A 72089-nucleotide genomic window follows, 5' to 3' on the forward strand; every position below is an offset into this window, starting at 1 on the left:
TAGCATTTTCATAATGGTAAAAGAATTGAAAATGATGTATGATGGTTCCACAAACTCGTTTCCCTGATTTGGTGACCTTTGGGGTTAAAAAGACACCTATATGTATGATTGTCTTATTAAGACTGTATAAGACGTTAAAATCCTCAGACCAAGACTAGTCAAGTGTGAGTTATTTTTGTTATATGTAAACCTTAAAACCACCTTGGAAGCACTCTAAATACAAGGTGTAAGGACTCCCAAACCAGTGGTTGAGTGCTGGAATCTGTTTGATCTTGTTGGGCCTAGTGCTTCAAATATTATCATTCCTAATTGCCACAAACCAATAGATACAAGCCTAGGATTGGTGTATGATTGAAAGACTCCAAGTAGACATTGCTCATTGCCTTTATGCCCCATCATAAGGAAAATTTTATGATATGGGAAGGGTCAAGGACAATAGGGCCCAGAGTCTTAAAGTGAGTCCCTATAACAAGGGTCTAGAAGGAAGCCTCAAAGTGTCATACTCATGTTGAAATTGAAGTAGCCCTTGTCATTTATTTTGACAACCATATAAGTCCTTATGTTGTATCACTTCTCCTGCTCCTATTTCTCTTATTGCATCCACACTTGCTTTGTCCTTTGTGATGGTGCATGTCACTCTAGGGACCATCGATGAGCCTCACCCCAAAAGGGTACAGGTTTTCATTGCTCCATCCTTGAATCCATCCCTCATAACTTCCTTGCCCAATATATTTGCATTTTCCCAACCCATTGACATGTTGCATCATTCCTAGCTCTTTTTGTTGGTGAAGCACATGGCACTGCCATCATAGTTGTCCCTCTTCAATCTTGCTCTCCATCCCCATATGAACAAGATTGGGAGGATAATGGTCTAATGGGTAACTATTAGGACAATACCCTTCTTATCTTGTAGATTAGGGTGTATCCGTCTGTGTTCCCTTGTGCTTGCTTTATATGTTTTGTGCCCCTTTGAAGGACCCAAGTTACTTCATATGTACTTGGAAATAGGGGTTGATTACTTTCTTTGTGTTTGTGCTCTCTTAGAGGACCCAAGCCACTATGTAGGTGCTTGAAAATAGGGGATATTTTGTTGTGAACTTCCTCTATTTGTTATCCATCCTTCTTTTGATTATCGTGTCTTGATTTTCGATTTCGAGGACGATGCAAAGCATTAGGGGCATTTAGGCTCTCTTCCACATTGATCCCAATTTTTATTTGTGTCTTCATGTGCCTTCTTCAGATCTGCAAACATTGGGACCATGATGAGTAACTCATACGCATAAACATACATTATTTATTTTTACTACTGTGAGTTCTTCTAACTCCAAACCAATGGATCACCTTGTCTCTTTGAGGTTTTGTTGATGTTGTGGGTATCGTGTATCATTTGTTGCAAGGTGGCATTCCAAAAAAACATCTTGTTATCTTGATGTGACACAACATCTCTTCTCCTTAGAATGGCATGCATGTAACACATACCATTCTAAGGGGGGTTATCATGTCTTTGCTTATCTACATATTAGCATCCTTTTATCTCAATATTTATTTATCTAATGATCGCATATCATATTTTGTTCTTGTCACCTTTGTGGGGGCCAAATCACTTGATCTTTATTATCGTATCGCCTTTGCGGGGGCAAAACACTTGATCTTTATTATCTTATCATCTTTGTGGGGGCCAAGCCACTTGATCTTTATTATCTTATCGTCTTTGTGGGGGCTAAGTCAGTTGATCTTTATTATCTTATCGCCTTTGTGGGGGCCAAACTAATATTTAACGATCACCCTATCATATGACTATCTAGCATAACATAACTTGCTACCCATACTATTGAATTTTTTTATCTCAGTGATCACTATCTTGTTATCTATGTCTAATCATATCATTTTTGTATTGAAAATTTTGTTTTTTGTCTAACAAGTTTGTCTGCGTGGAGCATGTTTGTGATGAAACAACCTAGTGGTATCTCACGAATGTCCAGGTCTCTTTCCTGGGGGCAATTCCACATGGTTAGAGGATTTTGCTTCCCCTTTGTATCTTAATTACTTTCTAACTTTTTTTACTTTAGCTCGCATCTCATGATACTGATATGCTTGCTAATGTGGGGGCAATATATCACATCGTAAATTGCATCTGTGATATTCCACACTACATAAGCAACTTCACTTTAGGCCAATTAGAGAACCCCTTCACCTTTTTGTTGCCTGCTTGGCTTGCCATGTCAACCTCATCTCTATCCTTTTCCCAACTCTATTGATTGTTTGACTGGTGGACACCTGTACACCACAAATGTCCACACATTGCACTAGCATCCTGTGAGTATGTAGTTTGAAGGTGGCTATTGGAGCGTTACACCTACACCTAACAGAGCTTGTAACCCATCCTGGAAAATGCACCAAAGTCAATTTTGTTTCCAGGTTTCATATCTTGCCTTTTTGGCCTTCATTTCTCTCTCACACACACTCATTTTGGGGACTCCATCTCTCTTGATTTTTAGAGAATTTTCTCACAATCTCTAGCATTATAGGCACTCTCTCAAGCATCTTTTGCTCTCTCGCATTCTAAAGCTTATGTCATGCTTGAGACTCTATTGTTATTACTTTGTGCTTTGAGGACTTTGTGCTTCTTCTCCTATCTAGCAAGCTCTCCACTTTTGAGTGTGGAAGGGGACTCATTTTCCTCTTGTTTTGCATTTATCATTCTATTCATCTCCCTACCATATCAATCGTCTGACATATTTCATATCTTGTTTTATCATTTTATCTACAATCTATCTACCCGGTTGTTCATAGAGGTGGAAATGCCAAAACGGGGGTTTGACTGTGGTAGACCTCTAAAACATAGCCTCAACATTTTCCTTTTTGTTTTGTATGCAGGTTGTTGAGAAGACTGATCATTAGTGGAGACTTCATTTGTAGATCGACTATGAGACTATGTCTTTCCTTTTCTTTATCTTTCTATTTAATATTTATAGTCGTTTTACTTTTAATCATATGTTCATTTCATTTAAATATATTAAAAACATATAAATTGTTACTCTACATTTTCTAGTATAGAACTTTGTACTGTGTTTGTACGAGACATCAACACGCCATGCTATCATCCATGACCCATGCATGCTTCCTTGGACAAAGTATTAGTGGATGTCACCATAAGACCTCTGTGACACCCTCTTTTGAATTCCGTAATCAAACTATGAAGTCTATTGGCACTTGATAGCTCCTATGCTTCGTACTTATCCTGAGTGGAGAGGTTGATTGAGTGAGTCATCGAGAGGTTATCTAGCATCTTTTGGAGTGCTTTACTTTTCCTCCTCTACATAAAGATTCTTGAAGGTGTGAGCTCTCCATTGGGTGTTTCCTTCATCCTCAATACATAATATTTCTTGTGGGTAAAATGCACTTTTGTTTCTCTTATTCTCTATATTATAAACTTTTCAAATTATTGCAAATTTCAGAAAAGATTAATTACTAATTTCAACAAAAATTTCAAAAGAGGGATGATGACATTTTTCTTTTCTCAATAGTGATAATATGTGATTTCTTCTATTATATTAGAATTGTGTATGTAATTGTTTCCCTTTCTTCTTCAAGAAAGCATTGGCATTGAATCTTTGCTTTAGGATTACTTTAGTAATGTCTTCTTGCATATAATTCATAAGGTTCTTTTTATGGACTTTCATTTCTAAATCTTATTTTAAATTTATATATTTCTAAATGATATTTTAAAATTCTATATTATTTGTATAATATTAGCATATTAGATTTATTCATGCTAAAGTAATAAATTGTTTCTTCATTTGGAATAAAATTGTATTAGCATTTCTTCTTCTAAATATAAAAGGCAAGATGCCCCTTTAATTTTACTTTTACTCTCACACTACACTAGAAATAGCACCTGCTTTTATTTTTCACTTACTACAATAGGAAAATTTTATATAGGATAAGCACACATAGCTCTGTATTCATGTCACATCTTCAGTATTAAAAAACAGTTGCAATTGTGAATTGGATAACTTTAACTTGAGATTATAAGATATTAATCTTAACGGTCAAGGAGTACAGATGTTGGCATCACATTGAATCAATCTCATGATTGATTTCATTGTTGTTTTGCCTCAATCTTGATGATGAATAACCAGCATTGTAAACTCTTCAAGATTTCTTTCAACAAAATTAAAATACTGCCCTAAGTAAATAGGAAATTGTTTCAAGTAGAGTTAGAGTTATTCAGTTCAATTTTAAATTATGGAAGAGCTCATATCAAGCCATTGGCACGAAATTAGCTCATTTCCAAATACAACAGTAAAGAGCATTGTGATAGATATACTGCTAAAATAGAAGTTGAACAACAGGTCTTCAGTGTAAAAAATATATACAATTATTATTCTAAAATGAAAATAGTGTGCAAGTTATATATCATAAGTCTAATTATGAAATTATTAATGGATAGTTTTCTATCAAATCATTGAGGTTCATTTGTCTTTCTCTTTCTTTTTTGGAGATTAGTTCTATTTTAAGAAGAAAAAAAAATTCTGCTTGTAAGATTTGTATTGTACACGAGTACCTCATCAATCCTAATTGTCGGGACTTGTTTTTAATGTTTAACTTTTCCCCCAAATATCACTTAAAACAAAGTGGTAATGTGAAAGTGTTTTACCTAACTTGACCAGGTCCTATTCACACTACACAGTAGAAAGATAAGTAGTGAAACGTTTCTTGTCCTTACCTAAAGATAAAAGTAGAACGAAAACAAAGTACAAACAACATTATATTCTCTTTAGAATATAAAGGATGCTACTCCAAAGAAGAATAGATGACATAAGTAGAGATGCTTATTAACCTCCACACCATAACCCTATATATATTATATATATATATATACACACCGTGAATCCACCCAAACGCTTAACAAATATCCATGAAGAGTCTTTAGTATTTTGACAATTACTCCACGAGCAATTAGTGCATAATCAAGAAGGCATATATGCATGCACTCTGGTGCAAGCAAAAGAATCAATACTAAAGTGATGTGATTGGGCAAGTTATGCCCCTAACAAGACTCATGTCTTGCCTTAGAATTGTAACACGCCCAGCAGGTCTCAATAGTTGCACATCATAGAGGAAATGTTTAACAATGAACGGAAGACATTAGATGCTAGTTCATGGAATTGCTAGACAATTTCCCTCAAAACAGATTTTTGATGGTGCTATATGCAAGAAAAGAGTGTCATTATTTAATTAAATCCTTCAAGCACTGTTTAATATAATAATATTCTCTCTTTCCATGAATCACAACCATCAATCGTATTTAAAAGCCGAACTTCCATGAAAATTACCTTTAAATACATATCCAGCATAGTTTGGAATTCAATGCAGACATAAATTGAAATACTATAATAAAGCTTTTCATCACATTCAGAATCATTGTTGACAAAAAGTTTCCAAAGTTTGCAGCAAAGTCTATCATACCATTTAAAGAAGCCACAAAATTCAAAGGGCATGTTTGTCTTGACGCGCTGTAATTTTGAGTGCAATATATATTGCTTGACGTTTCAAGTGCAATTAGTGGCTGTCTTTCTCATTCATGAATCAACCATCTGTTTCTTGTAAGCTCAATGTGCTTTCCTACTAGAATGTACTGACATGAAATAAAAAAGTTTAAGAGAATGGAGTGATAATAAGGGCTCAGGCGCACTAAATATTCCATGTAACTTGTTTTTTGAGAGAAAGGGTTTGTCTGCATCTACTTACTATAAAAGGCCTCATAGCTATGTTCAAATCAATCTAAAAGTAGGATTTTATTTTTTCTTGTGAATGACATGGTTCTTGAACGTCCAAAGAACAAAATGTGGGCTATTCATCAAGGCCTTTCTTTTAGCATGTTATACTGCTCACATACCTACAAAGTGCAAATTTTACCGTGTTTCCTCCATTATATGAGGCCCACAAAAGTTAAATTTTGCTTAGATCAGAAAGATAAGCTGCCAAGGCTTTAGGTTTAATCAGAAAGCTTTGTTTCTATGTTTACTGTTGTACACTTATTTTCATATTTATAAACAAGCATATTGCGTTATGAATTTCAATTATCTTCTTGACAACTGTAGAAGCACTATCTTTTGCAAGGATGGCAATGTTGTGCCAGACAAACATTCCTGAATAGTATAGACCTGAATCTGCAAATATCTTTAAGCCCTTTGCTGCGGGTTGTAGCTTTCACATTTTGATTTAACATAACAGCAGGACATCGTGGCCTTTATTAGGTCACCCATTGTAACAGCCAAATTTCAAAGGGCATTGGAGAGATTAAACAAATTAACAAATGTATTCTAGCCATCCAGTGCTGCATACAACATGCCATTTTCCTTCAAATATTGCAGTCCACATGCATTTTAGTTGTATCAGATTTGGTTACCAAAAGACTCTTACCCATTCCCTAGCACCTCGATTCCATCTCCCATATCGAAACACCCGTCTCAGAGACACATACAGGGACATCTCCAAACGGTAGGTGACTCTCTCTGTGTCCCCTGATAGTTTCCCTGAAAATTGGTAAACTCCCTAGAAAAGTTTCTTATCGTATCATATAAAATTATATTTGTTTTCTCCTCAGGTGCTAATTTGTCTGAAAAAAGCTAAAAGATATAAAGAAATATGCTTACACACAATGTAAGTGACATGTACGAAGAGAAACAATAAAAAGATTTAAGATGTCTAGGTGCATCGAAGATTTATCAATTGATTGAAATTTTAACTCTGTATCACGACAATGATCATCAAATATCAATATTTGCTTTAATTGACATTTATTTCAGTCCTTAAACTTATTAGCTTTTTAATTTTGATTATTTTATATTTTTTGAAGTTCTATATCTATTGTGTAATTTTTTTCCAAATTTAAATATTAAAATACTTTATTTTATCTGTTGTCTCCATATACCTATATATCCTCATTTTCTGAAAAGAGCATACAATACTCATCCCTGTTTCCCCTGCCAATCCCACTCTTAATCCCCTGGTGACTATGATTTGAAGTCTAAGAAAATCAGCCACTGAAAAGGATTGCAAGACAAGACCAAGCGCTCTAAACTCGTAGTTTCCTGATACAAAGGTTTTCCTTCCCCTTGTGCTGAATGTAGCAGTCTAGACATATGATAGTGGGTGATGAGTGATGATATAAAAACAAAGAAAACACGGAATGCCGTGCCAAAGCATGTTTCCAAGCTTGCATATCTATAACTCAACAAACCAAGCAGATGTGTTGGTTAATTATCATTATCTACATTCACGGTGTAGGATAAATTCCCTAGCACTATTCGAAAGGATCGCATCCTTTCCCACATGCTTCTCTTCCGAAATTCAAGAACATGCATTTTCAGCTGTCATTTCTATTTAGTTTTACATTTTTAACATCATTTGCCAAAAGAGTCGGTAAATTCGAGAACAAGCATTTTCAGCTGTCATCTTCCATTTAGTTTTACATTTTTAACATCCTTCGCCAAAGCAGTCAGTATTATGTCATGTTATCAGAGAATCTGACACTAACCAACTTCAAATTATATCAAGTATTCAAAATACCTGATACTAATCTTCTAAAATACCAAATTACTAAAAGCTAAAAACAACATATCTCTGGCATGAATGGATCTTCCAAATGAAAAACACTATGAGGTAAAAAGCATTCAACAGGCCAAATGATTTCTTTATTGAACTAGCTGCATAAAAAGGTTTCCGGGCAACTTATTACTTCTTACAATTCCACGTTGGAAAGTGTTTTTTTCGATCAATAGACCCCAGCTTGGTTTTGAGGTCTCTTTCAAGACTCTAATGCGCATGATCACCATAAAGCCAAACCTGTGTACAATACTTGACCATGAATTAATGCCAGTTCCTAGAAAAAGAATAACCAAACTAAAAAGAAGATGTAAACAATTTACACTAGAGCGTGTATACACCTGTCTTTCAGTAAAAACCCAGAAGGCTCACAAGACAAACCAGAAAGGAAGTGTAGCTGTCAATCACCTTAGCTTGCACACTTCAAATAGGAAATAGAAAGGAGCAATGAAATACAATGATCGATAACTTCCAAGGAAAACACTCCAGGGTGTAGGTTTGTACGTATAGGTACATCGTCGTGTACTTGATCGACAAAAAAGTTAAAAAGCAAGTTGGAAATTCTGTAACAGTTATCTAATCGATGAAAACAAAATAATTCTATTCTTCTAACATATCAATAGAATTTTTGTTACTGAAGCAAAATTGGATCTGGCTCTGGTGGAGACCCTCAGGATGTTGATGTCGGTTCCATTCCACTGGAATCGCATGTCCAAAAAATCCACCTGTTTAATATATATAATTTAGTATGGGGATTGCTCTTAGCTTCCAAACCCCCTGATCCAATCTTATTTGTCCAAGTAAATAAATGTTACGAAAATTTCATATCAAGGTGGTGTCCTATCTCAACAGAAAAGTAAACGTACAAATTTAACTGCTGCATCAAACCGGACCAAATTGCCGACAAATTAAATTCATGGACTGAAATAACTAGGAATACCCACCACAAAATACACCTAACCATATGAACAAATAATACATTGAAATATGTAAAACAACATCCCATTTCCAGAAAGAGAATTTCACTTCATATATATCGAAATAGGGAAGGCTAAATAACATTACATATATTAAAACAAGAAATTCAAAACATGCATCCCCCAAAAGGCAAGAAACGCAGCTGCGCAGGCTGTAAACTATATGAGGCCTTCAATCTTGTCAATCCAAACAACAACATCATATTCCTCCTTTACTCCATCCAATTAATAATAAGACCTCGCCAGAAGGAGAAAATTAGAACAAGAATCTAAAAAAATCCATCCTACACAGCCATAATATCGAATAGATTCTTCAATAACAAAACAGGGACAAAATTAAAAGATTCAATTGAATGTGCGTATTGGAGTAAACAAAACTCACACGTGTTCCGCCCCAGAAAAAGTATCAAATCAAGCCAATCAAGGACTTGATTCAATCTGACCCTAAACCCTAGCAGAAGAAGACGGAACAGGGCTATCGACAACAGAATACATTCCCCCTGCAGCAGCTTCATCCTCATCCATGGACAAAGAGTCTGGAAGACGAAAAGTGGCATGAAGGATCACAATCACCACACCGATGAGCAGGCCGATCAAGAAGGGCAGGATCGCATTGGTGAGCATGACGACCACAAATGTGATTATGGTGAGCACCCAGAAAACCAAGCCTTCAGCTAAGGTGCGTCCAAATATAACAAGCGGCTCATCTCTGCAGAAGTAAAGGAAACCCCAGAAGACGAACATGACAATTAGCACGATTAGCGAGATGGGGTGCCACAGAAGGCTCAGAAACACGATGCACAGCACAATCAGGGCATAGTTGACCCGGAAATGGCTCAAATTTCTTCGTGCACGGGCTGTGGCATCTGCAAATGATTCGGGCTTGCCAAAGGCGTGGCGGTCGAAGAGCTCATTCCATGGCCGTCGCAGCGCGTACACGGCGCGCCCCGTCTCCTGTGCGCGGGAGAAGTAGTCCATCGGTCGCGGCGTAGAGGATGTTGGCAGCGTTCCGTACTTCGTGCTCATTACACCGGAAAAAAATTCGTCCTCTCGCGATTCAAACCCTCAAATCTTCAACTGCGAATTGGGTTATAGGGCTTCTAATTTTCTCTACAGGTAATTGATATCGAGATTTTCTTCGGGGGTATTCGATCCTGGGATTTGCGTATTCCAAAGGCTGCTAGTTTCTGGGGAAGATTTGATCTTGGGTGCTATGGGCAGATGAAGAAGAAAATTGGGAGGAGAGGTTGTAATGATTCTTTGCAATGACAAATCCAACAACCAGTCAAAAGGATAACGGATGATGGAAAGGGACCTTAACAGTAATTATAGTTACTAACAATCAAATCGCTGAGGTGGGGCAATCTCCATTACTGTTACATTTAAAGGTGTGAAACAAAATTTATAATTGGTGAAAAGAATTTCAAGGTGTTATTGAATGTCCAGGTATGCACATAAATAGTTTTATTGATTGAAGTTGTGCATTTTTTAAAGCTATTTTGTAGAATGTTGCTGTCAAAGATAGAAATGCTGTTTTTTTTTTTTTATTAATTTATCTAATGAATATAGAGAATTAAAAAAAAAATTATTAATTTTTTTTTTAAAAGAATTCTATAGTTTGTATATAATTTATATTTTTGATCTTTGTTAAAAAATCATTTATTTTATCTTTTTATTGGTTTATATTTAGAAATATTCACTTTGAAAATCATTTTTTTTTTTTTAAATACATGTTTTCATGCATTTAATTTATTGTATGAATCTATTCCACATGTTTGGCCTTATTATTCCTTATAAGTATATTTTTGTATAGTTTTTTAAATCGGTCTATTTTTAATATCTTTTTGAAAACTATAATTTTATAATTTTGTATAGTTTCTTAAATCATTGTATTGTTTAATACATTTTGAAAACCATAATTTTAGTTTTAATAGTTTATTATGCCAAGTATGCTTACATTCATAATTAATGTGTGAAAGTAATGCTTACATTTATATTCTATTAAAAACATCTTTTATGATAAATTTTTTAATAGTATTAATTATAAAAAGCATGTGCACAAAATGAAAAAATCTATCTTTTATTATTATCTTCTTTTGATAAAAAATATGAAAATTAGCTTTATTGTTTTTCTTCTTTTGAAGTATTACTCCTTTATTGTTTTTCTTATTTTTTAAGTATTAATTGTTAGTAAGTTTAAATTTTATTTTAATTATTTATGTCTTTTTATGAAATTACAAATAATAATAGTAGAAAAAGAGTACAAAAACTGGTTCAGAGAGCATACCGGCAGGAAAGAACCAGCAAGAAAATCTTCGGTTGTAGCTCAATTACATCTAGAATATGAACAATATCTCTTACAAGATCAAAATATCATATATGTCTATCCTAAAACCTATCCTAACCCATTTACAGTTGTCAAATTTACATAACATATGGCCACTACAAAATAATTTTGGCCAAGCCTTGAAACAACTAAAGACAAACAAGTTTGCATGCATGAGGAAACAAAATGTATGCTAGACTCAGACGCATGATTGAAAAAGTTAGTACATAGCCAAAATTGAGGAACTGGAGATGAAAGGCTATTCCTCCGTTACTTGGATGTCCACTTCGTTTTCATCTTGGTGTTCTTGAAGGTCAACATTAGCATCCGCAGGCTGAGCAGGAGGGATGATGTTTGCATTAGAGACTAGTTGTTGGTTCGCCATTGGTGTCTAAGAAGCATCAACATTTCGATGGGCATATCCTTGTGTTGAAGAAGAGTGAAGATGAATGTCAATTGGGAGGATATGTTCATGCCCAACACAACCAGCGACATGTGCACTCTTTTTTGGATCCTTTCTCTCAAATCCTGCCCTAATACTCTTCCATGTCTTCCATCAACAATGTCTAATTAAGAAGGGGATTGCATGAGATCCAATGCATTAGACAGAAGAATGTAAATTAGTTGGGAAGGGTAAGTAATTCTCCTTGTGGGTATGTGCACAAAGATGGTGGTTAGAAAAGTGGACACCACCCAAAAAAAAACATGGAAAAACAAGCAGCGCGTACGCGGTTCTAAAATTTGAAATTCTTGCGTACGCGCTTAGGTTTGTTCTTCCCGGGCCTAGAGAAGGTAGCACTTACGCGCTGCTTTTAGGAAAATGAGCGCGTACGCGCTACGCCTAGGAAAATGAGCGCGTACGCTCTGCTCATAGGAAAATGAGCGCGTACGCGCTAATAATCCAAATATAACCGCGTGCGCGATGCCTATTAAAAAAAGTTAAAAAAAAAATTGGGTCTCATTTACCCGTGAATAGCACGTTTTTATTTCATTTTTTTTTTCATTTCCTCTCCTAAACTGTGAACGGGGTGCTATATTTATCCTCCAAGGCTATGGATCAAGGTTAGTTTTTGTTTATTTTTGTCTTTCTTTCCCGTTTGTTCAATTTGTTTTACATTTTGAATTTAATTTCATTAATTTTGATTAGGTTTTTTCATTTTTTGTTTCAAAAACCAAATTCTTCTAATCCACAACAAGAACAACCAAATGCACCTCCTGAAAACCCACAAGAACAACCAAATGTACCTCCTGGAACCCACAAGAACAACCAAATGCACCTCCTGAAAACAAACAAGAACAACCCCCAATTCCTCCTTTTGACCACACACCCGAAACACAGGAGCAATTAATTAATCAGTTAGGACAAAATACGTTTAAAATCAATAGATTGATTGTTAAATTGAAAACTTTTGAACGTGAGCATCATCAATCCCTCGCCACTAGCCTAGAAACATTAGCTAGTGGTGCCATAGTTATTTCCACACAAATTAGCAAATGGGGAAGCTTTAGGGATAAGTGTCGTCAATTCTATGCTGATGGGCTATCATACTATGCAGTAAAAAACTAAAATATTACTAAACAACAAATATGTGCCCTTTTCGTTGATCCCAAAACTGGTTAGTCGTTACCTCTTAATGCAAAGAGGTTTCCCATACATTGGTGTACCAATGTGTAGATGAAGAATCTTTTTTGGCTGAGGTGGTGGATGGTCTTTGATGATACACCTTGTAATAATTATGAGGTGCCATTATATTTTTTGAGAAAAGTATATTGTGAGTTTGTGCTCAATGTGTGCCCAAACTATTTTGACATGAGAGAGTTCCATGGTAGAGGTGGTGGCTCTGCCCAAGATATACTTGGAGCCCGTAGGCGATTACCCGCGGAGAGTCGTCGCCCCCTAGCACCCAAACCCAAGGTGCATCAGGTTGTCCCAGTAGCGCTGAAAGAGTCGATGGAGCTACAAACTCTTCAAGCGGCCACAGCGTTGACTAGTGCCATCATCCAACATGGGACGTCATTAGGACACCCTATTGTATTGGATGATGAGCCATTAGGTGACGACAGAGAGCCCATCCAGCATATGTGTGTCAGTTGATCGGTGATAGATGATGTAGTCAGTGCAGAAGGAGCCTTATCTCATCTATGCACGATTTGCGGGAGTAGATGGCAGGCCCGCACGGCTAAGGATTTTGCGTTGATAGATGAGTTGATGGACATGGTGTTTGCCCATGAGCGACAGACACAAGTGTGTTGATTTGAATTCATAGCATTTTATTTATCAGTAACTTTAAATTTGCAATTACATAAATGAATTTTCATTTATACATCGATTTAAATTGAGACAAAACATATGCATTTCAGGATGCAGGAGTGGTATCCCATACTCCTCCCCTAGTTACTATAGCTGCAACTTCGATGCCTAAGGTATAAATTTTGTAACATGTTAAAATAGAATAGTACACTTTGAATTCAAAAAAATACAAGATATACTAACTATCTTTAATGCTTGGTCCAATTTTTGGTTTGTAGGTGTTGACAGGGGACGAAATGTCCCAGATTGATGACATCACGTTCTCAGCGATCGATTTTGGCCTACAAGGCTATACGGTATCATATTTTGTACAACCCTTTTTATGTATTATTTTGATGGAATATGCAAGTCATTTAGATTTTTAAAATTATGTTTAATTTATTATCTGTACTAATATCTCATGTTAATTTTGTTTTTTTAGGGTACCCCCTCCGCGTCTAGGGCTCGTCCTAAGAAAAAGAATTCCTCGAAGATGCCAAAACGTGGGAAGAAGGTAATTGAACACATTTTTAGTTGTACAATTGTTTGAAAATGTTGAAATCAAGTATTAGTTGGGGTTTGTAGATTGATTAGTGTTTTTTGTCTATTTTACATGTACAGCGGTCATTGAGCTATGCGGATTTGTTGAATGCACCTGATTCGCCCGTGGATCAAGAGAGGGCGGAGGTATATATCTCTACTTTATTTTCTTGATTTCATGATTATATGCACGCGTACATGTGAACTTGTGATATATTATAATCTTAGAATTTTTTCATACAAGAAATATCCATACCTATTTCATCAATGGCGAACCCTCCTCTGTGCACTGAAGAAGCATCTCAGGATCTGGTACACTTTTGTTTGATATGTAAAATTAATTGTTTTTAACCTTCAATACTTATCATTATATTAATTGTATTTAATCTTTGAACATTTTTTGTATAGGTAATAGCAACAGTTTCTACATCGATGGTGAGCCATCCTCAGTCCATTGGAGAAGCATCTCAGGCACAGGTACGTCATTGTTCTCTATATTATAGCTTTTAAGTGTTTTTGATATATTTATGTTAGTACATTGTATTAATTGTACATTTAATCTACAATAGACCTCTTTGCGATACGGCCATAATGTGGATCCATTTAAGTATGTCTTCAAGAAAACTCCTAAGAGTGACAAGGAGAGGAGAGGGAAGATATTAGCTCCTAGATCAGCTGATGAGGTAATCTACATTTCAATTGCAAAGGAATTAAAGTTAAATGCATAGTTATGTTGTTAATTGTGAACTATTTTCTACAAAAGAATTTTAACTTGGCTTTTGAATTGTGGTTTTGCAGCCATCTACAGAACCGCGTACTGCATCGAAGAGGCTTGATTTTGATGATCCACCACAAGTTTAGGATCATATAGTGTTTTTTATTGACCAATACATGTAGATATATTCTACATTTTTATTGTATATCGATTTGGACATGGCATATGCCATATTTTTGTAATACTTGTATTGACTTGGCAAACATGTCTTATATATATAAATATCGATATTCAATCCAATAAATGTGTACTGAGTTTATTATTTTGTATTCATTGTATTTTGTGGTTGTCCTTTTATAAATTTAAATGAATATTTGCATATGTAATCAACAATATGAATATAAACAACAAAAATATATGATATAAAACATTGGAATCGTGGAATATGATTTGATACCAAGGCGATCTCTCAAGGGCCCTGAGTCCAAAAAATTGTCAAAATTTGACGGACTATTTCTTCAAATCCAAGACACATATGGTCGATTTGTTTGAACCCGTGGAGTCGCGTGAGGCTCCTCTACAACGGCCTATCTCGGTTTTTGACGAGTCAGAGTCATTTTCAATTGGTAGTATTTTTTCGCCTACTGCAAAAATCGTCAGTTGCATGCAACGCAAAGTTGCCAGATTGGCTAGAATTGATTTGGTTCGTCGTGTGCACAAACCGACGTCGCGAGCGTGTCCGTGTGGGCAGTTTTACGCTAGGCATGCCCCTGTCATGCATCCTAAAGTGTTGGAACGTCGTGAGTCATACCATACCGGTGCGATCTCTCAAGTGCCATGAGTCCAAAAAATTGTCAAAATTTGACGGATTGTTTCTTCAAATCCAGGATACATATGGTCGATCCGTTTGAACCCTTGGGGTTGCGTGAGGCTCCTCTACAATGGCCTATCTTTGTTTTCAACGACTCAGAGCCATTTTCAATTGGTAGCATTTTTTTTCCCGCTGCAAAAATCGTCGATTACATGCAATGAAAAGTTGCAAGATTGGCTAGAATTGATTCAGTTCATTGTGTGCACAAACCGACGTCATGAGTGCATCCGAGTGGGAAGGTTTACGCTAGGCATGCCCCTGTTGTGCATCCCAAAATCATTCTACTCTGAACTGTAGAATCAATCAAGTGAGCCTTCAGGATCGGCTCTAACCCATATTGTGTCAAGTATTGCCTCGTGGTCAGATTCACGAACTTTCCATAAAATATTGTTATGAGGTCTACCATGATACTTAATCAAATGAATATTTGTTGCAACAACAAGGTTAGAGAAATGAAGAATATGTCTATGTGTTTCAAAGTCCTCGAACAACTAAACATCATAATTCTTGATAGGGTATCTCCGAAGCCATGTTCCTGTCATGACAACAGACCCTATTGGGTACTCAATACCCTCTCCGTCAATGATTGTGGTTGTCAATTTTCTTTTTGGCTCAACACAACGACACAAATAGTAATATGTTCCTTCTTCATTGTTCTCTTCTGCAACAACTGCATACACATGACCTGCATTTTATAAAGTGTTAATTAATACCAAAAATAAAGTATGATGTACAACAAAATGAACCAAAAAGAATACTTGCAAAAAAATTAACTCAAAAAATCACCTGAATCCACTAGGTCGGATACATGGTCAAAATCCACTGATGTCTCCATCTGGCTCAATTGTAGTGCTTTGGGAATTTGATATGAATCAATGGGAACCAACGGTCTACAAGACCATTTGTCAACCCACTCTTATGATTCACATTCTTCCCACAAATAATACATGCATGAAGAGCAAAAACATACCATCTATCTCGTATAAATTACCAATGAACTTGAATTTGAACTCATAAATGAGTGCATGTCACTCAATCCTGCAACTGTACAACAATCTAGATAGTTTTCAATGTTAGATTCAGTGATCAACCAAAAATATCTACGAATCATTGGTGTACCTAGATTACCTGGACCCATCGTAGACTTACACCATCGCACAATTGTTTCTGCATCTATCAACTCAGCACCACCTTCGTACTTCAATTCTTCCCTAGCTAGGGCTCTTTTCACACATGCTCCTGCACTGTCGTGCTCTCCCTTACCATGTCCAACCTCAGTTAAATTCCAAAAATGTTGTACACCACTTGTCATATGCATCCTTGTCAACCAATAAAACATCCTTGCATTCTTGAATTGTGTGGTGCAATTATCTGACCATATTAAGTGTCGGTTGTATCGTATGTTCCTTTCCCTTAAACTATCATAGAAAACTTTAAAGTATCCTTGTACAAACTCTGATGAATGAGTACGATCATCACTTATGTAGAAGTGATACTCTCTTACAACCTTTCTATCCTCCTTTGTGCTAGCATCTGTATGCATGAATGCTATGTGTACAAAAATAGAAACTTGTGTAGAGTGATAATACATGGATTGCACTTCATTTTGAGGTTGTAGTGTATAATTTTCAGAGAAATCAATGATAGAGACAATGGTGCCAAGAGGAAATGTGTCCTTACATGACTTGAATTGCTCATCTAACCATCGAGCTCTATGTGTATGCATTATGTACTCATAAACTAGTTTCTCTTGAAATATTTTCATAAATTGAGCTACACATATATCATTTTTCACTAGCTCACATCTCTTCAAATATTTTCCATCTTTAACTCCATATGTGACTGTCTTGTATTTTCTAAAAGAAACTAGTTTCGTACCAATTTCATGTGTGCTCTCCAAATGTATGCATCTTGGTAAACATTGCAAACCACCACATATAGCACAAGAACCTTCCAAACAAGGCATCTTATAATAAATGCAACCATCATGTCTATCACATAGCACACTTAAAATAAATTCTCTTACCGACTTAGGAGGTGCTTGTATATTACATTCCTGCAAAACATCGTTAGTGTGCAAAGTAAAACAAATATGACGAAAAATATCATTATGCGTGGAAAATTCAATATGCATCCTACAACAACACGTGGTGCGTACATGATTAATCTTAATATAAAAAGGTTTTGTCATTTCAAAAAATCTTTGAGAAATTCTTATTTGAGGAAACTTTTGAAGGAAATTAGATACTTTGGTTTCCTACGAATGATTCTAGGAGGTGTTAACATTGGTGCATTATGTTTAATTGACATCTTGCAGTTTGATTTAAGTTTTCAAAATAGTTTTGCCATATTCTTTTAACCATTCTCCTACAAGTTCGTTCATTCATTTTATTGGGCATTGGCTTCAATATATTCTCATCAATGTCAATTAGATACTTTGGTTTCCTATGAATGATTCAAGTAGCATTAGAATCTTTAGTACGTGATTTTGAACCAATAGCTTGATATGCATCAAATAGATTTCTCACAATAATTCTTTCGTTGTTACTTTCAGATGATCTTAGGCCTAGAATTTTCATTGTCTCTCTAAAATTCAAATTTTTAATCATTTGAACAATTAATTGACATCTTGCGGTTTGATTTAAGTTTTCAAAATAGTTTTTCCATATTCTTTTAACCATTCTCCTACAAGTTCGTTCATTCATTTTATTGGGCATTGGCTTCAATATATTCTCATCAATGTCAATTAGATACTTTGGTTTCCTACGAATGATTCTAGGAGGTGTTAACATTGGTGCATTATGTACATTCAATTCATCAAGTAGAGAAGGTGTAATATGTTCATCATTTAATTGATTATTCAATGTGGTATCTTCTTCAATTGCATTAGGTTCATACGGTAAATCAAATGTCTCTTCTTCAATTGCATTAGGTGCATTATATTCGTTTGGTAAATCGAATTGAGATATTGAGGATGACATATCTTCTTCTCCCATTGTTCTTATGTCACGCAATTTCTTCATACACTGCCTTTGTCTTTCCTTTTGAGCCTCTCGTTGTTCCATCGTTTCTCGCTTGTTCTTTCCCATGGTTGATATCGGTTGTGCTAAATAGAATCATATTACATATATATGTAAACAAAAGTTCATAAACAAACAAATAACCATAAATATGCATCTTCTCACTATTTTTTGGAATCAAACTATTAAACAATCACAATACTATTGACAAAACTAATAAGAACAACAATTCAATCATTTGAAATCATGCAAAAACAAAAAATTCACTTACTTCTATGTATAAAACAGTGATAGAAGTGCAGACACAGTTCCAGTGGGGCCTTCAACAACCTCAAAAACTTCTATCGAGGTCGTTGAGGCTCTTGGGAAACTAAAACTAAGTCTATGTACCACGTACGCGCTACATTAATAACCGCGTATGCATTGTTAGTCCATAAAATGTTGGCAAGCCCAACGGTATTCTTTTTTCCCATTCTAGACTAATAAGTAGCGTCTATGTGCTCCTAAGCCTAAAAAATGTTATTGCAAAGTAGCGAATAATGGGCTCAGTACCCCGTACGTGCTTACAAGTAATAAGTACCACGTACGCGCTCCTTGCCTTAAAAAAGTTATGGCAGGGCAGTGAACTAATAGTTTCAGTACCCTGTATGCGCTATTAGTAGTAGAAAAGATGTGAATGAAAAGGGAGAGAGAGAGAGAGAGGGGAGGGGGAGGGGGGAGAGTAGGGGGGAGGGAGAGAGGAGGGAGGGCAGAAGGGAAGGAGGGAGGGAGAGAAGAGGGGCGAGGGTCAGAGAGAAGAAGGGGTATGGAGGAAGGGAGATGGAGAGTAGGGGGGGGAGGGAGAGGAGAGAGGGGGGGGAGGGGGAGGGATAGGAAGAGAGAGAGAGAGGGGGGGGAGGAGGGAAGGCAGAGAGAGGGAGAGAGGTAGTGTGAGAGAAGAGGGGGGAGGGTGGGAGAGAAGAAGGGGTATGGAGGAAGGGAGAGGGAGAGTAGGGTGGAGGGAAAGAGGAGGGGGAGGGAGAGAGAGAGAGAGAGAGAGAGAGAGAGAGAGAGAAGAAGGGGTATGGAGGAAGGGAGAGGGAGAGAGGAGGGAAGGAGGGAAGGAGGGAGAGAGAGAGAGAGGAGAGGGAGAGAGGAGGGAAGGAGGGAGAGAGAGAGAGAGAGAGAGAGAGAGAGAGAGAGAGAGAGAGAGAGAGAGAGAGAAGGAGGGATAGGGAAAGAGAAAGGACATAGGACACCATATGACTGATCTCGAATGTGACTATAGGAATTACAGAAGAAGAGAAAGAGGGATGGGGTATGGAGGAAGGGAGAAGGGGAGAGAGCGAGAGAGAGAGAGGGATGGGGTATGGAGGAAGGGAGAAGGGGAGAGAGCGAGAGAGAGAGAGGGATGGGGTATGGAGGAAGGGAGAAGGGGAGAGAGCGAGAGAGAGAGAGGGATGGGGTATGGAGGAAGGGAGAAGGGGAGAGAGAGAGAGAGGGGGGGAAGAGGGAGAGAGGGAGAGAAGAAGGAGGGGGGAGGGAGAGGGAGAGATATCGAATCCAAGACACAATATGACTTTTAGAACACAATATGACCCCTAACAACATCTAAGGGGTCACAGGGTGTCCTAAGGGGTCATATGACACTATATTATCCCTTAGCACACCATAGGACCTATAACGACACCAAATGGTGTCCTAAGGGGTCATGGAACACCATAGGACCCTTTAGAACACCATATGGTGTTGTTATGGGTCATTGGTGTTGTTATGGTTTGTATGGTGTCTTAAGGGGTCATATGGTGTCTTAAGGGGTCACAAGACACCATATGACTGATCTTGATTGTGACTATAGGAATTACAAAAGAAGAGAAAAAGGGAGGGAGAGAAGAAGAGAAAGAGGAATGGGGTATGGAGGAAGGGAGAAGGGGAGAGAGAGAGAGAGAGAGGGATGGGGCATGGAGAGAGAGAGAGAGGGGAGTGAGAGGAAGAGATATCGAATCTAGGACACAATATGACCCCTAACAACATCTAAGGGGTCATAGGGTGTCCTAAGGGGTCATATGACACTATATTATCCCTTAGCACACCATAGGACCTATAACGACACCAAATAGTGTCCTAAGGGGTCATAGAATATGACCCTTTAGAACACCATATGGTATTGTTATCGGTCATTGGTGTCTTGAGGGGTCATATGACATCCTATGAACCCTTAGGAAACCATATGGTGTTGTTATGGGTCGTATGGTGTCTTAAGGGGTCATATGGTGTCTTAAGGGGTCACAGGACACCATATGACCTCTTAGGAAACAATACGACCTCTAATGACACTTAAGGGGTCATATGGTGGGCTAATAAAATGATATATTAAATTTAAAGTTATGAATAGAACATCATACAACGAGACTCCAAGCGAACAAACAACGAGGCTTCGCTAAAAAGCAAGTGTAAGAGCTTGACCTAACCCTAAGAGTACTGCCTGAGTTCTAAAACATATGATGTTATTAAATTTGTAAGGTTATAAGACTGATCTCGATTGTGACTATAGGAATTACACACTTGATTTCTTTCATGGGTATGTACCGTTCCAAGTCGTTTGACAAGTGATGATCATCATATACTACCACTGCCATGCATACAACAAACTTTAATTTCTTTAGGTGACAGGCGTTGTGTAAAAACATGAGAACTCTCGAATACCCACCACTATCATTCTCCAAGACATCATCTGTGTTACTCTCCCTCTTTCTCTTCCTCCTGTTGTTTCCTTCTGAAAAACATATTGCAGGTGCTCTGACTCATCATGTTGCTTTGTTGACACTATTTTCCACATCTGCTCAGCTCATTAAAAACACATTCCAGAAGAATATTGTTGCAGGTTTCCTTGTTTGTCACGGTAATACACCCATGGTTCAATTTCAAATCCTATTCCTTGTATCCAACATACACACACATCCATCAGTCAATTTTCTTAGGAGAGCATACATGATAAAAATCAAAGAGGAAGTTGCAGACAAGAAATAAATTCACTTACTTCTATAGAAGTGCAAACACAGTTGCAGTGGGGTATGGAGGGAGGGAGGGAGAGAAGAAGAGAAAGAGGGATGGGGTATGGAGGAAGGGAGAAGGGGAGAAGGGGAGAGAAGGAGGGAGAGAGAGAGGGATGGGGTATGGAGGAAGGGAGAGAGAGAGAGAGAGAGAGAGATGCACCTTGTATGCGTTTGAGAGGGGGAGGCAATACACTTACATGTGTATATATATACTTAATATATATATATATATTATGTGTATATACACATATTATATATATAATATCATATTATACACATATTATATATTACATATATTATATGTATATACTTATATTATACAATAGTGCGTACGCGCTGCTTACACCATAAGTACCCCGTACGCGGTTTTGACTGTTTAGGCTTGGAAATAGGCCTGGATGACAAAGCTACGGTTTGGAAGTTTGATTTCCCTCCATTTCTCTCATTTTTGACGTGTTTTATTTTATCAACTTGGTTTATCAACTTTGTCATGATTAGGTTTACACTTCATCAAGTGGGTATTTCTAAAATTGCCACCATATTTTCACCCATCTTTTGAGCTTTCTAACCATATAATTTTTTTTTTCAATTTGAACAACAATAACATATTATTATTAAATTTCTTTTACCAGTGTCTCCATAGTTCTCACAGACATAGGTGCACCATTTTTTGAATTAATTTTGATATGCTTATCCAAATTTAAAAAACTTTATATATTATTTTAGTGCACTTGATTCTTTACAATTTAAAAAAAAAAATTGTATTTTTGATTTGTTTAGTGCAACTTATGCTTCGCGCACGAACAGGTACCTAATTTCCAGGATATGCTCGATTGGAAAAATCATTTTAAAAAAATACTCAACAAAAAATTACAAAAAAATACACATCTTCTAGTGCTCACTCTTAACTATCTTTTTGCCAAAGGATTTGTCAAAATACTAAATTTAACTATGACTTTTTTGATGCGCACGTCAAACACTATGTTATGTTTTTCAGAAAAAATCAGGGTCAGTTTTTTGTGCGCGAAGGATTTGACCCCCTTAGTCTTATCCAATTTTGAAAAAGTTTAGTAGTTTGGAAACTAGTGTTGGCGGCAATATTGTACACGGAAATAAAACTAGTTAATTAAGTTGTAATTGTGTTGGTTAGTTGGCAACCGAGGGGTGGCAGTTGCGATGCGACGGTTGGCGCTCACACCCCCACGACATCTTTATATACTTCCGAATGTAACTTATGGAGGAGAACAATTAGGAATGGAATAACATCTGATATATTGCATCTGATATTTATGGCATTGTTCTGCATTACGTACTTTATGCTTTAAGTATTCACCCGAGAGGGTAAACATTTGGTGTCGCTGCCTAGACGTACTCGGGAACGGAAGACGCAGATGGTGCACGGACACAATGGGCCTACCCGTTGGTGAAATAAACCCAGAGGTCGATGACACGCGAATAGAACTTTACACAGGAGAAGACACGACAACGAGAGAATTTTCAATTTTGCTCCGGTAGCCATCCAGACCTACGTCCGACGAGAGGCGACGGGCGAAAATCCCACCAAGTGTCGTGTGGACAGCGTTGGAGGTGCGGGATGGCGCCAAACCAGGAAGGAATTGAACCTTGAATCTTCTATATTCAAATAAAAGTGTTATTGACACGAGTTGTATCTGAGGAAATGTATTGCGAATTATGGAAATGTACGACAATTAATGCCCAATATATTAAATAAAGATAGGAAAAAAAAAAAGCAGAAACGGACGAGTGGGAGGCCGTGCAGAGGGCCTTGATTTTGGAGCAGCAAGTAGAACAGAGACGGAGGCTGAGACAACTTGCCGAAGGACGACCTGCTGAAGGGTAGGTCAAAGGGAACCACAGAGGTGTCACAGAGGGTGCAGAAGCCGAGGGAAGTTTCTACACATCGCCAAAACACCGTAGGGTGCGGAGCCACGAAGAGTTTCTGGCGAAAACAAAGTTAAGGAGAGATCTAGTCGAAGAGACTCGGGCTCAGTTTAGAAACTTATCCCTTACACAATGGAGTGAAGATCACCAACGGGAACTAGGAGTGGGCGCGGGTGGGAGCGAAGGGGAGGGTAACCGTACGGGTGTAGGTGCCACACACGACAGGAAAAACACTGTACCTCCAGTCGCCCACGCAAGACACACCACCGGCGCCACCAGAGGAAGCAGCACAGGGTCATAGACACAAGCACAACCGCCCCCAGGAAGATGACCCAGGATGGCGAGTAAACAAAAATTGCCAAAGTTCACAAGGGATGGCAAGGAAGACCCCTTACGGCACTGTCGTACATGTGAAACCATTTGGTCCGCCAACGGAGTGACAAACCAGGATGACTAGGTACAGCAGTTCCCAGCCATGTTATGTGGAGTTGCCATAGATTGGTACTCCGATGTGGACAAGCAAAAAGTGGCCACATGGGCCAATCTACAGAAGGAATTCATAGAGGAGTTTCGGTTGCTCCGTGATGACAATGAAATTGTAACGGAGATATACAGTACCAAACAAGGTACCAAGAGACAGTACGGGCATACAGCAGGAGGCTGAAGGAATTGCTAGGAAAAATGGAGAGTCAACCAGCAGATGGGTTGAAAAAGCGATGGTTCATGGAGGGACTAAAGCATTCCCTTCGAAGGAAGATGAAAATCGTTCCACCTACATCATATGACGATGCATACAATAGAGCGATGGATCTCGAGAGCGAGACCAAAACATCAAAGAAAAAGAAAAAGAAGGATAGCTCGTCCGAGGAGGATCGGGTGCAAGTGCTCCAGAAAGACATGGAGCGAATTAGGATGGAATTCCAAATAATGAAAAGCACCGATCAGACCGAAGGGGACATATGGTGCACTAAGTGCAAAGAGGAGGGGCACACAAAGGGTACTTGCCCGAAGAAGGCATTCTGCGAGATTTTCCAAGTGATGGGACACTCCATCAAGGAATGCCCATACAACATGAAAACCCGAAGTACGCAAATGAGCCAAGTGTTGTTCATGGAGCAGGCCACAACATCCGCACCAACGGGTACGACCCAACAAACCAACACAACACCATCATCTGGAGGTTACCGGGACAACAGACGCGGTGACAGAAGGAATAGCAACAATAACAATAACAGAAGTTGTATCCAGTATGACACCAAGGGCCGGCCAATTATCCAATGTAGGGCTTGTAATCAGTGGGGGCACTTCGCCCGTGATTGCACGAAGGAAGCCAACCCTCAGCACCTCTACCAATGGTGTGGGCCAGGCGACCATGAGGACACAAATTGCCCACAGACAGGGGTTAATCTCCTCAACATTGAGAAGACAGGTGAGAAAGAAGTACTGGCAATCACCCGCGCCCAAACAAAAAAAGCCACTTATCCCGACCCCCGTACGGAGAAGGAGAGATTACGGGAGGCAAAGACCAATATTGAACGTGAGATGACGGTCGAACAACGAGACAACAAGGTGGCGAGTACATCATCCCGTATGGAAGCGGAAAATAACATCATTGGGCAAGTACTGCAGATGGAAGTACCTATAAGGGTAAAGGACCTTCTAGAAACAATGCCACAGTTAAGAACAACCATTTTTAGTTCTATACAAACCAGTGCGCAGGCACCTTTGTGTGCCACACGGGCGGAAGTTCTGGTCAACCCCTCGGCTAACCCAATGTTGTTGGCCTTAAATAGTGGTCAACATCCTGATATAGTAGAGATGGGAATTCTCGGGGCTATCCTCAAAGACACCATCGTGGATGGAGGTTCGGGGGTGAATGTACTGCCAAAGGATACGTGGAAGAAGTTGGGGAAGCCAAAACTATGGCCACCCACGTTCAACTTGGTAGGTGAAGACCAACACGACATCAAGCCACTCGGCACCCTGATGGCCCAGCCGGTCACCATCGACACGCAACCTTTCATACTAGATTTTGTGGTAATCCCACTCAAGAAGAAGGGGTACGACGCCATCTTAGGCAGAGGATAGTTGGTTATAGCAAAGGTGAACCACGACTGGAAAAAGAACACCCTTTCTATGGAGAAAGGGGGGCGGAAGTATACCATTGATCTGAGGACCCAGGTTGTTGACGAGGAACTGGCATCATCTTCGGAATTGAAGGATGAAGGAAAAGGCGACCCAAGGCCCGAAGGACGGGGCTGTAGGGAGCCCAACGACGAACGGATTCTCGAACTAGGAGAGTGCTCCAAGGATGAGATAGGGTCATTGAACGAGCTCTTCCATTGGCAGATGGAGGATTATGAAATGTTCCAGAGCTACAGGCTCGAAGTAGAGGAACCAGAGCAAGTAACAAAGGAGGTGTACCTGCCAGAATACATAGAATATTGGAAGGGAGATGCCCCACGCCTCGATGACATAGATAATCCGAAGATCAATTATGTCGGCAACGATTGGAACCTTGTGTGGAAGGCCGCAGCTTTCAAAATCTTTATTATTCTTCTTCTTCTTATGTACGGGAAGGAGACCGTGGTCCCTATAGAATTTGTGGTTCCGGGTCTTCGGATGGCCATTGAAAATAGATTGGCCACCAACAGGCCCAAATTGAAACCCTACCACGCGAAGCGTGTAGGGGACCCAAGGGGCCGGACGGACACCCAAGAGCCCGAAGGGGGACCCGAGAGGATGGAAGGGGACTCGAGAGGCCAGGCAGGCAACTTGAGAGGCACAAGACCAAAATGGGAGACTCTTGGGCGAGGCAAACTGAGAAGGATGAAGGGCGATCCCAGAGACAGGGGACCCGAGCCGAAGACTCTCTAGACAACTAAATTAGGAAATCGAAGAAAAAAAAAAAGAAGAAGAGTACCGTATGGTCGTACAACAGTTGACCATACGGTTGGAAAAAAAAAAAGAAAAAAAAAACTTATAAAAAAAAGAAGAAAAAGACAAGAAAACAAAAGCGCCACGGTGGAAACACCGTATGGTGGGACCACCAGCGGTGACGACATCAACTGTGACCACACCACCGATGATCATTGTGCGGTGGGCCATCGGCAGTGGTGACCACCGGCGATGGTAACACCGACGGTGGGACCATCGTACGGTGGACACCACCGGCGGTGGTAACCATCGTCGTGCGGAAAGGCCAAAACACAAAAACGCACGCAAAGACAAGGAGCGCACTTGGGGTGCTGCCCCAGGACCCCGCGAGGGGCGCTGCCCCTCGACCCCGCTAGGGCGCTGCCCTAGACCCCGCTGGAGGCGCTACCCCCAGACCCCCAGTTTATTTTTGAGCTACAATACACTTTTTCGAGTTGGGCGAAGGGCATCTGAGAAGTCATGGTAAGTGTGGGTTGTTCCGTACAGTGAGAAAGAAGCCTGATGCTAAGCATTGGCGGGAAGCCATAAGCCGTAGAGGGAGATGGATTTGGAGGGTGCGAACAAACAAAGTTGTAGGAAGGCATTGTAGATCCGCACAGTCGTACGACAATAGGGAGTTATTCAATTCAGTTATCAACCTTTGGGGAGTGTGATGGAGGATTTGAGGTGTTTCCTAGCCTTTGTGCCAGAGGGTTGTGGCCACTTCTAGGCATGACTGGTACGCTTTGAGGAACTTGGAGTATGTCTCGACGTGAGGTTGCCTTGGTGGATGCACAGCAGGCTCAGGAGGAGCTAACCACCAAGTTGGAGGCAGTAGTCGCATGAGACTTAGTTCAGCGTACCCAGGAGTTGGATGCCGGGAGAGCAACATGGGTGGCTATCGAGGACAAGTTGGCTAGGGAGACAGTATCATTTGAGTAGCAGTTGGTGGAGGATGAGACTAAAAAGTGTGTTTTGCAGACAAGTTTGGTTTAGGCACAGGAGGACTTTGATGTTAAAAGAAGCAATAATGGTGAAATCTGCAATTAAGCATCGGATGGTAGCAGAAAAGGGTTTTCAGGCGAGGATGCAACAAGTGTATAAGTTCTGGGCTCACCTAGCATCAGTAGTTCTGTTTAATGTCATTTCTATTTTGTGTTAAGTCATCCGGAGACGACTTCTTTTCTTTTGGGGGGGATGATGTTGGCGGCAATATTGTACATGGAAATAAAACTAGTTAATTAAGTTGTAATTGTGTTGGTTAGTTGGCAACCGAGGGGTGGCAGTCGCGATGCAACGGTTGGCGCTCGCACCCCCACGAAATCTTTATATACTTCTGAATGTAACTTGTGGAGAAGAATAATTAGGAATGGAATAACATCTGATATCTATGGCATTGTTCTGCATTACGTACTTTATGCTTTAAGTATTCACCCGAGAGGGCAAACAACTAGATTCAGAGTACTACAATATTTGTTCTTTGATTATCTTCATATCTTCAGTGGATGACTTTCAAATTTTGCCTCCAAGTTCAAGTTCACCTGATTTCAGAAAAAAAGTGTCCACTTATACCCCCCTTTTTTACCACCATCTTTGTGCACTTACCCTTTCCTGAGGGAAGAAAATTTCTTCCCTAGTAATCTTTTTTACGCTCCTCTTGAACTGCAAGCAATGAAGATTGAGAACTTGCCCTAGCCGGTCATCTGTGATGTGCTCTTCAAAGGGTTGTTCCCACTCTTCCACCAAAATGCTAACTTTGTAATTTCTAGGCAAATACTCCATCGCTGAGGAAGAAGTGGTGCTTTGAAGTTCCCCTATTTCAGAAGACGAGACATTTTGCATGTTGATAGCTCTATCTTTTTAAGAAATCTTTCATTCCGATTTAATTCTTATAGAATGCAAACTTGAGTGAGATTAATAATCACTCATGCCAGTTTCTTATAGAATGCAAACTTGAGTGAGAATAATAATAAAAATTCCATCATCCAATTGAGTAACTTGAAGTCCAATAAAAAATGACATTTCTCCAAACATAGACATCTCAAATTCTTTTTGCGTTTCTTTTGCAAACTCTTTGCACAAACTACCCCTTCCTCCAAAGATAATATCATCAACATAGACAACAACAATCAACAACTTAATGCCTTCAACCTTGAAATAGAGATTGTTGTCAGCAACACCTTTCTTGAAATTTCATTGTAACCAATATTTGTCTAGTCTTGCATACCATGCTCTAGGTGCTTGTTTAAGTCCATACAATGCCTTCATTAATCTGCAAACCATGTCCATATTTTTTGATAGTTTGAATCCATCTGGTTGTTCAATGTACACTTATTTTTCCAACTCTCCATTAAGAAATGTTGACTTAACATCGATCTGATACACTCTAAAGTTCCTATAGGCAAAAAATGCAAGAAACATTCTAATAGCTTCCATCCTAGCAATAGGGACAAAAGTTTCTTCAAAATCAATACCTTCTACCTAAGAATAGTCTTTACATACTAATCTCAGCCTGTTCCTTGTGACTTATCCTTGTGCATTTAGTTTGTTCTAGAACACTCACTTCGTTCCTATCACATTCTTGTCCATCAGTCTAGGTACCAGTTCCCAAGTCTGATTCTTTTGTATCTAATTCAGTTCTTCTTCCATAGCTTTAACCCAAGTTTCTTCTTTTCTTTCTTCTTCATATGATTTAGGTTCAATAAGAGAGAGAAAACAAAAATTAGTTTGTTCATTTACCTCTGTAACACTTCTTCTTGTTTGACTCATTTATTCTTGTCTCCAATTATCTAATCTTCTGAATGATTCTTCTGCACATACTTCAGGGTCTTAATCGTTTGTTCCACCTCTTCTTTGTCTTCTTCTTCCGCTTCGTCTAGTTTCTCCTCATTGCTTCCTTCTAGATGTGTCTTTTCTTCTACAACAACAGATATGATCTCAAATTCAACTTCCTGAATAGGTTCCAAAGCAATCTGATCCCATGCTTCACATACTTTCATATTTGTACTCTCCACTATCTTGTTCAATCTTTTGTTGTAATACTAGTAAGCCTTGTTGTTCATTGCATATCCCAAGAGTATTCTTTCATTGTCTCTGATATCAAACTTTACGAGATCATTCTCATCTCTTCTGATATAGCACTTGCTTCCAAAGATTCTAAAATATTTCATAGTAGGTGGTCTTCCATACCACATCTCATAAGGTGTCTTTGTATTACTTATCCTTATTTGAACCCTATTAAGTATGTAAACAACAGTATGCACAACTTCTTTCCAGTAAACGTTAGCCAAGTTAACATCTTTCATCATAGTTTTAGCCATTTCAATAACAATTTTGTTTTTCCTTTCTACCACACCATTCTATTGAGGGGTTCTCAAAGTAGAAAGATGTCTCCTAATGCCATATTTCTCATAGAAATTATGAAACTCATTTGAAGTAAATTTTCCACCTCTATCAGATCTCAAACAATTGATTCTAGCATTAACCTGATTCTCTACCATTGACTTGAAAAAAATCTTTCAAAAGCTTCAGATTTTTCTCTAAAAAATGTAACCCATGTCATTCTAGAGCAATCATCAATGAGTAGCATAAAATGTCTTTCACAATTGAGTCTACATGTCCTTGTAGGACCGCATAAGTCTGTGTGAATTATCTCCAACGGGTGTGATGTAGAATACTTCTTGTTCTTGAAACTTATCCTAGTTTGCTTTCCTAACTGACATTCTCTGCAAATAATGTCAATAAGTTTGATAATTCTTAGTAAATCTCTCACTGTTTTATAGGTATTGATATTTATCATGTTATCAAAGTTAACATATCCCATCCTCTTGTGCCATAATTAGCATTTATTACGACGACTCAGATAACATGTGTTTCCATTTTTGTCCTTTATGTAGTAAACATTACCACTTGTCTTGATTTCTTCTGCTACCAACTTTTCAATTCTACCTTTTCTAATCATACATCCAGCTTTTGTGAACACAGCTTCATAACCTCTATTACACATTTGACTAACACTTAACAGACTATGTCTCAATCCTTTTTCATAATAAACACCATCAATAGAGATGCTTCCTATTCCGTAGATCGGTGTAGCTTCCTCTCCTGCAAATTTTGTAGATCCACCATCATACTTCTTCAGAGTAATAAACTTGTCTTTGTCTCCAGTCATGTGATTTGAGCATTTGGAATCAATGATCTATAATCTAGGTTCAACTTTAGCATGCAGTGCAGACTTCTCTTCTAGTCTTTCAATGCATTCCTAATACTTCTCTTCTATAGCCAGAAATAAGGATTCTTCATTCGAGTCTTCAACATCTTCTTCTTCAGATGAGTGTGCCTTCGTAGAATATAAGCTCCTTTTTCCTTTATCTCTATCATTTGTTCTTCTCTTGAAGTCATTTCTTGTATAGCTACTTTTCTTTTCAGCATCCTCAAACTTTTTGTTATCTTCTTTATAAGTGCATTTTGAAGCATAATGACCTATTCTTCCACAATTAAAACATTTCAAGGGTAACTTACCTTTGTACTTTCTAGTTCCTCACTTCAGTCTTCTTACAAAGTTTGCTTTAATATCATCCAAGTTATCACTGTATCTTCCTTCTCGCCAATCTCACAAGCAAACAATGTACCAATAAGTTTATCAATTATGTAGTTGTTCAAGTCATGACATTCTTCAGTTGCACACTTCTTCGATTTGTAGGGCTTTGTTAATGTAAACAAGATCTTTATGATGGCATCACTTTCTTCAAGCATTCCACCAATAGCTCGGATAGCTTCCATTGTATCATTTACTTTATGTATGTAACTTTCAATGCTTTCATCATCAGCTAGTCTAAAACCTTCAAACTTCTCCTTCAGGTTCAAGAGTCTTGCTTGCTACATCTTTGGATCACCTTCATATGCATAACTCACCTTGTTCCTTATTCCCTTAGATTCCTTCATTCCTTTGACTTTGCCAAAAACTTCATCATTGAGAACAATTTTGTAATGCTTCCAAATAAGATTACATTCTTTCCTTCCAATAATTGTAGTTTGTTCCATCAAACATTCGAGCTTTAACATCTTGCGTCATTTCTAGATCTACCTCAAGCAGTTAAATTTTCCATAGAAGAACCTTGCTTTGATACCAATTGTTGAACACCCTGTAGGACTAAGAGGGGGGAGTGAATCAGTCTAAAACTTTAAAACAGTTATTAATTAACTTATTCAATGTCAGCACTTTAACCATCAACACATCAAATAGAAACACATGAACACCAGATATACGTGGAAAACCCAAATAGGGAAAAACCACGGTGAATATCTAACTCACAATATGAATAACAATGTTTAGAACATTTTAGGCTTGTAGCCAAGGAGCATCAATACCTGAAGGACTTGCAAAACTAAGGTGCACTACTTTAGGCAAGATACGAAAGGACTTATACAACTAAAGAAAATTTCTTCAGGACTAGCTACAAACTGTTGCTGAAGGACTCACTGTCAATCAACAACAAATGAAATAACTAAACTGAAAATGAGAAGGATTCTCCTCATCATGAAATTGTCCTTGAATAGTAATCAAACGACTAATAACTTGGCAAACATCTCTAATCATCTCCACTGTCACAACACTCTGTCTAGCAAAATATATTAGCTTCAAAGCTCTTCCCAAATTGACTTTCACATCACCACAAACTCAAATCTGCTTGCAAATCATTTGCATACACTTCTCACACAATTCACTTCTCACCCATACCCAATCATCCTTCCACACATCTTATATATGAGATACAACATTGAAATCCTAAACAAGGGTCGACCAAGACAATATTACGTAAAATAAGCCACTCAGACCAAAAATACTCAGATTGGTCCACTCCATGAAAAAAAGGGAACCAAAACATATCATAATACATCATTCTATGAACAATTCGACAATCCGCACATATTTCAAAGGACATTACAAGACATAATGTATAGATATATTCAGTTTGTTGGCCATATTATCACTTCCAATGCAAAATACTCCATGCGGATCTCCACAAACCAAAGTGAGACCCAAATAATCATCTCAACACATCTTCCAACACATATCCAGACCAAAAGAACATGATCCACTAAACTGCAATGAATTAACAACATATCTGGAGGGTACCAAAAGCATTTCAAACCACCTTGAATACAGGACGACACAACCAACACCAAAAGAGTATCCGGACCAAACGCTATCCAGATAACGAAGGTCTAAACAAAGCATATCTGGACCAATATCCATTTAGATAACCAGGTTTGACATTAATGACAACTATACAAGCTCATGCTTCTAACATAGTTGGGATCATAAGCCCATGGGCCCATGTGCCTTGAATTAACATGATCATTTAGGACTCAAATGCACCTGAAAGTGGGGACAATTGGGAACACAAGCCCATGAGCCATGGGCCTTGAACCAACATGATCATTTAGGAATCACATGCACCTCAAGTGAAAGAGGCGGGGGAAATGTTATACTCATTAGGATTAATTTTGCATATCCATGCCACTTTGCATTTAGTTTTGTGCCTATTTTAAGGAAATTGCTTGATACATTTGTATATTGACAAGTTCAATTATCCACACCACTTTCAATTTCATTTTGTGTTATTTTAAAGAAATTTTTGGATACATTTACATATACACATCTCCAAGCCCCTATACATGTTTTGCTTGCCATTTAGTTACATTTATCTATTGACAACTCCAATTACCCACACCACTTTCCATTTCATTTTGTGCTATTTTAAAGAAATTTCTAGATACATTTACATATCAATATCTCGAAGCAGCTATACCTATCTTCTTCTTTTTTCAAAAAGTGACATACCTTTGCATACCCATGCTACTTGCCATTTAGTTTTGTGCTTATTACTAGTACCATACTCATTAGGATTAATTTTGCATATCTATTGACAACTCCAATTACCCACACCACTTTCCATTTCATTTTGTGCTATTTTAAAGAAATTTCTAGATACATTTACATATCAATATCTCGAAGCAGCTATACCTATCTTCTTCTTTTTTCAAAAAGTGACATACCTTTGCATACCCATGCTACTTGCCATTTAGTTTTGTGCTTATTACTAGTACCATACTCATTAGGATTAATTTTGCATATCCATGCCACTTTGCATTTAGTTTTATGCCTATTTTAAGGAAATTGCTTGATACATTTATATATTGACAAGTCCAATTATCCACACCACTTTCAATTTCATTTTGTGTTATTTTAAAGAAATTTTTGGATACATTTACATATACACATCTCCAAGCCCCTATACATGTTTTGCTTGCCATTTAGTTACATGTATCTATTGACAACTACAATTACCCACACCACTTTCCATTTCATTTTGTGTTATTTTAAAGAAATTTCTAGATACATTTACATATCGATATCTCTAAGCAGCTATACCTTTCTTCTTCTTTTTTCAAAAAGTGACATACCTTTGCATACCCCATACTACTTGCCATTTAGTTTTGTGCTTATTTCAAAGAAATTTCTTGATACATTGTCTATTGCTATCTCCAATTAGCCATGCCACATTCCATTTAATTTTGCGAGGTGACCATAAAACATACTGTGTTTGGGCAGTGCATTGGGGTGGCCCTATAGACTATGCCTTAATTTTGTACCTAATTTAAAGAAATATTTCTATTGCTATCTCCAATTATCCATGCCACATTCCATTTAATTTTGCGAGGTGGCTATGGGGCCACCACAATACACCCATCCAGTGCTAGTATGGACGGTACATAAAACTAATTTAAAGAAATTTCTGGATACATTTACCTGTACCTGTTTTCTACTTTTTTCAAAAAGTGGCATACCTATCCAGTGCTAGTACCAGTACCAATCCCTTGGCAACTGTATGTTTTAGATAATCAATCAGTTGGATTTAAAGACACTTTTGCAAGCATCATTCGCATAAAATAATAGTGTCTGCATCATTTTCAGTCCATATACACAATAAATTCCAGCAGACCATCAGCACCACAATATGAACAGGATTTTGAAGTTTAGAAAGTTCAAAGACTGCAACCCCACAAGAAGTTCGGCTCATGTCATTTCTTAATCGATTGGAACTTCACAGTCACAGGTCTGATATGGGAAATTAGAATCCAATCACAGCACATGCATTACAACAGATTATTCACTTATCGCATCCAAATCTTATTACCCTGCTCTTCTTTGTCAATTTTCATAGCATATTTGTGTAGTGTTTCAGCTCTGTTATTTAGGGTAAAACTCATCTCCGTTATTTAGCTGCATTGCATTTATTTACCCTGGTACTTTAAAACTTTCCAAGCACGAGGCATCCATATTTACAGATGACACGGGGTAAATAGTACCCTCCAGAATATGGAAAAGAAAGAATAATTTCTATTAACAAGATTTACCCGTAAAAAGAATCTGAAACAAATTGCTCTTCAAATACAATTGCTAATAGATACACACTTCACATCAATCAGTGCAGGTTCACTGCTATTCATTGCATTCTAGAATGCAGCAGATAAGGGATATGAAGATATATAGCCCCAGAAAATTGATTTCAAAAGTACCTGTCTTCTTTCTTGGTATGATATGCCTATGCCTGCCAGTATAAGGGGAGCTGCTTGTCTTATTCAAGGACTAACTTTAAAAATTACTAAGTGAATCTCCTTGGATTTATTTATATGGCAGGGAAATATCAATTAGCAAGTGAATCTCTGCTGCGACGTTGAACTGAGAAAGGGTCACTTTTCTGCAAATGGTACGCGAATATGCCCCTTTAGATTATGAATGTTTTCTGTGAACCAAGTACCAATGCCTTTCTTACTCCCAATTTGTTGGTTTGGATGATTTTCAGAGTCGAATTCATTTGCTACAACTGATCTGTTTTGTCCGCTTCCTCTTTGTAAAAAGTCTTTAGCAGAAGTACAGTGTAAACTTAGTTGTCTACTAATCTGAGGAAGAACCTGCCTAAGAGGAGTATTGGGCTGTTTAGGTGAAGTGGGAGATTGTGCTGAAGTGGGAGGATCAGATGAAGCTCCAAAATGTAACTTGCGAACCAAAGATGACTTGTTTTCAGAGGTTTTAGGAGATGCAGGTGTAGGTGGTCCAAGTTTACTGGGAGGTGTGAAGAAAGAATCTTTAGATTGTGGAGGGGTGGTTATGTAGGAATTGGAAGTTTGAGACACAGCCTGTTTACAAGGTGTGATTTTTGAAGAAGAAGCTGAATTTGTCATTTGTTTTGTCAACATTTCAATAGCCGAAGAAGTCCTGGAAAGCTTTTTCTTGTTTACATAATCAGGACATGACTGCTGCTCCTTAGCAGGAATGATGCCAGTCGCTGTATTCCTTTCCCCTGAAATCTGCAAGGATTTCTTAATTTTTCTTTTCAAGTCAGAGATCTTATCAGTGGTAAGAACTGGTATTGTAAGGGTACCCTTCACGTGCCCAGATTGGGTTCTTATTAGCTTAAATTTTCTGGCAGCAGGCCTTTGCATAGATTCCTCTAGATGTTCTGCAAGAATAAAGATCTCCCGATTAAAATTAGGACTTTATGTTTGTCTCATAAGAGGCAAAGGAATCAGTAGACTTTATTGGCAAAACAATAGACATGACACTTAATCACCTTCTTGAGACAGGAATCAAAAGAAACAAAATCTGAAAAAAATTGCATAATGCAAACTAAATCACCTGGTTTGTCCTCTGATTGAGATTTAGAAGCTAATCTTGCAGGGTTTTTCCCTGGGCTCTTTAGAATATTCACATGAAATGTACATTCTGGATAGATGAAATAGTCTGCAAGAACTTTCTTCTCCTGCAATACCTTGCCTGTCAAAAGATTAACTTTTTAATTTTCCTTTATTTGTTTTTATCTTGCACAAAACTCCTCAAAAAGAAAAATATCAAAGCTCTTCAAAACTACTTTGTTATAAGAACAATTTCTGCAGATATTTAATTTTTTTCTCCAAAAATTGTGACATGAATCAAGAAAGCTGTATCTCTTAACAAATTTAGATAGCAGCCTGTGCAAAGGAGGCTTAACACTAGTGACTCTTTTAGAAACGATTCATGTGTAATTACTATATCAGGGCAATTTTCAAACAAGTTTTAAAAGCAACAAGGCATACAATGCTTTGAAATCTTACCGTTAAAAATAATTCGCTGCTTCCACTGAGGGATTCCCATGCGAGATTCAACAATCTGCATAATGCTTCCAACATGATATGAAGGCTGGACTACAAGAGTTGAGGTTTGTCCATTGCTAGCATGTAGGAAAACAATCAAGTGGCAATGAGCTTGGTCCAAATTGCTGTCCCCTGTAATTGGGCATGAAGAAGTTGCATATCATAAGCAAATAAGACAAACGGGAGTTAAGTTGTTTGGGGCTACTTTTTTGGGCTAATAAAACCCCTAAAATGATATTAAAGGCTTGTTTTAAACTAAAATGTTTACCTGATTTACATAGATCAATAATACTGCCCTCATAAATTGCATGAAAACCTTCAAAGTCACTGATATGGAATTCATCATGCATGACTCGTCCAACTGAAGATAAGAGTTGATGAGCTGCTGGAATCCCTGTCATAGACTCGAGTCTTTGTTTCAATTCTGAGACCCTTGATGAAGGACCAATCCCCACCAGGGGGAGAATCCCATCCTTGGTTTCTACAAATATACGGCCACCTTCTGCAGATAAACGCTCTGGAAGAATCTGCAGGAGAAGTCATCACAAATGTCAATATCCTGTTTGCCAAGTTCCAAAGCCATGAAAAAGTTGAAGCACACGGCAGTGATAACTTTAAGAAACCCCCTCTCAAAAAATTATATAAAATCTTGGCGAATATTTAATTTGTTTACAAAATAATAATTATTTTAATTGGCAATTTTTTGACTAATTATTATTGTAAATCCTTCCACACTAAAATAAAAATTTGCAAAAATGTGACAATTCAGGTCACCTTAAAAGATGAAAACTTATTAGCCAAATCTTGATTCCCAAATTTCAAAAAATAGCCAATTGATGAATATTAGCCACTAAAATTTTCACTAACACACGGAAGCCAATATGAACAGAAGTTCAAATGTGAAGTTGATATCAATCCCTTTGGGCTATATGCACATGAAACTTCAGAAATCTGGCAGGAAACATAATGAAGATTGGTAGACTAAAGATTGATGAAGGTTCAAATCTACCGGATACTAATGGGTGACATTCAAAACATACATTTATATTAGTGTTGAAAAGTCATAAAATCATTAGGATTAACCATTAGAGGCTTCATGGTTGTACAATCCATTCCCCTATCTATCTGTAATCTTATCATTCATCCTGACGATAGACCACAAAGACATCTTAGATTTTTTTAACTCACTTTTAGTTGATGAGGTTCAGGACTAGGTTGCAAACACCATAAGTTTATTAGGCCATAACCCAAGTTCAAAATCAGCATCCCGGAAATTTTCAAACATGGAATATGTTAAGGATATACATTTATGAATGTCAAACATTGAAATGTCGGAAACCATTTTGGTTACCGTAAGAACCTTACTCAGACTTACTAGATTTGTTTTTTATTTATTTTGAGTGGATGCTGCTCAGGGCTCAATTGGAAACCTGAGCTTATTAGGACATTCTGAGTTGGAGCTCAGAAGCCCAGAAAAGTTAACCACATGATATGCTCAGAATATACATATATGAATGCCAAGTTGTAAAATCTCCCATAATCCTTAGGCTAACAATAAAAACCTTGGACATACACAGGTTTTTTTTTTGAATTTATTTATAGCTGATGAATGTCAGTGCTCAATCGGAAATCTATTTTATTAGGACACCCTGAGTTGAATGTAAGAGGCTGAGAAAATTTTAAGAACGTGGTGTGCTCGGAATTTACATTTAGGAATGACTTGCGTTGAAATGTCACAAAATCTATAGTCTCAATAAAAACATTGTATTTAAACTCTGGATCTCAACTGCTAAACCAAGCTCATTAAACCCCTTAGATCTATATAGACTTCTTAGATTCCATTTTACTCATTTTGAGCTAGCAAATGAGGATCAGGACTCAATAGCAAATCCCAGCTTATTAGACATACACTGAATTGAAGCTCAGGAGCCCAGAAAGTTTTAAGCACACACTATGTACAGAATATACATTTACATTCAATCATTGAAATGTCACAAATCCCTTAAAGTTAGCATAAAAGTATAAACCTGAGACTCAGACTTATTAGATTCGTTGTTTATTTGAGCTGATGAGTCTCAGTGCTCAATTGGCAACCTGAGTTTATTTGGAGTAGGACACAAACGTGATATGTTTAGAATTTACTTTCTTGATTTATGAATGGCAAGTATTCGAATGTCACAAAGTCCTTAGGGCTACCATAATAACCTTAGATCTACTGAATCCTTATTTCGTTTTTAATCTATTTTGAATTGATGAGGCTCAGGGCTCAAATGGAAATATGATCTTATTAGGACACCCTGAGTTGAAGCTCAGAAGTGAAGAAATTTTTCAGTATATGGCATATGTTGAGAATGTATATTTATGCATATCAAGCACTGAAATCTATAAAGAATTTATATGTATACAGGCTTCTTAGATTTTTTTTATTTTGGGATGAGGATTGTGGGGCTCAACTAGCAAACCGATCTCATTAAGGCACCTTGAGATTTATATACATGACTATGCAATGATGCACCCACAGTTTTACTTCCCCACCCCTGGAAAGACAACTTACCCTTGTCAGACTGAAACCCAGTCAACTTAGTTTGGGGAACATAATGATCATAGGTTATCCAGATGAGCAGAGCTTTAACCTTACGGGCAACAATTGAAACCTAAGAAAAATAGTTTGGACACGTATCCCTCAATCCGAGAATATAAAGCTAGGGTCGACGTATATACCAAGCATAAGGGTTTTTTAGACATAACAAAGGAATGTACCAAAATGACGGGTTAGCAGAGTTTCAAAGCTCATCCCCAATATACTGAACTTCTAAGGCAAAAACCCTTTTAATAGATTTCTATAATAGAGCAGCAGAGCAGCACCTAAAAACAAGAAAGGATAAATACACATTATATGAAGATCAAATCTAGGGTGTGATCCAGGTTCAAACTATATGGTTATGTTGTAATTAGTACAGAGCGCAATTGAGTGTGACCCATGTTTATAAACCTTGAAAATGTGGGTCAAGTTTACCATGTGGTTATGTTGTAATTAGTACAGAGCACAATTGAGTGTGACCATGTTTATAAATCTTGAGAATGTGGGTCAAATATACCCTACAGGTAACCAACATATAGTCTTGCCAAGGTTACCCAAGCAACCAAAGAAAAAAGAAAGAAAGAAAGAAAAACCCAACCTTAAGAGATATACTTGACTTGTGGAGTATATGGTAATCTTGTAGCCTCCAGTCATCCTGCAAACGTATACTTTTCCCAGATTCTAGCCCCCAAAATGTGCAGGTATCTTCTTCGAAATGAAGCCCAGGATTATCAGCCTCTGTATTGCAGTCATATTTAGAGTAGACATCCTCCACCGACTCAGTCTCTTCCAGTCTCGTAAACAGAGGAGTAGAGATAGACTGTAAATGAGAGGGAATGTAGAGACATTCTTCAATAAATTGTTTTATGGTGGATTTGACAGATAATTGGGTATCAAGATTGGGTATTAGGATGAATTTGGGGTGCTTGGCTTGGGTGGATATTGTTGAGGGTATGCTTGCTGTGGGCAGATGTTCCACAGCCAATGCCACTGAAATTATGCCCACCATGACTAGAGGGCATCCGAAGTCAACAGAATTCAAACTGGAAACCTCACAGAAGAGCAAGAAACTTTGTAACAGCAAATAGAGAGTAAAGAAGCAGCAGCATATGAAAAATATGGTGTTGGGCTTGTGTTGAAGATGGCTTTTACTGTTTGAGATTTGGGATCACTTCCAACGGTCACTGTCGGCAACGGCTAGATTTGTTTCTGGAAATGGGACGTGTCAAAAGGTTGTATTTATATAATCGTGATTAAAACTGACTGAAGGCCGGATTAATTAGAGTCAAACTACGAACATTGATGGAAACAAAGAACGATGTACATGGACTCCGAACTCTGTGGAATGAATCTACACCTTACATTGTCCGGCTCTTTTAGCTCCTCATACAAAGACTTCGCCATTCTGTGAATCAGGTTTATCTTTTAATATTGTTGAATCTATTAACTATTTTGTTTTAGGAGGATTATTGGACCAAAATCTATAGTAGAAGAATTATGCTTACCAAACAAATAGTAGTTCTCTAACAAATAGTAGTCCTCTAGAAGTAGGGGTTGGAGTCTATTGGTTTGTTCTTTCGGGGTCATTGTCTTGTTTTCAAATTATTAACTTTAAAGAAACCAAAAAAACATTTAAAAGTTCATTAATAAATTTCACATGTACCTATAGTCAACCATTTTTTTGCATTTTTGGACCATAATTGACCCATTTGTGCACCATTATTGGTATCCATAGTGCACGACTAAGGGGCATTTGTGCATAAGTATTGACAATTTTAAGTGCATGGTTATTGAAGCATCTTTAAGTAGTATCTAGCGACACTTTGAAATTTGTACTTTTTGACGCTTCAACGCATAACGAACTCCACGGTGTGCATCATTACTACACATAAGCTAGAATATTAGCTATAAGCAGTTAAGTCGCATGTGAAGACAACACAAAAAAAAAAACATCAAATTCTGATGTAGAGTTTAGAATTTGTGGGTGCGCGAAGTTAGCTATAATGGCTACTAGTAGATGTCTTTTTTTTTTTTGTTTCATTTCACTATCAGATCACATATGATATAAAAAAACATGATATAAAACAATTATAAACTTAAGAACATAAAACATAATATAGAAAACAAAGAACATAAAATATTTTTACGAATATTAATATGAATTATATTGGTTAAGAGTTAATGATTAAAAGGTATTTATTTGTTTAATATTATTAGAAGCATGATCCCACCTTCATCCCTTATAATATTGAGAGCCTTACAATCAACAAACTTTGATTTTTTATAGACCATTTCAAATTATTTAATTTCATCAATAAATTAAATTTTTTTAACTTAATTAATATATTCAATATTACTAAATTATAAAAATATATTCTAAAATAAACTTCTTCTTTAATTATTAATTCACTAAGTCCTAACTACTTGGACAAATATTTGAATGGCCTTACATATTAGTGAAGTGGCCTTCTAAAAAGTTAGTAGGTTTAATTTTTATGTGTTCAAAGTTATGACACTAATTTATCTTTTGAAATGGTTCTTTTTACAAATATGTGTAGGTGTGAAGAGGGGAAAAGAGATAAAAGTGTTTTATTATGATTTTTTTAATAGGTTTCTAATTTTAATTTAGAATAAATATAAATAAATTTTAAATTACAGAAATTAAGAGTTGTTCATTAAAATAGGAAATGTGGAAATAGAGGAACAAACAGTTTATTTAGTTTTATGGTTAAAATATATTATTTTTATATTTTGAATGGTAATAGATTAGGATTTAATTTGAAATTTTAATTTTTTAATCTTATTTTATTCTTAATACTTTTGTTAAGAGGATAAATTCACATGTGGTGGTGTTTTTACAATCACAAATAGGTATTCCTACTATAGAGGTGTCTTAACAATATGATTATATGACTATTGCATTGTCGTTAAAACTCCACTTTATCACCTAAAATAAAAATGGGCTATTGAGATGAGATGGTGTCACACACTCCTTTGGTAGTTGTCTTGAGTGAAGTGAGAATAACCCACTAGACTTATAAAATAGAAGTAAGTTATAATAGAATAAAAATATTACATACACACAATACACAAGCTTCTACCCATGAAAACCCTTTCAAATAAAAAATTGATCACATTAACATTTTTTCTTATTGCATTGATTAAACCATTTACAATATGATAACATATAAATGTTTACTTCACGCTGCATGTACAAGTATATATAGATATAGTGGAAGATTACTTAAAGATAGGTGCAAGAAGTTGAGTCCATAAAAAGTTCAAAAAGTATATAGACATAGTGGATGATTACTCAAAGGTAGGTGCAAGAAGTTGTGTCCATAAAAAGTTCAAAAAGTGGAAGTATTTTTTTCTGATTTTCAAACTTTATAATAATTGAACTAAAAAATTTGAAGCCCTTACTCTAAGTCTAGTTTTAAAATGTATAATTTATTCTAATGCTCAAATGATACAAATTAATTTTTAATAGACATTGATTTTTTGGAATAAAGGGGTAAAAAATTTATTGAGAAATAGAAACAAGAATTACAAAAAGACCCAGAGCCCCAAGGCCCTAGGAAAGAACCACCAAACCAGCCCCAGATCAACCGGCTTCATAACCATCCATGTACTCAATAAAAATCTTCTGCAAGTCCTGACAGTAATCCCCAAAGAGATGCTCCCAACCTTCAACTTTCCAATCACTATCGTGCTCCGAGGCCCACTTGGCCAAACAATCAGCTGCTCTATTCCATTCACGAGGGATGTGGATGAAAGACACCTGCTCCATTAAAGAACTAATTTGGAGAATCTGTTGAACAATCCCTGCCAACTGCCACTGAAACCCACTCACCTTTTGCTGAGTCAACAAGTTAACAACAATTTGTGAGTCTGATTCACAAATCACCTTCCTTCATCCTAGCTCCCAAGCACGCTCTAGGGCATAGAGAATCGCAAATCCCTCCATAAAATTATTAGACTGCCACCCTTTATGCACCGAAAAGAGGAAAACAACCTCCCCCATGCTATTCCTGCCAACACCACCAACTCCAGCAGGGCCTGGGTTACCCCTAGATGAGCCATCAATGTTAATCTTGATAAACTCATCCTGAGGGGGTATCCACCTTCCCACCCTTTGCACCTTCTTCATGGCCAGTCTACCTCTCCTGACACAAGCTGAGGCCAGAGACAACTCCTGCAGACCAAGCCTACTCACAATATTTGCCTCCTCTCTACCCAAAGGAAAACTCACCTCACATTTCGCTTCCACTATCTCCCGAATCATTGCAATGATCCTATTCCAAACTTGTTGAACAAATAATCTGACCTCATGAAAGATCCTCATGTTCCTCTCGAGCCAGATCTGCAACAGAATGAAGATGGGCCCAATATACTAGACAGTCTATAGGAAGGAGGACATGATAGGAGGTCTGCCCAAACTGCTCTAGAACTCCACCAGAGAATCCGCGTAGATACAAGGATACTTCCACACCCCCCACCAATAATCCCAAATAAGCATAGAGAAGGGCAATTTGAAGAACAGGTGTGAGGAATCTTCCTCCCCATTACCGCACAAAACACAAATGGAGGGCCCCAAAAATCCCCGCTTGCAGATATTGTCCCAGGTTAGACATCTATTCAAAGCCAAAGTCCAAGCAAAACAATTACACTTCAGCCAAGACACATTATTCCACACCTGTTTCCACTAGTTCACCTCTCTTCCCTCAAGTCTTCGGTTCAACGTTCCCGATATCCATTGGCCACTGTAAACACGCCCTTAGGATTTTGAGACCAAGCAAGCCCATCCCTACCCTTGAGGGAGCTACAGTGTATACTCACCAAAATGTCTTGCAACTCAACACACTCTTCCTCCATCCCAGCAACCAGCCACTCATTAGGAGTCTTCCACCTCTCCAAATGTAGTCGTCCACACCTATAAACAGCCTTGAAGTCACTCACCCTTGACCATCCAGCCTCCAAAAATCTCTGGCACAGATTGCCAAGGTTAGGGAACTAATCAAGAATGGGAGGAAAGCCATCCCAAGAGTCATTCCAGAAAAGGACCTCTTCCCCCCTCCTGCAAATCCAAAAGAGTCCTGCCTTAATAAGAGAAGCCCCCCTCTTGAGAGTATACCAGATCGAAGAGCCCTTTCCCTCAAGCGAATATCTAGGGATTTCCTCCATCAGGACCCTCTACATATATTTGCTGGCCAAAATACTGGCCCAGCCCCGATCCTGCTCAACACACCACCTCTAGTACAATTTAGCCGCTAGAGCCTCCCCAAAAAGAACAAACTGCCTTAAACCAAGCCCCCCTCGACTGCTTCGGGCTACACACCAAGTCCCAATTGACAAGGCTCCATTTTGAAGAGGAAAGATTGCCTGCCCATAAGAATTGCCTAGCCAGAGAATCCAGACCCTTCAAGAACCACTTAGGAGGCACATGAAGCATACAACGATAGATTGAAAGAGCCTGAACCACCGACTAAATTAGTTGAACCCTCCCAGCAAAATATAGCCATCTATGAGTCCAGTGTTCAACCTTCGAGCAAAATTTATCCAAGATACCCTGCCAAGACTCCCTAGGAGGGTTACCAGGAGAAATAGGAATACCCAAATAAATCAAGGGCATGGAGCCAACTTGGAATCTCAAGATAAGAGCAATCCTCCTTTGAATATTTTCAGGAGTGTTGAAAAAGAGGATAGAATATTTATCCTCGTTGATCAGCTAGCCTGAGGCCGCAAGATAAACATCCAAAACCATACGCAGATTATTAGCTTCTCTGATTCGAGCAAGCCCCATAAGAGTCGTGTCATCCACAAACTACAAATGAGACTGCGGTTGCAAGTCATTACCCCATCTCCAACCCTGAATAATACCCAAACCCATATTATGCTTAATCAGCCTCCCCAAACCTTCTGCCAGAAGAATGAATAAATAAGGGGAGAGGGAATCCCCCTGATGGAGACCCCTAGACACACCAAACAGCTCAGTATGATCTCCATTGATAAGCACAGAGAAAGAAGTAGTCGTAACACAAATCATAACCCACTGGATCCACTCATAAGCAAAACCAAAAGCCTTGAGGATCTTCTGAAGGAAGGACCACCGAACTCTGTTGTACGCCTTAGCCATATCTAGCTTGATAAACATAGCTTTTTTCTTGGAGGTTTCCATAGAATGAATGGTCTCCGTAGCAATGACCACCCCATCCAAAATTTGACGCCCTTCCACAAACCCACTCTGCTCCTCAAAGATAACATTCCCCAGGCACTTCTTCAATCTATCCGCTATCAGCTTAAAGATGATCTTATAAATCACATTGCAGAGAGAGATGGGGCGGAACTGGCCTAACCGGTCAGCCCCCTCACACTTGGGGATAAGAGCAATGAAAGTCTCATTCAACGCTCGAAGCATCTGCTTATTCCTCTGGGACTCTTGCACAACCTCCAGTAAATCTAGCTTGATAATATCCCATAATTCTTGAAAGAATTCAACTAGGAACCCATTCGGTCCAGGAGATTTTCCTTTCCTCATGTGAAAGACAATCCTCTCAAGCTCTTCAAACAAAATAAGACTCAAAAGCTGCTCATTCATCTCCCCCGTGACAAGAGAAGGAATGCAAGGGAGAACCTGGTTCTCCTCCCCCATTTTCCCCTGAGAGTCCTCCCTAAAGAGGGACCGGAAAAACTGAGACGCCTCCCTAGATATCTCCTACAAGGATAAGCACTGCTCACCTCTATCATTAACCAGAATAGGGATGGAATTTCCATGCCTTCTAGCTTTCACTGAGTTGAAGAAGAAAGCAGTGTTCTTGTCCCCCTCCTTCAGCCAATCAATACGAGCTCTCTGCTTCCAGTAAATTTCTTCCCTAAGATCCCATTCCTCTACCACCTTGACAACCCTGTCTTCCTCCTTGAGCAATTCCTCAGAGAAACCATGCTCTCTGATTTCGTTGGTGATCCCATTCAGCAAAATTTGAGCAACTTTCTTGGCATGAAAAATGTTCCTGAAGCCCTGTCGATTCCACTGTTTGAGTTGAAACTTAACAGATTGCAGCTACTTGGCAAAAGAGTACATGGTAGTGCCAAAGGTTGGCCTCCCTTTCCTCCACCACTCCACTACAAGAGCCTACAAAGTAGGATCCTAAAGCCACATTAGTTGGAATTCGAATGAAGGTGATCGAGCAACCTGAGCCGAAGAAGAAACTAGCTTGATGGGCCAGTGATCCGACCCTCTCCAATCAAGAATCTCAGAAGTGGTGGACCACCCCCCACCAATCCAAAAACTAGAAACCAGGAAACGATCCAACCTCTATGCAATCCAATACTCTCCCACCCTCCTATTGTTCCAAGTGAACAAACCATTACCAGGCTTAATGTCAACAAGTTGCAACAAGGAAATATTGTCCTGAAAAAGGAAAGAAGAAGGTTCCAACCATATAACCCCCCCTTATTTTCACTCAACTCAAGGATGGCATTGAAGTCTCCTGCCATAATCCAAGGATGAAAAGGGGCCAGCCTTCGCATACAGGAAATATGAGACCATAAGTTTTTCTTACCTTGAAGATCATTAGGGGCATAGATGTTAGAAAACAAAATGAATTCCCCAGTCTCAAGACTAGAGATAACCCCGGATAACGAAGATTGGGAGGCAACCCACCAGACAGGGCGAAACCTTAAGGGGTTCCAAAGACAGGCCACCCCTCTAGAGGAACTAGTTGCCCCAACACATTGACACTCGCCATGACTCCACAGCTTCGGCACCAGGCCCATCATACTCTCCACTGTAAGTTTAGTTTCTTGCAAAAATAAGACATCGGGTGAATGATTCCTAATCAAATCCCGAACAACTTTTTGTCTAGGGCCATTGTTCAAGCCCCTCACATTCCATGAAAGCACAATCATTTTGGAGGATTGGAAAAGTGAGAATCCAAAGTCTTAACTGACCCTGACTCAACCAAATTCTCCCCCATCAATTTGATCTTGTCCAAATCCTTCTTTCTGCCAACCTTTGAGCTCTTCTCTTACGCACTTTTCTTAATATCTTTCTGATGCAAACCCAGGTGAGCAGAGGACTTATTGCTTTTGACCCCAGCCGGTTCCAGTTTCAAAGCAATCGGAGAACCCTCCCCCTCAACCAAATTCATCTCAATCCCAGGAGTGAGTCCCAACTGAACCCCTATTGGTTGATCCATCTCCATCTGTTGTCTTCCAACCACTAGCAGGGCCTGGATAGGGTCCTCAATTACTCTTTCTGGAGCCTCCCCTGACGTACCTTGATCTAAAGGGGTTAACCCCGGATTAACTTCCTAATGGCAAAGGTCATCCAAGGCCTCAAATTTGTTAAAGGTATCCTCCTCCTGTCTCTCCTGTAAAAGCCTCTTTTGTCCTCGGTTCCTATTCTTTGTCTTAACTGGGACAAAACCATCAGTACCCCCAGCCTCGACAAACATGGCAACTTTCCCTTTTTCAGCCCTATCTTGGCTCGGTTCCGACTGTTGAGGTTGGCGCACGACCGGTTTATATCTAGGGCACTTACACTGTAAATGACCATACTTATGACACAGACGACAACGAAATGGTAAAGTCTCATAATCTAACTATTGTACCCAAGAATAAGAGCCTGCGCACATATCTATAGCATCTGGCAAAGGTTTACTAAGATCAATTTCAACACAGATACGCACAAAGGTCATTACCTTTCTCCCTAGGGTTTGCGTAGAAATTCCCACTGGCTTCCCAAGCAGAGCGACAAGCATCTGAAGCACCTCTTCTCGACAGCATTCCACAGGAAAATATGGTAAACGAACCCACACAGTAACCCTATTCGGGAGCTCCTCTGAGGGGTTAAACCCCGCATGCCAAGGTTTGATGAACAGCCCCACCTGGTTGTAAAAATACAGACCACCTTCGAAGACCCTATTGCGATCCTCCATGCAATTGAAAGTAACCATGAAGTAGTTGATTGTCAGCAACATAATCTCCATTTCCCCCTCCGGAGCCCAAGTCCTATGCGCCCAGTTTTCCAAAAACTGCAAAGAAACCCTCATTCCCCAAAACTTGCAATATAGCGAGTGTTTTGAAAAGTATTTGACGTCTTCTGCTATCATCTCAGGAGGAATAACCAGCTTCGGCCTCTCACTGCATCTCTCCAAGCAACCATTAATCTTCAAAATGCGAGAGCTACCAGCACTACCAGACCCCGAGTCTGAGGAGAAAAGGTTATTGTTAAACATCTTCATGCTCTGTGATGGGGATTTTGAGCCCACCGCAGCACGAAAATCCATGATTGGCGGACCCTTCGAGGCCTCTCCGCCAATACTCAACATAAAACTCAAGACGATCGAAACCCTACACCCCAAAGGGGCCCGAAAGATTTAGAAACCCCCAAAAATACACCCCTCCCCAACACACTCGAGATGGAGGTCCAACCGAGGCCCCCAGCCCCACTGGAACCCTCGGCCTGCTTGGAATGGCACTCGAGCCCCGCAGCCTGCACCCTCCCGCAGCCCGCCACGCGTCTCCCCTTCTCCCTCTGCTGCTCTCTGCACTGCTCATAACCCCTCACACTGCACAGGCCCCCCCGCGCACCCTCGACACCCTCCAAACCCTCCCAATCACAAGATAGGGCATCGTTGCCCTAGCTCGGCCCTCTGCAAGTCCCGCCCGCGACATCGTTCCCCCCCTCAAGGAGCCTATTTGACTTTAGCATGTAAAATTCTCATGAAAAAAACCTATCTTTTACTTGTGTTGTGAGCATGATTGTGATGCATATTTGAATTCCATCATAGACATTCATTTTTAATAAACATGTATAAAACGTAATTTTAAAAAGTCACTTTTTATAAATTGACCCTAATTGTTCTTTTCAAGTTCGATTAAAAATGGACTAGTTCGATTAAAAATTAATTAAAAATAAAAAAATAAATCCAATTATGAAAAAGTTACATAATTGAAAACTAGACATCGTTTTCTATAATGGGTTTTAATTTTATTAAAAAAACCTTTGAAAATTGGCATTAGCCATATCGCCAAAGTCATTTTTTCTCTTGTTGTTTTTATGACATTGTAATTGCGGGTCCAAGGCTAAGGGTTGGGTTTCCAATCCCAAAACAAAGGCAAAGACATGGGTTTTGAATTTCAAAACTTATGAAACACGTACCTGCTCCAAAATCCATACTTGTTCTAAAAGGAGCATGAATATAATGTAATTAAAAATGTTTACCTATTTTAAAATATGATATAATTAGAAATAAGTACCAATTTTTGCATGAATTGGATACCCGTTTTGAAAAATAACTAAAAGACACTTATTGTAAAAATCAAAACAGATACTCGTTTTGCACAAGCATAAATTTCACCTAAACCTAACTGGGTACCTATTTATGTCACCATTTTTTCTTAAGTCTAAAACTTCCCCTTGATATCAAGACTAAAAATAATGCTTCAGGCATTAAATAGGGATTATAGACCCATCCAAATAATTTTGCATGAGTTAAACCACCCATCTAAGATTGAAAGTACATAAAAGGACCTCAAAAATGTTCATCCCATTTTACATGTATAGTATAAAGAATGTAAATTATGAAAATTATACAATACTTTTCCGATTCTAAGGAGATTGAACAATGAAACTTTCTCAATAATGATCACACCTTTTAAATTGTTGAGAATTGAATTATCTTAGAAATTGTGCAAAAATGCAAATGATAGTGTGAGGGTAAGCGTAGCTAAAGAAAAATTGATAATGATTGTTTCTAAGTTTCAATTAATGGTTTTAGTTTTCTATGTGTATTTTTGCTTACATGCATATATCTTATATTATTATTGATAGTTGTTGTGCACTAATGCCTCATTCATCTATTTAATAAGCAACTTTATGGACTTTTATGGTCATCTAAACATAAGAGAGGATAGAGATGTGAACTAAAATGGAAAACCCACAGTCAAAATGGGAAAAATTATTTTTACTTGTAGACAATCTATTGTGGTTGCAATGGCATCCAACTTATTTAATGATAGAGGTTGAAATGGAACTAGGATGTTTGGTTCTGAAAAAAGTTCAATTGGAAATGGGTTAGACAACAAGGGACAATTTATGTGTTAATCATTAAAATTGATCGTTGTTATGTTTACTAAATAAAGGAGCTTAAAGTAGGTGTGGTAATCTAGGGGGGAAAGTGTTAAGTGGGTACTTTACATCTCTATATTTTGTTCCTTGGTTTTTCATGTGGGTGCAAAAAAAATTATATAATGATCCTAAAATCTATAAACATTTATAAGCAACGCCTATTGTATGTGGCATTGTCTAGTGACTCATATCCTCTTAGATTAACATGATTTCTTATTATCTTTCACCACACTTAGAATTATAAATTTGGTCCAGTAAGGTCTTGTCTTCCCTTTTCTCCTTCCTAGTTCGCAAGAATGTGATCGTGCCTATCTTCAGACTGCAGGGTCGTGTTCTCGCTGCTCCCATACGCACCCCCACTGGCACGGGAGCGCGTTCCCGCACCCCTCCCAAATCCTATGCTAATTCTTCCCATTCATGTTTCCCATGCGTGAGACACGAGAATGCATTCCTGCCACTTCAATGTGCATTCCCACAGGATACAAACCCATGACTATGTTGTCTTTCCCCATCTGAATGCTAGTAAATGCAAGGGTCAGGTTTTTTCGGATTCACTTGGTAGTCCAATCATCGGTGTCATCTGGCACTCACCACGACGTCAGCACAGTGCCTCGGCGCCTACCTAGTTGCCATCTCATCCATAGGTTTCAAAGCTCTAGAATGAACAAATGTTCCCCAAGATCTGTTTTTTTATCTGTGCGCAATAAAAGTGAATAGTAAATTTTCAAATTTGCTAATATAGGGCCTTTTAAAACGCTATTTTTCATTGTCTTGGTCCTTTTGGGACCATTTTTCATGTCATTTATTCTTACAGACTCCTTTTTAGGTGTCATCTTTTCCTCTTTGCTTCATTTTGGCATGGTCTTTCTTCATATCCGATGGGGCAATGTTTCTTTTGAGACACTGCCTAGTCCTTTGTTTCCCATGCATCCTCTCAAGGGGCATGAGGACACAATCGTCAGTCTTGTATGGAGCATCTTGTTACTCTTGTTTTGCTCTTGTTTCTTCCAATCCTTAGTGTCTCATTTTCTTTGCACTGATGCTATTATAGCATCACCACAAAAGAGGGGCAAAATGTAAATGCTAAAATTTGGTTAATTAATTTAATCAAATCTAATCCTTTTTGGTCACCTATATTTTTTTATTTTTTTATTTATTTTTGGATCGGTAATGGGTTGAAGCCGATAAGGTGTACATACCCTACCCCCTTGTGGGATTTGAACTTGTGACCTCTCTTTCAAGAGCACGAGTTCTCCACCACTAGGCCAACTCAAGCTGTACTTTTTGGTCACCTATATTAATTAAATAATTAATATTATTTTATTGGTTATGGCATCCATTCTAGCTAAATTAATTTAATTAATTGAGTCATGTCTGATTAATTGATTAATATTTTAATTACTTAATTACCCTATCATTCTTCTACCAAATAAAATAAACAATTATTTTATTTGGTTCATGTCACCCTTTTCTTCCTTTTATTTGAATTTAAATAATTCAAATAATTCATTTCGGTCACATGTCTCCTAACTCTAACCTCCATCTAGCCTAACCCACCATCCAACCCAAGGGTTCTAACCAACCCTATCCCTTCAACCAACCTTATCCAAGTCATGTGCACATTCCCCATTTAAATAAATTATGAAAAGAAATTAATTTTGGGTGGTTATCTCCCAAATAGACATGTGTCCTTGGTTACACTTGTCATTTCTTGCATTGACACTTTCCCTTCTAAAGAACACTTGTCAATCCTTGCATGGCCACTTGTCTTCAATTGAGACAAGTGGCACATCCTCAATCCTTCTCTCATCCCCATCAAATTCCTATTTAATCCCCTCATTTCCCTTCACAATCTATCCACTTTCATGCTATCGTAACGCCATAATACCATTTTAATTACTCACATCCGCTCGCTTTTGTATCCATTTTAGCTTAATTTTTGCATATCCAACCATCATAGAGCGTTTTCAAGCATCTTTGGAGGCGTAGCATCAAGCACACATTCAAATCGGAGGACAATCAAATCAAGAAAATTGGGTTTACGTTTTTATTGTTTTAAGATTTGCATAATTTGATTTCCTTTCTAACGTCCTAATCATGAGTGTAGGCTTGATAATTGTGTAGTTTTTAGGTTGTCAATCTTTTTATTTTCCACAATTTCTTACTCACAACGAGAACACAATCCTTGCATTTAAAAAAAATCCAATGGTGTTCGTAAGCACCACCATTCCATACATGATTTAAAATATTAGAAGTTTAAAAAGGTGAATACCTCCAAATAGTCAACAATCTACAATGTCATTTCTATGGATTTTAAATTTAATCCCACACATTATGTTTAGGTTTCTACTTATGGAGATTAGGTATGCACTCATGCAAGTGAACTATTTAAGTAACTTTGTAATAAATTTGTATATTCTAAGCCATCAATATAATCTAATGACCTAAAAATATAGTACTATAGTGAATCAATTTTAGACATCCTCAACTTCACTTTGCCATCTTAAAAGTCTAGAACATGGTTTTGAATAATACAAATGCCTAACATCATGAATTATAAGAAGACCCTAACAAATTTGATCACAATTTCCTTATTACATTGTCTTAATGTGAATAGTTCCAATATTTAGAGTTACTAGTATCTCTTTGGATGCATAAAGCTTACAATAGATTAAATAAAAAGAACGCAATATCTTGTAGATTCTATAGGCAAGAGTGCACGAGAAAACATGTGTTATAAAAAGAGAAAAGAAAATATAAGCATAGCTCGAGGCACGAGCAAGTAGGATCTATCTAACCTTGTCCCATTTTTTTCAAATGAATAAATCACACATTTATAAAGTAGAAAGAAGGAGGAAAAGGAAAAATATGTAAATTATTATTTGGAGTTTTGTCCCAAGAGGTTTTCTCCTTATCTCCTTTTGTAAGAGATTAGTTGCATGATTAGTTGTACATAGGTACCTAACACGACCTAGTTGTCGGGACCCATCATCATATCGTTTTACATAATAATTCTTCTCCCTAAGTTGCACTTAGGGAAAGGGGGGGGGGGGGGGGGGGTTGTGTGTTAGAGTAAATTATTATTTACTCTTTGTGCTTAAGTTTACTTAGGTGTCATTGTCTTTCTAGGTGTTAGGTAAAGTTTATTATATTTTATTTTCTACCTACGTTTCTAAGTTAATTTTTCCATTAGTTGACAGATAGTTGTACCTAACCTCATCTCCTATTGGTGCTCACCTCTCTCGCCTTTTCCTTATAAGAAGGTGTATTGTACATAGTTTGGTATGTCAACTTAATACATGTTTCATGGTGAATATTAGTATTCTCTATGTTGTGGAAGTTCTTGTGTCCATGATCCCGACTTTCCCAGAGCTTTGCTCCAACAAAATAAGTTGCCTTAAATAAAAGAGAAAAATAAATCTTCCAAGGCCTCTTAGATGATGAACACCAATTCATTATCTTGCTAGCAAAGCCAAATATTTTTGAAGCCAATCAAAAGGTGAGGAAAAATCTCCCTTTAATTGTTATTCCTATTTTATTTTATTTCCTTCATTTTCTCATGCCAAATATTATCTTCTCATGTAGTTGTCAATTCTCTAATTTATTTATGGCTCATGCTTCTTCACACTATTTTTAGACCAGCAATAAATTTTTTATTTTACTCTCATAGAATAGAATTAAAGCAAATCATTCAAAAATAATATTTTATAATATAATTGTAGACATATAAAAATGACCATATTCCTAAATGAATATTTTATGTTCATTCCTCTATTTAATTAAATCCAATTTAATTGAATCACTCACATTCCTCAATTTAAATTAAGTAAATTACTCAATTTATTTAAATTAAATTCACTAAACCTCTTTTACCATTTAATGGGATAAATCATTTTATTCAATTAAATCCCTTCTATCCACTTTCTAATTAAATTCAAATTTAATTAAATAGTTTACCCTAAATTGAATAAATCTAATTTATTCAATTTCCCAAATTGCAACCAAATTGAATCAAATTAACTTTATTTCAATTAAATCCTATTATTTCTCCATCCACTTGCAAAATCCTACATCTCCCACTTGCCTCTCTAAACCTCCTTCTAGATTCTTCTAATCACTTCTAAATTAACCTAACCCATCTTCTAAATATTGTCACATCCCTAAGCAAGGGGAAGTCACTTCTCAAACCCTCAAAGTCTTTGAAAACCATTAAAGGCTTCAACAACTTAACTTTGAAAGTCTTCCAAACCATTAATGGTTAACTCAACCCTTCAACATGATTAAAGACTTTCTCTAAACTCAACCTCCATGTAACCCAAGGGTCTCATCAAGCATTTATTGCTTTGACCATGGTTATTCCTTAATCTTTTGCACAAGAGTTTATCCTTTGGGTAAAAGCTTTATCCAATGGGTAATCCTAACCTAACCTTAACCCTTACCCCCTAAGGTAACCATTAGGTCTTCTCAAGCATTTAATGCTTCTTACATTCCCTCTCACCCAGCCCTATGTTGACAATTGTCACCATTTCATTGGTGCAAATTGCAAACATGGATTGATAACTTTTAATTTTGACCTTTGATAAACTCTTTCAATCCTAGCCATCCATTGCCCTATTTTCACTATAAATAGAGCTCTCCCTCCTCCAAAAAAAATATATATGCAAGCTCTTAGTATCATACTTATGCTCAATTTTATCACATTTAGTCTCTCTCTTTGCAAATAAGAATTAATCTAATAATCATTTTAGATTGCTTCTTTTATCAATAGCTTAACTATATAACTAGTATATCATGTTAGGATAGTATCACTACTAATCTTGTCATCTTATAATCTAGTTCATTTCATTTGTAGGATCATGCATAGATAGGTTGCATTCTCATGTTAAAATCAACCAAAGCATCCCTCGTTCTTGCATTTGTCATCCCTAAACCACTTTGCTCAATGATCTAAGAGTAGAGAAATTGGTTTGAGGGACCCTGTGAGATAGAGAACCATGGAACCAACCTTGGGAAGCTGAGTCATCCTTCATGACTCCATAGCTTGCACCAAGAAGTCCTATGGGTGTGTGGACAAGTCTCCTTGGGCTTCATTTTTCACATTTTAAGTTCTATTGACCCGGTTTTCCCGTACACAATAATATTTTTAATAAACTTCTCACTTTAGAGAAAATCTTTTCTTCTATCCTTTTCTTTAATTATTAATCTATCTCAACCCATCCATGTGTTCTTCATTTTAATTAATCATATTATCAAAATAAATTTGAAATAAAAAACTTATATAAACTAGTTTAAAACCTTATTTGGCCCCACCTATCTCTTCATGCAAATCATTATATCTTTCAATTGAGAAGTATTTAGGGTTAGTTGCATGAAGGCTTGAAATAGTGGCAGTCAAGGTCTTCATGAAGGGTACATTAGTATTGATGATAAGTTGGTGACACAAATTTCAAGTTGTGTTATGAGTGTTGATGCAGTTATATATTGATATATTGAAAAATGCAATAAGTTGTGTCAATAGACTGTCAAAAGAGAAATACATCAAACTGCCCAAAACAAAAGAAAAGATAACAACAGCACATACAATTTTTGTGATTGATACATGAATGATGAAAAGCTACAACACAGTCTCAAAACTACAATATAAATGACTATTGCAACCAAAAGCATAGATAGACTCTTTAAATGATACATGAACAATGAACAGCTAAAAGATAGTCTCAAAATTGCAATAAAACAGACTATTGCAAATAAATACATGAACAATAGACCAATTGGGCATAAAGCAGTAGTCATTTACACAATAAAGGCCTAAGACCTTGAGCTACATAGATCTTCTTATCCCCGAGCAGCTGACCAATTTGGCACTTGATGTATTGAATTTGAAGGTCCATCTTTGAAAGGAAATACAAGAGCAAGGAAAGAAAAATGAAATCCAAGTAAGTCTATTGATGAAGTAAATGTTACCAAGAGAAATGCAAAAAACCTTGGAGCAATCACCCAAATGTGAAGAAGGAGGCACAAGAACTTTTGAAAGGGGAAAAGCAAAGAAAAACCCCTTGTGATATTATGAATGAGGCAATGCCTAAAATGTGTGTGTGTGTGTGTGTGTGTGTGTGTGAGAGAGAGAGAGAGAGAGAGAGAGAGAGAGAGAGAAGCTCTTTACAATAATTTAATTAAGGAGAAATGAGAGAGGAAACATCTCTTAAATAGAGATGAGGAGAGGAGTTACAAAGTAACTCCCAAATCTATGAATGCCACCATTCATAAAATGTGTGTGCCATGTGTCCACATCCTCTTATGGAGGAAATCTAATATTCCTTAATAAAGGAAAATAAAAGAAATGACGTGTCCTCACACATGTACTAGAGGACAAATTACATGTAGGAATTCCAAAGGAATATCCTAAACTAAATACAAATTAAACCTAAGCCAAGTAAAGATTAAATATTCTAACACCCCCCCTTAAGCTTTACTTGGGGAGTTTACATCAAACCCTTCAATGGGTTGCAATCCAAGATTTTTACAATGAAATTGGAACTTTTCTTTACAAAGTGGCTTGGTCAAAATATCTGCAACTTGGTCTTCCCCCTTGCAATAGAGGAGTGAAACTTGCTTGTCTTCAATTTGTTCTCTAATAAAGTGGTGTTGGAGAGAAATGTGTTTTGTCCTTGCATGGAAAACTGGATTTTTAGCCAAGGCAATGGCACTTTGGTTGTCACAATACAATTGAGTTGGTTCGTGTTGAGGTAGACCCAAATCTTCAAGTAGTCTTCTAAGCCACAAGACTTCTTTGGAAGCATTAGTGCATCCTTTGTACTCAGCTTCAGTGGATCTAAGAGAGGTAGATTGTTGCTTTTTACTATTCCAAGAATTGCTCCTGAACCAACAAAAAAACAATAACCACAAGTAGATTTCCCATCATTGAGATCTCCACCTAGATTGGAATCAGTAAAACCTTTTAAAGTAAAATCAGAATTTGCATAATAAAACAAACCTACATTAATAGTTCCTTTAATATATCTTAAAATTCTTTTAGCAACTTTAAAGTGTGTTTGTTGAGGTTTAGACATGAATCTTGAAACCAAGCCAACACTATAAGCAATATCTGGCCTAGTAAGAGTTAAATAATTCAAACTTCCAACTAATTGTCTATACAAAGTAGGATCAACAAGTGGAGTTTGCATATCAAGCATTAACTTAGTTCCTAATTCAATAGGAATTGAAACATGGTGAGTATCATTCATTTTAAACTTATCTATGAGATCTTGAGCATATTTACTTTGAGATAAGAAAATTCCTTTAGATTTGCATTCCTAAGAAATAATGTAAAAGAGCTAAATTAGTCATTTGAAATTTTTGATTAAGTTGAAACTTAATATCAGAAATCAAAGTATTGGAGCTTGACGTAAGAATCAAATCATCTACATACAAAATAATAATGATAATATCATCTTCACTATGTTTAATATACAAGTTAGGATCATTTTTACTTCTAATAAAGCCTTGAGAAAGAAAGAATGCATTAATCTTTGAATACCACTCCCTAGGAGATTGCTTTAATCCATAAATTGATTTCTTTAATTTACAAACTAAGTGTGCATTACCTTCTTTAATAAAACTAGGAGGTTGAGACATATAAATTTCCTCATGTAAATAACCATTAAGAAAAGCACTTTTAACATCCATTTGGTGAATAGGCCAATTCATTCTAGAAGCTAAAGCAAGCACAAGTTTAATTGTAGGCATTTTAGCAACAGGAGCAAAAGTTTCAGTATAATCTAAGCCTTCAATTTGAGAAAAACCTTTAGCAACTAATCTAGATTTAAATTTACTAACTTGATTATTAGCATTCAATTTAGTTTTATAAAGCCACTTGCAAGAAACAAGATTTTTACCATGAGACAAGGGAACTAAATCCCAAGTTTGGTTAGAAATTAGAGTATCATATTCTTCTTTCATTGCTTTTTGCCAATGTGGTTGATTTTTAGCTTGATCAAATGTTTTAGGATCATTATAATTCATAATAGTAGTCATTAAAGCATAATTACAATAATTAACTCTTCTAGCTTGAAGTCTATCCATTCTAGCTAAGTATTCATCACTATCTTGAATTAAAGATTTAAACCATTTAGGTCTTCTTTTAGAAGAAATGGATTCATCACTAGAAGAAGAGTCATGAGGAGTAGAGTTATTATCATCATCACTATCACTAGAAGGAATAGAAAGAGATGCATTAGGAGTAGGGTTAAGAGAAGGAGGTTGGTCCTCCACAAGCACAACTTTGCTTTGAGCAAGTTCATCATCCTCCACTTTAGAACAATCATGAATGCCTTTTTTATGCAATACAAACATCTCTTGCAACTTTTACCTTGTTAGTAATAAGATTGTAAACTCTATAACCTTTAGTATTTTCATCATAACCAACAAAAATAAAAGGAGACGATTTAGCATCTAATTTTTTTCTTTTCTCCTTAGGTTTGTGAACATAAGCTATGGAACCAAAAATTCTTAAATTTTGCAAGTTGGGCTTTCTACCAGACCAAGCTTCTTCCGGAGTTTTATCCTTTAAGGCTTTGGTAGGTGTTCTATTAATTAAATAAGTTGCACAAGCCATAGCTTCAGCCCAAAACTTGTAATCCATATTTTTTGCATGCAATAAACATCTAGCCATTTCAACAATTGTCCTATGCTTCCATTTTGCCACACCATTTTGTTGTGGTGTATAAGGAATGGTAAGCTCATGTTTAATTCCAAATGATTTCAAATAAGAATTAAATGCATTATTGACATATTCTCTTCCATTGTCAGTACGAAAAATCTTAATTTTAGAACCAGATTGCCTTTCTACAAACATATGAAATTCAGTAAACACATCAAGCACTTGATCCTTACTATGAAGGAAATATATCCATGTTCTCCTTGAAAAATCATCAACTAAGGTAAGAGCATACCTTGAACCTTGGATGGAGGGATTCTCCATGGGACCCAAGAGATCACAATGAACTAAATGCAATTTAGTATATGCCCTCCAAGACTGACCATGAGGAAAGGGTTCCCTATGCATCTTACCACTCATGCAACCATTGCAAACAATTTGAGAAGGAACAATAGTAGGCAATCCATCAACCATATTTGCTTTTTGCATCAATGAAATATAATCAGAATTGAGATGGCCAAGTCTTTCATGCCATATAGTAAAATCAATAGTAGTAAGCAAAGAATACTTTGGAGGAGCAAATTCATAGAACTTGAATAAGTTATCACTATCCATTTTAGCAGTAGCAATAACATGATTAGTTTTTGGATCAATGATATAACATATGCCCCTATAAAAGTTAATCTTATAATTTTGACAAAGTTTAGGAACTGAAATCAAATTTGATTTTAATTCAGGAACATAAAGAACATCATGTAATTTCCCATTAGGAACATTCACATCACCAATAACTTCAACTTTACAACTATGATTATTAGCTAATTGAACAAGAATATTAGAAGTATCAGGATTTAAAGATTCAAAACATTCTTTATGAGAGGTAACATGTTGAGATGCACCATAATCAATAATCCACTCAAGTGGTTGAGAAACATTATAAGTACATGTAAATGCATGACGAGATGAATTACCATTATTATTACCTTTCTTATAATGAGGTTTTTGATTATTTTGGTTCATGGGCTTTTTACCATTTTGCTTCTTAAAACAATTATTAGTAATATGACCATCTTTCCCACAATATGTGCAATGGGGTCTTGTTTGAGAATTATTCCTTTGATTATTGTACGTATTATTATGAGAATTGTTATGATAGGATTTAGAATGAGATTGATAATTAGAAGATTTGTGATTATTATTATGATTATTATTATTGGATCTAAAATTATTATTATGATTTTGATTTTTAGACATAAAAGCATGTTCACTACCTTTAAGAGTACCAAATTGAATTAATTTAGCTTCCTCTTGATGTAATAGAATATGAAAAATATCATGTTAATTGAGTAGCTAAGCTGGGAATATCAAGTTGAGCATGAATATTCGTAATAAATTGTTGAAATTGACGAGGAAGGCATTTTTTAAGAATAAGATGAATTAAACGTAAATCAACTGTTGGCGGCAATATTGTACACAGAAATAAAACTAGTTAATTAAGTTGTAATTGTGTTGGTTAGTTGGCAGCCGAGGGGTGGTAGTTGCGGTGCGACGGTTGGCGCTCGCACCCCCTCGGCATCTTTATATACTTCGGAATGTAACTTGTAAAGGGGACGAATCATGAATGGAATAACATATCTGATACTTGTCTGATATCTATGGCATTATTCTACATTATGTACTTTATGCTTTAAGTATTCACTCGAGAGGGCAACCATTAGGCGCCGTTGCCTAGACGTACTCGGGAACGGAAGATGCGGATGGCGCACAGACACGATGGGCCTACCCGTTGGTGAGGTAAACCCAGAGGCCAACGACGCCCGAACAGAACTTTACACAGGAGAAGACATTGCAACGAGAGAATTCTCAATTCTGCTCCGGTAGCCATCCAGACCTACGTCCGACGAGAGGCAGCGGAGGCAGAAATCCCACCAAGTGCCATGTGAACAGCATTGGAGGTGCGGGATGGCGCCAAACCAAGAAGGAATTGAACCTTGAATCTTCTATATTCAAATAAAAGTGTCATTGACACTAGTTGTATCTGAGGAAATGTATTGCGAATTATGGAAATGTACGGCAATTAATGCCCAATCTATTGAATAAAGATAGAAATAAAAAAGCAGAAACAGACAAGTGGGAGGTCGCATAGAGGGCCTTGATTCTAGAGCAGCGAGTAGAACGGAGATAGAGGCTGAGGCAACTTGCCGAAGGACGACCTATCAAAGGGTGGCCCGAGGGGAACCAAGGAGGTGTCACGGAGGGTGCAGAAGCCAACAAAAATTTCTACGCGTCGCCAAAACACCGTAGGGTGCGGAGCCACGAAAAGTTTCTGGAGGAAACAAGGTTAAGGAGAGATCTAGTCGAAGAGACGCGGGATCGGTTCATAAACTTATCCCTTACACCACAAAGTGAGGATCACCAAAGGGAGCCAAGAGTGGGCACGGGTGACAACGAAGGGGAGGATAACCGTACGGTAGGTGCCACACTCAGTAGGCAAAACACCATACCTCTAGTCACCCACGCAGGACACACCATCGACATCGAAGGGACCGGAGGGAGCGACGCAGGGGCACAGACATAGCCACAGCCACAGCCACCTCCAGGAAAACGACCCCCATCGATGGGGAATAAACAGAAACTGTTGAAGTTCAATGGCGACGGGAAGGAAGATCCCATCCGCCATTGTCGAACGTACGAAACCATATGGTCAGCGAACGGTGTTACTGACCAAAATGAATGGGTAACACAGTTCCCAGCAACTTTAAGGGGAGTGGCCATAGACTGATACTCAGACATGGATAAGGCCAAAGTCGGCACATGGCCCGACCTGAAGAAGGAGTTTGGGATAGAGTTCCGCCTCCTGAGAGGTGACAACAAAATAGTCACTGAGATCTATGGAACAAAGCAGAACAAGAACGAGACTGTCCGAGCCTATAGTCGGCGGCTGAAGGAACTATTGGGAAAAATGGAGAGTCAACCAGCAGATGGGTTGAAAAAACGATGGTTCGTGGAGGGACTAAAGCATTCCCTCCGAAGGAAGATGAAAATCATTCCACCTACATCGTACGAAGACGCATACAATAAAGCGATGGATCTCGAGAGCGAGACCAAGACATCGAAGAAAAAGAAGAAGAAGGATAGCTCGTCCAAGGAGGATGACTTGTCACAGGAAAGCATCAGCAACAGTGAGGCTGGCAAACGGGTGCAAGTGCTTCGGAAAGACATGGGGCGAATGAGGAGGGAATTCAAAACAATGAGAAGTACCAGTTGGACTGAAGGGGACATATGGTGCACTGAGTGCAAAGAGGAGGGGCACACAAAGGGTACTTGCCTGAAGAAGGCATTCTACGAGATTTGCCAAGTAATGGGACACTCCACCAAGGAGTGCCCATACAACATGAAAACCCGAAGTACACAAATGAGCCAAGTGTTGTTCACGGAGAAGGCCACAACATCCGCACCAGCGGGTACAGCCCTGCAAACCAACACAACGACATCATCTGGAGGTTATCGGGACAACAGATGCGGCGGCGGAAGGAATAGCAACAATAACAATAACAGAAGCTGTATCCAGTATGATGCCAAGGGCCGGCCAATTATCCAATGTAGGGCCTATAATCAGTGGGGGCACTTCGCCCGTGATTGCACGAAGGAAGCCACCCCTTAGCACCTCTACCAATGGTGTGGGCCAGGTGACCATGAGGACGCAAATTGCCCACAGGCAGGGGTTAATCTCCTCAACATTGAGAAGGCTGAGAAGACTGGTGAGAAAGAAGTACTAGTAATCACCTGCGCCCAGACGAAAAAAACCACTTATCCCGACCCCCGTACGGAGAAGGAGAGATTACGGGAGGCAAAGGCCAATATTGAACATGAGATGATGGCCAAACGACGGGACAACGAGGTGGCAAGTACATCATCCTGTATGGAAGCGGAAAATAACATCATTGGGCAAGTACTGCAGATGGAAGTACCTATAAGGGTAAAGGACCTTCTAGAAACAATGCCACAATTAAGAACCGCCATTTTTAGTTCCATACAAACCACTATGCAGGCACCTTTGCGTGCCACACGGGTGGAAGTTCTGGTCAGCCCCTCGGCTGACCCAATGTTGTTGGCCTTAAATAGTGGTCAGCATCCTGCTATAGTAGAGATGGGAATTCTCGGGGCTATCCTCAAAGACACCATCATGGACGGAGGTTCGGGGGTGAATGTACTGCCAGAGGATACGTGGAAGAAGCTGGGGAAGCCAACACTATGGCCACCCACGTTCAACTTGGTAGGTGCAGACCAACACGGCATCAAGTCACTCGGCACCCTGATGGCCCAGCCGGTCACCATCGGCACGCAACCTTTCATACTAGATTTTGTGGTAATCCCACTCAAGAAGAAGGGGTACGACGCCATCTTAGGCAGAGGGTGGCTGGTTACAACAAAGGTGAACCACAAGTGGAAAAAGAACACCCTTTCTATGGAGAAAGGGGGGCAGAAGTACACCGTTGATCTGAGGACCCAGGTTGTTGACGAAAAACTGACATCATCTTCGGAATCAGAGGGTGAAGGAAAAGGCTACCCGAGGGACGAAGGACGGGGCTACAGGGAGCCCAACGACGAAGGGATTCTCAAACTAGGAGAATGCTCCGAGGATGAGACAGGGTCATTGAACGGGCTCTTCCACTGGCAGATGGAGGATTATGAAATGTTCCAGAGCTACATGCTCGAAGTAGAGGAACCAGAGCAAGTAACAGAGGAGGTGTACCTGCCAAAACACATAGAATATTGGAAGGGAGACAACCCAAACCTCGGTGACGTAAATAATCCGAAGATCAATTGTGTCGGCAATGATTGGAACCCTGTGTGGAAGGCCGCAGCCTTCAAAATCTTTATTCTTCTTCTTCTTCTTATGTATGGGAAGGAGACCGTGGTCCCTGTAGAATTTGTGGTTCCAGGTCTTCGGATGGCCATTGAAAATAGACTTGCCACCAACGGGTCCAAATTGAAACCCTACCACACGAAGCGCGCAGGGGACCCGAGAGGCTGGAGGGGGGCCCAAGAGGATGGAAGGGGACTCGAGAGGCCGGGCAGGCGACTTGAGAGGCATGGGACCAACGCGGAAGACTCTCGAGCAAGGAAAACCGAGAAGGATGGAGGGCGATCCCAGAGACAGGGGACCCGAGCCGACGACTCTCTAGACAACTAAATTAGGAGATCAAAAAAAAATGTATGGTTGTACGACATGCGACCGTACGTTCAAAAAATTATTTTAAAAAACTGTACGGTCGTACGGGTCCATACGACAGTTGACAGTACGGCTTTAAAAAATAGAAAAATTCAAAAAAAGAAAAGAAAAGAGAAAGGCAAAGTGCACCGTACGGTGGGGCCACGCATCCACCGTGCGGTGGCACCGCATGGTCACCGTACGGTGGCACCGTGGGTCCACTGTGCAGTGGCACCGTGGGTGCACCGTGCGGTGGTACTGTGTGCCCACCGTACGATGGCACAATGTGTCCACCGCGCAGTGGCACCGCGGGGTCACCATGCGGTGGCTATTTTAACCCGCACAATCGAAGAGGCGAACAAAAGAAAATAAATAAAAGAAGGAAACAGCGCGGAGGAAGGAGATTGCACACACCCGCACGCCAAGTAGACCGCACAAACAAACACAGTCGTATGGTGGAGGGATATTGACCGCACAAGAAGCGTCCGTACGGTAAGGAGGTTGTTTACCATACGGGGAGGTTGTATGATCGGGGTGCCATCAAGGACATTACAGTGAAAAAAAAAATGACGACCACTAGATTGAAAAATTATTCGATGACATTTGGAGCCTGGACACTGAAAATATTGGAGTGTAGAAGAAGGGTTTTGACATCATAAAATATCACAGAAATGATGTGCGTCATGACTTTCGTATGGTTCTAAGGGAGCGCACCTGGGGCGCTGCCCCCGAACCCCGCAAGGGGCGCTGCCCCTCGACCCCACTGGGGCGCTGCCCTAGACCCCGCGAGGGGTACTGCCCCTCGACCCCATTGGGGCGCTGCCCTAGACCCCGCGGGGGCGCTGCCCCAGACCCCCAGTTTATTTTTGAGCTATAGTACACTTGTTGGATTTGGGCGAAGGGCATTAAAGATGTCATGGTAAGTGTTGTGGTTTTTCGTACTGTGAGAAAAAAGCCTACAGCTAAGCATTGGCGGGGAAGCCATAAGCCGTAGAGGGAGACGAATTTGGATGTTGGGAACAAACAGAGTTTGAGGGAAGGCATTGCAGGTCCGCGCAGTTATATGACACCAGGGAGTTATTCAGTTCAGTTATTAGCCTTTGGGGAGTGTGATGGAGGATTTGAGGTGTCTTGTAGCCTTTGTGACAGAGGGTTGTGGCCACCTCTAGGCATAAATGGTACGCTTTGAGGAACTTGGAGTATGTCTCGGCTGGACGTGAGGTTGCCTTGGTGGATGCACAGAGGGCTTGGGAGGAGCCGACCACCAGGTTGGAGGCAGTACTAACGTGAGACTTAGCTCAGCGTACCCAAGAGTTGGATGCCGAGAGGGCAACGTCGGTGGCTATCAAGGACAAATTGGCTAGGGAGACAGTATCATTTGAGTAGCAGTTGGTGGAGGCTGAGACTGAAACGCATGTTTTGCAGACAAGTTTGGTTTAGGCACAGGAGGACTTTGATATCAAAAGAAGCAATAATGGTGAAATCCGCACTTGAGCATCAAATGGTAGCAGAAAAGGGTTTTCAGGCTAGGACGCAACAAGTGTATAAGTTTTGGGCTCGACTGGTGTCAACAGTTCTGTTTAATGTCATCTCTATTTTGTGTTAAGTCATCCGAAGACGACTTCTTTTCTTTTGGGGGGGATGATGTTAGCGGCAATATTGTACACGGAAATAAAACTAGTTAATTAAGTTGTAATTGTGTTGGTTAGTTGGCAGCCGAGGGGTGGTAGTTGCAGTGCGACGATTGGCGCTCGCACCCCCTTGGCATCTTTATATACTTCGGAATGTAACTTGTAAAGGGGACGAATTATGAATGGAATAACATATCTAATACTTGTCTGATATCTATGACATTATTCTACATTACGTACTTTATGCTTTAAGTATTCACCTGAGAGGGCAAACATCAACTAGAGTAACTCCTAAACCAGTTAATTGACTATTTATAGAATCAAACTTTAATAAGAATTCATCCATAGTTTTAAAATTTGTATACCTAAGATCTTCAAGTTGAATTTTTCGGGATTCATTTGAGCTATCATAAGTTGTTTTTAAAATTGTCCAAGCTTCATACGCTTTTGTACAATTTCCAATTAAAACATACAAATCAGGAACCATTGAAATACTAATTAAACCAAGTGCTTCCTCATTTTGAGCCTTCCATCTATCTTGGTCAGCTTGAGGAGCAGTTGTAGCGGGCTCAAAGGTTTTATTAGTAGCAATATCCAATAGGTGTTTGAAATGAAAAATAAAAGAGATATGCGTTTTCCATGAATGATAATTAGTACTATTTAATTTAATTTCAGGAATTAAAGTAGACATAATTGCAAAATACAAGATTTAAAAAAAAAACTTTTGATTAAAAGACAAAAAATAACTTCCTTGGATAAAATTGAACTAAATTTCAAATAGTAACTTCTTTTATAAAATATCCAATTTTTATTTTTTGTAAAATAAAAATTATTTTAAAATCTTTTAATAATAAATTAAATTTTTTTAAAAAAAAAAAAAAAAAAAAAAACAATAATATTTAAACTATTTATATTTTTAAAAACTTTTTAAAAAAACAATAAAATAAACTTTATAAACTTTAATATGAATTTTTTAAAACTTTTAATATGAACTATTTAAACTTTTAAAAAAGGTTAAGAAACTTTCTAAAACTTTTTGTATATATTAAAAAACTTTAAAGTTTTTAAACTTAGTAGCATACGTATACGTAAATGAAGTAAGAATTAAACTTTTAAAAAAATATGAACCGTAACAAATGAAACCAAAGCAGAAAGGAGTTTTGCTAATGATAAAATAGGAAGCAGAGACTGCAGAGACGTTACGTTTTTTTTCTCGGTTAGTTTGTAAGACGTTATGAAAGGCAGAAGATGTCAGCAATGCACAGAGAGACGGAGACCAGAAGGACAATACAGGGCAATGCAGGAAGAGGGATACTGACGGGAGACGTTACAAACACAACTTGGGGCAGGAGTGCACAGAACACAGCTAGTTGAAAGGTATTACTCAGACTTTTTAGCAATGAAATAACAATGCAAGTAGAAGGAGGAAGAACACACAGATAAATGTGCAAAGATAACAATGCAAAGAAAATGTAAGATTTATTATGTAAAGTAAACGAGGCTGAAATAAGCACAAACAAAGATTGAAATAGATCAATTGATATTAAAAAAAAGATAGAGTTAGTATTCTATGAATGAGGTCAGAAATTGAGAAAATTTGATAACAAAATCCTGCAAGGAAGCTTAAATTTCTTTTTTATCAATAAAGCTTGGAAGTAAACAAAATGTGAGAACTTGCAATATGAATCAATGAAACTACTTTACGATGAAACTGTTTTGGCGGCAAGCCTTCCAAAATAAATGAATATGAAATCTAAAGTATGCAGGAAAAGAAGTTAGCACCAAAGTTTTGGCGGCAAGCCTTCCAAAACTTTAAAAATAAATAAATTTAAACTAGAATATAAATGCATTAATCCTGCATGCGAACTTGTTAACAAGTTTGAAAAAAATAAAATTGAAATCTGAAATAAAAAAACCTGCACAATAAAAAATATTAGAGAAAGAACTTCTTCTCCTCTCAAGAATGTCTCCAACAAGGTAAACTCCACAGAATGGTAACATTCATCAATGTCAACTTAAAACAAGGATTAGAAACCCGCTCTGATACCATGAAGGGAAATACAAGAGCAAGGAAAGAAAAATGAAATCCAAGTAAGTCTATTGATGAAGTAAATGTTACCAAGAGAAATGCAAAAAACCTTGGAGCAATCACCCAAATGTGAAGAAGGAGGCACAAGAACTTTTGAAAGGGGAAAAGCAAAGAAAAACCCCTTGTGATATTATGAATGAGGCAATGCCTAAAATGAGTGTGTGTGTGTGTGTGTGTGTGTGTGTGTGTGTGTGTGTGTGTGTGTGTGTGTGTGTGTGAGAGAGAGAGAGAGAGAGAGAGAGAGAGGCTCTTTACAATAATTTAATTAAGGAGAAATGAGAGAGGAGACATCTCTTAAATAGAGATGAGGAGAGGAGTTACAAAGTAACTCCCAAATCTATGAATGCCACCATTCATAAAATGTGTGTCATGTGTCCACATCCTCTTATGGAGGAAATCTAATATTCCTTAATAAAGGAAAATAAAAGAAATGACTTGTCCTCACACATGTACTAGAGGACAAATTACATGTAGGAATTCCAAAGGAATATCCTAAACTAAATACAAATTAAACCTAAGCCAAGTAAAGATTAAATATTCTAACAATCTTCAAGATATTCCTTGAATCCACCTGTAATTGAGAGAAGATAAATGCAAGACAATTAAATATGTCTAAGTAAAGTTTTAGAACTGCAAAATTTAGGTGATTATTAAATACTTCCTTACAACAGACTCTCCATAAGTGCAATAAAATATTCTAATGAACCCCTTCACTAATAACATTATTATGCAACACAATACCAAGTAATGCTTCTTTCCAATTAAGATTATAGCCAAATATAGCTGGCAAATAGAGAAAAACAGAGTTCCATAATTTTTGAACAAATTGGCATCTCCAAAATGCATGCCTCATATCTTCATAATTTTTACAACAAGGACAATAAATGGGTTGAAACATAATACACTTCAACCTACTACCAATAGGCAACTTGCAATGTAATATCTTCTAAGCTATTAATTCTGCTTCAATATTAATTCTTGATTTCCATATTTGAGCAGAGAGTTTTGCCCAAAAAATTTCACTAAATTTTCAATTCCATGTGACATTCAGATGAGATTTTATGGGCAGAGTAGGAAGCAGTTGCATATATATCTTTTTTAAGGGAAAAAACAAGAAAGGATAAGAAGATAACCATAGACAATCTTTGAAAAAACTGCATTGAATTGGAGTACATAGTTTCATAGATAAATCTAGTGGCACCAAAGACTACACAAAGATAATAAAATATTTTTATTTTCTATTCAAATTAAATTGTGATTTAACAAGATGTCATGCTAACCAGTTCAATGTATCAAAATCCCAAAAATCTCCAACTTTATTGATGTCTTTTTGGTAAAAAAACATAATTGTTTTGGAAAGCATAAGGCCAAAGGTTTCCCATGATACAGAATATGTGTGTTCCACCAAATGGATGAGGTCAAGAAGTTGAACCATGTTGAAGATGTTGGAAATGTTAAAAATTGGTTTTATTCGTGCCCTACCTGCATGTTGAAAATTAGGGTTTAGGATTTTTCAAAAGGGGTTCTATGCCTATCAAAGTTCTCCCCTTTGTTCTTTCGGCCTATGTTATATTTTGCAGTTGATATGCGTTCGTCGATGCCCGTGTTTTAAGTCATCATCGGAAGGGTTCTTCATCGTCTATTTACTGGCCCCGCGTGTAAGAAATCACTTATCATAGCGAGTCTTTTAATTTTTCGTTATATTCCTAAGCGCTACAAAATCCCTGAGACATAAAGTTCTAAAATCCCCTAGGAAGGTCCCCATGCATGATCACTTCACCCATAAAGGTCTCCACGTGCTCAAAAGATTCACTTAAGTGTCTGCTTTAGTGTCATTGTTGTGCGAGATAATCTTATCAAAGGAGATGTGGGGACATTTCTTACCCCGCGAGTAAATTTGCAGTGAGCCTTCACCTCGCACGATAAGGAAGTAGCATTACTCAAGGAAAAGACTTATCCCGCGAAATATTTGAAGCAGTGATAGAGTACCGCGGGATAAGGGGGAGTCTAGAATAACAAAGGAATCCTTATCTCACAGTTGTCGCATAGCAACAAAAGGATGCAAAAAGAACACCGAGGAAATGCTTATCCCGCGATGTCTTAGGGATGCCAAGAAGAACTAGCTGGATAAGAAGTGATTAAAGCTTGCAAAGGAAATGTTATCCGGCAAGGTTTCCAAGCCGCCAAAATAACAACGCGGGATAAAGAGTAACAAAGAATTCTCAAGAAGCTTTATCCCGCAAGGAATTTCTCCCATTCAAAGGTGGTCACAGGATAAGAATTACAAGCCAAATGCAGAGGATCTCTTATCCCACGTGTTCCCGCGGAGATAAGAGATGGGTCGCAGGATAAGAGAGAATAAGTTTAAAAGGCTTATCTCGTGTGGAGTAAACACATAAAGAAAAGCGCTATCAAGCAGCAAACAAGTAGAGAGCTACGAGCAGCGCGGGATAAGGAGATTCTTAGAAGACATGCTTAGAACCTTATCCTGCGAGGAAAAAAAAAGATGGCTAATGTGTTGTGGGATAAGAAGAGACAGATGCTGACAAAAGGAGGATAACGAAGCCTTATCCCGCGAAAGTGAAAAGGATGCTCCTGGGTGTCGCAGGATAAAAAAGCAAAGTAAATACATAGAAACCTTATCTCAGGGGGATAAAAAGGATATCTCCAAGGGTCATGGGATAAGGAAAGACGAAGGCGATAGAGGAAAGGCTTATCCCGTGAGGATAATGAGAGTGTCCCAACGGCGCGTGGGATAAGGAAACAAAAGAAAAACAAAGAAAGGGATTATCCCATGGGGGTAAAGTGATGTCTCAGAGGCCGCACGGGATAAGTAAAGACAAAGAGAAAGATGTAACTTATTATCCCATGATGCCTAAGGCCATGAGATAGAATCATAGCGTGCATGTTATGCGATTCGCAGGAAACGCCACCATGCAACTCGATGGTCAAATTATCCACGTGGAGGGTTGACGAAGGTTGACCAAAGGATAGAGTGGAGTATTTTGAGGATGTAGCATGTGCAGATTGGCTAGATTCCACTTGTCAAAAGAGGAGACGATGCCAATGAAAATGATTGTGCCGACACATTGCAAGTAAATTTTTGCAACCAAATTAGAGTGGATTTCAGTGATGGCGTCAAGAGGGAGCTCGCATTTAATGAGGATCAAACATAAGATCAGTTAAGCGGCTCCATGAAATCTGAGGATCTTCTCTCGATGATATTTCACTGCCTTGAGCACATCAGGGGGTCTCCCTTCGATAAGATGTAAGGACATCGGGCAGGTGTGGATATCTAAATGTAGTAATCCAGATTTAGAGGCTAGATAAATGCAATAGAGGATGAACTAAATGCGGTCGATTTCTATGAGGCTCAAGACACCCACTTCTGATTGTCCTCAAGCTCGTGGTCCCAGTTCCCAAAGGCTATCTTCATGACTGCTTGCATTGATTGCTTCTAGGTGGATTGTGTGCAACGCAGGAGAATGGACACATCACGGTGTATCTTTGCCATGCAATCAAATTGTGTCATGTGTCTTCTTCGACCTGAGGCTTGTTTTGCTCCCTTGTATTATAAAAGGGAATTCAGGTCCAAGAAGAAGGATTCCAAAACTTTGATTAGTATGTACTATTAAAGTTGCAAAGTAATATAATGACAATTAGTCTTTTGCAGGTTTAGTGAGCATAACAATCTATCATGAATGAATCAATTTTATTCTGAAAATCAATATAAAGATTGTGTTGTATGAGCTGTAATGTTAATGGCATGTTCAACTTGTCTTCTCTAATGGAGAATGTATATTCCTTGATACGTTTCATCTCAAGTAAAATGAATTAAATTATGTCTTGAATACTGCAGCATTTGTGTGAGAGAGATTGTGAGGAAGTTGTGGATGCATTCTCAATCAGAGCATTTTAAGCAAGTCTTGAATGTTTAGTATTGGATCTTAATGTTGATACTACGATATTGTTTGCCATTAGGACTGTTGTTTGACTCTGTATTCCCTTTGAACAGACACTGGTCATATTATTTTAGCTTTCTGGATCATTCTCACATTCTTATTTCACCTTTTATATTTAAGTTTTCATTTCTTCTGTATTAGGAGTAGAATAGATTAGAGTCGACTTTCAATGCAAGCAAAGTGATACAAGCTAAGGTTCAAGCCAGAATTTGTAGTTCATCATACTTTCCTTCGTATATTTTCACTGAAAGCATCTGCTATACAATGCAATGTTTGTTTCTATAAAGCCAAAATGTTGTATAACAATGCTATAGGGATACCCACCTAGGTCCTGTGGAGCCTAAAGAACAGAAGATTGCAGCCTTTGTGTTGAATCTTGTTCGTTGGCCAAACCCAATCCTAGATTTGTTTATGA

General features: G+C 38.2%; 2 protein-coding genes across 2 annotated transcripts; both read right to left on the reverse strand.

Moving 5' to 3' along the window:
- Nucleotides 1-7878: 7878 nt before the first annotated feature.
- LOC131040655 (PRA1 family protein F2) lies at nt 7879-9982 on the reverse strand. The gene is made up of 2 exons (XM_057973611.2): nt 8974-9982; nt 7879-8339 (listed from the first exon to the last, which is right to left on the reverse strand). Exon 1 carries the CDS (start codon nt 9615-9617, stop codon nt 9036-9038), a length of 582 nt encoding a protein of 193 aa, XP_057829594.1. The 5' UTR covers nt 9618-9982; the 3' UTR covers nt 7879-8339; nt 8974-9035.
- Nucleotides 9983-34593: 24611 nt separating this feature from the next.
- Nucleotides 34594-40168, reverse strand: LOC131040667 (uncharacterized). The gene is made up of 5 exons (XM_057973623.2): nt 39586-40168; nt 36675-36933; nt 36368-36538; nt 35913-36050; nt 34594-35736 (listed from the first exon to the last, which is right to left on the reverse strand). The coding sequence occupies exons 1-5, from the start codon at nt 39994-39996 to the stop codon at nt 34967-34969; spliced, it is 1749 nt and encodes a 582-aa protein (XP_057829606.2). The 5' UTR covers nt 39997-40168; the 3' UTR covers nt 34594-34966.
- Between the last annotated feature and the right edge of the window lie 31921 nt (nt 40169-72089).

This window comes from Cryptomeria japonica, chromosome 1, assembly GCF_030272615.1.
Source record: "Cryptomeria japonica chromosome 1, Sugi_1.0, whole genome shotgun sequence".
Classification (NCBI taxonomy): domain Eukaryota; kingdom Viridiplantae; phylum Streptophyta; class Pinopsida; order Cupressales; family Cupressaceae; genus Cryptomeria; species Cryptomeria japonica.

Excerpts from the sequence above, each read along its gene's own strand:
- LOC131040655 (XM_057973611.2), bottom strand. The coding sequence starts at position 9,617 with ATGAGCACGAAGTACGGAACGCTGCCAACATCCTCTACGCCGCGACCG.
- LOC131040667 (XM_057973623.2), bottom strand. The coding sequence starts at position 39,996 with ATGGTGGGCATAATTTCAGTGGCATTGGCTGTGGAACATCTGCCCACA. Across the intron at positions 36,539-36,674 it reads TATTGATCTATGTAAATCAG|GGGACAGCAATTTGGACCAA; the intron begins GTAAACATTTTA and ends GCCCAATTACAG. Across the intron at positions 36,051-36,367 it reads GCAGCGAATTATTTTTAACG|GCAAGGTATTGCAGGAGAAG; the intron begins GTAAGATTTCAA and ends ATCTTTTGACAG.